The sequence below is a fragment of the Phragmites australis genome, chromosome 2 (genome assembly GCF_958298935.1).
Source record: "Phragmites australis chromosome 2, lpPhrAust1.1, whole genome shotgun sequence".
Classification (NCBI taxonomy): Eukaryota; Viridiplantae; Streptophyta; class Magnoliopsida; order Poales; family Poaceae; genus Phragmites; species Phragmites australis.
In genome coordinates, this window is record NC_084922.1 from 36794911 (window position 1) to 36855858 (window position 60948).

The 60948-nt window shown below is 44.5% G+C and overlaps 6 protein-coding genes across 9 annotated transcripts; 2 read left to right on the forward strand and 4 right to left on the reverse strand.

Moving 5' to 3' along the window:
- The first annotated feature begins 17427 nt into the window (after positions 1–17427).
- On the forward strand, positions 17428–21806 carry LOC133908617 (probable sulfate transporter 3.5). Its single transcript, XM_062350722.1, has 12 exons — positions 17428–18062; positions 18213–18420; positions 18510–18681; positions 19440–19505; positions 19628–19741; positions 19872–19988; positions 20086–20212; positions 20310–20596; positions 20700–20890; positions 20966–21048; positions 21143–21219; positions 21309–21806. Exons 1-12 carry the CDS (start codon positions 17714–17716, stop codon positions 21474–21476), a joined length of 1959 nt encoding a protein of 652 aa, XP_062206706.1. The 5' UTR covers positions 17428–17713; the 3' UTR covers positions 21477–21806.
- A 5256-nt stretch (positions 21807–27062) lies between these two features.
- Positions 27063–35392, forward strand: LOC133908618 (uncharacterized protein At4g10930-like). 3 transcript variants are annotated; one of them, XM_062350724.1, is made up of 14 exons: positions 27063–27524; positions 28344–28429; positions 28991–29081; positions 29241–29290; positions 29793–29865; positions 29970–30079; positions 30183–30248; positions 30356–30972; positions 31239–31332; positions 31422–32628; positions 32711–32785; positions 33464–33953; positions 34044–34690; positions 34866–35392. In XM_062350724.1, exons 1-14 carry the CDS (start codon positions 27459–27461, stop codon positions 35076–35078), a joined length of 3885 nt encoding a protein of 1294 aa, XP_062206708.1. In that variant the 5' UTR covers positions 27063–27458; the 3' UTR covers positions 35079–35392. The 3 variants fall into 3 exon arrangements, with proteins under 3 accessions (XP_062206708.1, XP_062206707.1, XP_062206709.1); XM_062350723.1 differs by having other exon boundaries at positions 33464–34690; XM_062350725.1 differs by lacking the exons at positions 27063–27524; positions 28344–28429; positions 28991–29081; positions 29241–29290; positions 29793–29865 and having other exon boundaries at positions 30179–30248; positions 33464–34690.
- On the reverse strand, positions 35376–36890 carry LOC133906485 (aspartyl protease family protein 2-like). The gene has a single exon (XM_062348412.1). It carries the CDS (start codon positions 36765–36767, stop codon positions 35376–35378), a length of 1392 nt encoding a protein of 463 aa, XP_062204396.1. The 5' UTR covers positions 36768–36890.
- Positions 36891–38028: 1138 nt separating this feature from the next.
- On the reverse strand, positions 38029–40297 carry LOC133908619 (uncharacterized). Of its 2 annotated transcripts, none has more exons than XM_062350728.1 (3): positions 40199–40297; positions 39885–40080; positions 38029–38405 (listed from the first exon to the last, which is right to left on the reverse strand). In XM_062350728.1, exons 2-3 carry the CDS (start codon positions 40073–40075, stop codon positions 38219–38221), a joined length of 378 nt encoding a protein of 125 aa, XP_062206712.1. In that variant the 5' UTR covers positions 40076–40080; positions 40199–40297; the 3' UTR covers positions 38029–38218. The 2 variants fall into 2 exon arrangements, with proteins under 2 accessions (XP_062206712.1, XP_062206711.1); XM_062350727.1 differs by having other exon boundaries at positions 39885–40086.
- Positions 40298–40992: 695 nt separating this feature from the next.
- Positions 40993–43910, reverse strand: LOC133908620 (NADH dehydrogenase [ubiquinone] iron-sulfur protein 7, mitochondrial-like). Its single transcript, XM_062350729.1, has 2 exons — positions 43409–43910; positions 40993–41485 (listed from the first exon to the last, which is right to left on the reverse strand). The coding sequence occupies exons 1-2, from the start codon at positions 43750–43752 to the stop codon at positions 41251–41253; spliced, it is 579 nt and encodes a 192-aa protein (XP_062206713.1). The 5' UTR covers positions 43753–43910; the 3' UTR covers positions 40993–41250.
- A 14775-nt stretch (positions 43911–58685) lies between these two features.
- Positions 58686–60193, reverse strand: LOC133908621 (inorganic pyrophosphatase 1-like). Its single transcript, XM_062350730.1, has 2 exons — positions 59776–60193; positions 58686–59643 (listed from the first exon to the last, which is right to left on the reverse strand). Exons 1-2 carry the CDS (start codon positions 59911–59913, stop codon positions 58960–58962), a joined length of 822 nt encoding a protein of 273 aa, XP_062206714.1. The 5' UTR covers positions 59914–60193; the 3' UTR covers positions 58686–58959.
- Between the last annotated feature and the right edge of the window lie 755 nt (positions 60194–60948).

The window sequence follows — 60948 nt, forward strand, 5'->3', positions numbered from 1 at the left end:
CCTTATTCAAATACTTTGCATCTTGACTGTAGCCAGTCGCATCTATGGACTTGTGAAAAAATATAGGACCATTGCAATATAAAAGAAAATTAATAATACTCATGTGCGTCGGTCCAGTCCAAGAATCACACATGATGGTCATACCATACTCTGGCCATTCTAGCTTCCAATTGTCAAATATCTTCTTCAATGCACTCTCGTTCTCTTCCAGGTACTTACCATCTATATCCCGGTTAGTTAGAGATGGTACACCCTCGCCTGTTATAGAACAAATGGTCATAAGTCAAAAAGAAAGAAATATGACAACAATAAATTTATTACAAACTTAATCACTCACCCCATTTATGTTTTTCTTTCACTGCAACAACAAAGGATGTGTCATCCGCCCTTCTACCAGGAATACCTGAATTGTGGAAAATTTTGGACCATGCCAAACCAATAACTTCCTTCGCTTTCTTGCCCTTCGCACTCCATGACCTGGTGTCAATCCTCGGCTGCACAAGGGCTTTTGCTACAGCAACATTGTAATCTCTGATACTTGGTGGTGACTCCCTGATTGAAGATGCTCTCCTAAGCATCCTCTTTAACACATTGCCTCCTCTGTCACTTCCACTGCCACCTCCATGCTCGTAGGACTCACATGCCCTCCTCCTGAACTCTTCCTCGTCCCTAGACTGAGCCATGACATGCTGCACCTGTTCCTCTTCTGTGTCCTCATTATCGCTTGTCAAATCTACATGAACTCTTGCTGACTCTTGCCTCCGAAACCTCTCCTCAGCCTTTCCCTTCCTCTTATCTCTTGCCCTATCCAGCTCACGTCTGAAATAATCACGCACATCTGGAGGCACCCTATCACAATGTATAACATTCGATCCACACCTTGCCAAATGTTCTTTCAACCTTATGGCACCATCGTCTTTCTTTTCCTTATTGTAGTAATTGCACCTAAACCCCGGGGCCAAATTGTCCCTGTGCTGTCACACCACATCTCTATCCGCCATCAATTAGTTTGTATTGTCTCTGTTGGAAGAAGAAAGCTCAATGATTAACCTACTAATAATTATGTCCATGCATGTTAAATTGATAAGCATGTGTTGTCATGTTGCTAGTAATGCATAAATGTCTCAATAAACAATTAACTTGACCAATATTAACAACCCTTGCTAGTACAAGGTAACAACCGTGTGCATTGAACTACAAACGGACGCAATAGGGTCAATAACCGAGCGAATGAACCACTAATCATCCTAATTGACCACATAACAAACCGCCGACCTCCTAAGAACGATTACCGAACGAATTACATGAAAAATCGCTAGTAAATAGTCGATAACCGAGTGAATTAACTACGAAATCGTCCTAATCGACCACACAACAAACTGTCAACCTCCTAAGAATGATTACCGAACGAATTATATGAAAATCGCTAGTAAATGGTTGATAACCGAGCGAATCAACCACTAAATCATCCTAATCAACTACACAACGAACTGCCGACCTCCTAAGAACGATTATCGAACGATTTACATGAGAAATCGCTAGCAAATGGGCGGTTACCGAACAAAGATCTTAAAAAATCGCTCGACGTCAGGCGCTCCGCGCTGCTCTTCGAAGGCGGATAGTAACCCCTTAGATGCAGTCGGTTACCGACGCTAATCGCTCGATAACCGAAGCTTCAACGCCGGATTTCCGCCGGACTATCACGGATTTTGCTGGCCGGGCGACGATCCTTCGATTTTTGTTGTGGACAAACGCGAGGGGAAAGTGAGTTGTGCACTGACGCGAGCTGAACGCCGGCTGCCCTTATCCATTTGAGCTGAGCTGAAATGGGCCAATTTCACTGTGCATTCGGCTCGCTTCGGTCTTTTAATCATGCTCGGCCTTTTTACGAACTCCCCATCTTTGAGCAGCTATTTGGTGATGCAAACGATATTTGTTTTGAAAATTCTTTTCACAGATAGTCTTAGAATTACCTCTAGTTTTTTATAGAATTTTTTCTGATTTTTTTGAGTTTTTTAAAAAATGATTTGAATTTTTTAATTTAAATTCGGTTACCGAGTGCATTATAAAATTGAGCCGGACCGATAAGATCCGTTATCGCGCATTTCGAACGGTAACCTAGCATTTTGAACCTGCTCTGTGGAGACTTGTCTTGTCTGACGATGAATCTACGAATAACATAGCATTGCTGCTGCAGCAGGTGTAGCTAGCTGCCTTTTTGCAGCTTCCTGGTTAGGTAACTGCATTTGCACGCTCAAGAGATTTCGCCCATCGATTCCAACTTTTGACAGTATCAATGGAAGGCATACTTGTGCTGTTGTGCAGTCCTGAATGCAAAGGTCTTCTGTGTATTTTTGACAGCCTGACCTCTGCACAGCTGGTACTACTATACGTACCATTAGCCGGGACTTTAAGGTGTGATTAGTTATCCAAATAAGTTTCGTTTGTATATATTGTATGTAGGTTGAGGGGATGTAAGTTGAGCGGAGTTATATTTGTTAAAAAGAAGAGTATTAGGTTGGTTGTATCTGTCTCAACAAGCTGAGTTGGATTTGTATTTAGTTGACCGAATCTAAGGTCATATGAGCGGATACAAGAGTTGATATGGTAATTGGTTGCTTGTATAAAAATGATTTTGTCATACTTATAAGTGGATCTGATTGTATTAACGGATACAGGAGCCTATATCTGTCGGATCAGCCTACGGAGGGAAGCTCAAATCCCGAGTCAAACTATAAGTGTGCATTAATATCCATCGGGTCGGTCTGAAACAATACATGAGAGCAACCAAACACGTTTCTTCCTAAGATTATACGTATCTTTCAAGTTAGGTTGTTCTCTTACAGGCAACCAATTACACCTTAAAGGTGCTAAGTGTTGTATGGGCTGTAGAATTAGGAACTAGTTAGGTGTAACAATGTCACTTTGTGGGTTCTAGTCTTTTAGACTTTGGACGTGCTAAGTGTTGTATGGGCTATAAAATTAGGAACTAGTTAGGTGTAACAATGTTACTTTGTGGATTCTAGTCTTTTAGACTTTGGACATGCATATTGCTGACCGACTGAACAAACGGGATAATCAAGTGCACTTCTAGAAACTGACTGACTGAGCAACGTTCACATGCATAATCTGGACCGAACTTTTAAGCTAATATCCATGCCACTCTCATTTTATTTTTCTGATATCTAAGACTTCCAGTTCACTAGATTTATGCAGATCTACCTAGGCAGTGAAGGCTCAATCAGAAGACGATATACCCCATGAACAAATCAGTTCATTTAGCAGCTGCTACCATTTTCGTTCAGCAGTTAAGATGCGAAATAATGCAGCAAATTATCTGTTTAAACTCGTGATTATCCAACAGGGGTGGCGGATTCTACTTGGTTTCTACCGAATCGTGTGCCGTCGTCATGCATGACAGTTCAGAGCAGCCGGCCGGGGGCATAGCAGAGTCGCTGCAGTCTTGCAAGAGCTTTACTTCACCTGAGGGAGGCATCATTCGGCGGTGGCTAATGAGTACATTCCACCATATATGGATGGATGGATGCCGGATTTCAACTCGCTTTGCGCGATGATTTGGAGGTGATGAGCCGGATTCCAGGAAGTGCGATCTCCCTTTTGGCATTATTGCACAATCGTCCTGTTAACCGTTGAAGAAGAAGAATGACCATATTTCAGATTTCCATTCTCATCCAGCAACCAGTGGAATAATTGCTCAGTTGCTATTCTCAGAAGTAACAATTGCTGCTGAGAATGACATGCGAACCATCCTGAATCTATGTATATAAAACAGGGTGGCAAATGTAATACCAACCGAGATCCCTGATGGCAAAAACGCGAATGCCCCGCAACCAGCAGGGTGGTTAAAAGGCTACAAGTAGGAAGTCTATCGTGAGCCACTAGCGTTGGTGACCTTAGGTAGTCTAGCTAACTTGGAGGTGAGTAATTAAAGAGAGATTCTGGAATCCATTATGTGTTGAGGGAAACATAATAAGTTGGAAAAATGGTTTCGGAAACCCCATTATATATGGGGAATAACTGAGATCATGGAATGTTGGTAAGAGTTATCCTGACTTGCTAGTTACTAGCGTCTTAGCAACCGTGTCCATATTTTGTTTGCATATCATTTTATTAAGAGGCTATTATATAGGTTTGAATAAGAATATATTTCATCTTTCAAAAAGAACCTTAATCAATTACTTCAGATATTATCCATGATATGGAATGTGGATATTAAATGCCTTCTTTTGTGAGGACATATAATGATATAATGCCTTATTGTTGTCGTCTTAATTGTTTCGGTGAAAACAAAGAGAGATGCTTCTCATCATCTCATGAGCATTTCTCTATCGATCCATCAGGTTGCTGTTGCAGTGCACCAGTAAACACATCGTGCAAAGAGTATCGCGTGACATGGCGTAGCTTGAATGGGAGAACGAAAGCAACCATCTGGCAACAATTATATGGCTCTTCTTGGAGCGAGAGGATGTGGCAGAAGGATTTTGGACATCCTTTTCTTCCGGAGTGCCTACTTCTTTCCATCGTTCCGGAGAAAATCCACCGCTCCAACCCTAAACAATGGCTTTCAGTGATACGAGAGGTCAATCTATTCAGGTTCAGGTCAATCTATTCAGTAGGGCAGGTCACTACTACACATTCTGCTTTTAGGTGGTGCCAGATCAATGCACCATGACGCGATTTGCCAAGTTGACACAACCATTTTTTGGGGGGCAACCATTTTTTTTGGCTCGGATAAATCTGAACAATGCAAAAATTACAGACTTACAGTAGTCCGTTTTCCCCTTGCTACTGAAGAAGTTGCAGCAAAAAATTGCTGATCATAGGCTTCGGTCAAGGAAACTTCAACGAAGTTGGATTCTTCTCAGGTATAAAGGCAGCAATGCTAGCACACGCATGCAGGACATCTCCAGGTAGGACGTACGTAGTACTGACTGAAGCACATTGATGGTTGATGTTGCTGAAATCACTAAAAATTCCATACAGCTTGCTCTGAACTCTCAACCTGAAGAGCATTAGTAGTCTCCATCGTCCTCTTGTGGACGTGGATGTGCGTACAGACTGAATCGGTTGCAGTTGGCAATGGCATGGCTGCAGGCGCTCCACTGCACACGCCCTGGATGAAGGGTTATTACGCAGCTCAGACTTAAAACTGTTTTCTGACCATAATCATTCATTCCGGTTGCCACCTTCGTACTGAAAGCGCAGCTCCTCAACTTTTGTGTACCGCACGGTGAAAAAGCGCGACCAATGACGGGGGTGCATTGTGCCGCACGCGGCGTTGGTTCTGCACGGCACGGGCTCGGCCTGCCTCTGAAAAGCACTTCCCCAGAAGCCGACGCGCGCGGTGGCAGGTAGCAAGCCGATCGATCGTAAGCAGGCCGGTGCAGTGCGGCCGGGTGCTGCCGTGCTGGGTGGGTGGCGCCGCGGACCTGCGGTGGAGGGACAAAAATGTAAAAATAATTAACATATGCCTACGTATTTATCAAAATGGATAATAGGTTGGTGTATTTACAAATCTAGCACCTGTATTCGGCAGCTCAAGTATCGAAAATTCGAATTTGGAATCTCAAAAACCGAAAATATGCAGACCTCACTTTTTTGGCAACTGAGGTGCCGAATATGGTACTGTTCGTCATATTCGGCACCTCACTTGCTGAAATCTTCTTGTATTCAGCAATTGAGGTGCAGAATACAGCAAACAGTGCCGTATTCGGTACTTCAGCTGCTGAAAGCCGTCGGGCCCGTGCCGTCGCGTCACTGTCGAAAGCTATCCGTGTCGTGTCGTGTCACATCGCATCGCTGCCGAAAGCTAGCCGTGTCGTGTCGTGTCACGTCGCGTTGCTGCCAAAAGCTGGCTTGCGCCGTCGGGTCGCTGCTTTTTTCAAGCTTTCGGTGCGCACCGCAAAGAGTGTGTCACATGGTAGCCATGCAAGCTATAAAACGAGGAGAGCAGCACTGCAGCGCAAATAGTGGAGAGCAGCAGCGCGAGGCTAGAATCGAGAGGAGCAGCATCAATGCGAGGTGAGGAGAGGAGCAGAATCAAAGCAGCAAAGGAGAAGAGGAGAGAAGAAGCAGCAGTACAGCGAGTGGAGAGGAGAATCAGCCCGAGACGAGGAGGAGCAGCAGCACTAATCTCTCATCTTCTTTCATCTTTCTAATCTCCTTCACCTCTATGTGACTTCATAGAATGGCTAGATATGGAGCAAAGTGACGACCAGAAGCAGTGAGTCCAAATGAGTATGCAAGGTAGAAAGGAAGTGTACGAACGCCGGGAGTACGAGCAATAGCAGGAGTAACTACGGCTTAAGGGTCGAGAGGAGTAGCACATGAGGAGGACAGCAGAGGAGCACGCGCAAACCAATATTTATTGTCGTCATCTCTTTATTGTTATTGTCCATTCACGCACCGACGAAAAACCTCATATCAAATGTAAGGTTTATCAGGGTATGTAATCTCTATACCGGTTTATATGGTAATTATTTTTCACAACTATTAAATTCGATAATTTAGAATTTTTATCCTCTCAACGTTAATTCACTGCAAAATTACCTTACATAATTCTTTCCAACAAGGTTTAATTAATATGAAATGATAAAAAAATACATATAAATGAAACATTACATATACTTAATATTAATATGACAACCAAGGATTCGTGCATATTAAATTATTTTTATTCAAATTGAATTAAGAAGAGAATATCACATGAAATGATAAAAATGCATATAAATAGAGTATTATAAATGAATTCACTTTTTCACCCAATAATATAGGGTTGAAAGCATTTTAATAAATTAGTACATCACATAAGAAGAATATTAGTGAATTTTTCTACATTTTTGAGAATTTATTTGAGGCAATAAATATCCTAGATTTTATAAAGTTGATTTATTTGGAGAATTTTAATTAAATATTGGCTAAGGCTTTTTGATCAAACTAATTAAAATGGGTTACAATTGTTCGACTATTTTTAAAAAACAAATCATGATTTTTAAGAATTTACAATTATTGGTACATGCCGTAATCAGGTATCGAATACGACACTGTTTCCCGTATTCGGCACCTACAGGTGACCAGTGCCGCATTCGGTACCTCATGTGCCGAATACGGTCAGGCCTGTCTTTTTTCGGTTTTTGAGATTCCAAAATCGGATTTTTGTATTTGAGCTCCCGAATATAAGTACTAGATTTATAAATACACCGTCTGTTATCTATTTTGGTAAATACGCAGACATATATTGTTTGTTTTTTATTTTTGCCACGGTGATGGTGACTCTGTGGCCTGTGGAGTCCGATAACCCAACAGGACTGCGTTTACCGGACCGCTACACTGCTATGTGCTAGCTACGCGCTCAGCTGGGATGAAATTCAATTTAATTAATTAATTAGTCATTTTAATCTTATTAAAGTAACTAAATAACTAATTAAATTAAATTAGAGTGAATCAACGTATCGCCCAACGCCCGTTCCTACGCTCACCACCCGCGGGACGGGCATCGCTCTGGTTGGCATGTCACTTCCTTGGACCCATGCACACACTTATTATTGGGTACGTATACGTGTGTTTCGTGAATTCGTAAGCATACTCCAAATCTGTGGCAACGCACGCCCATGGTCCCAGTTTTCCTACCGCAGCTGATGATCTGAATGAAGCGTCGTCTGTTTGTGTCTGTCGGAGGAAGAAGTGCAGCGTTGATCGAACGAGCTCTCTCTCTCTTGACTTCCATGTTGGTCTGTTGCGTGCTACGGTGGTTCTGGAAGCATCCAGAGGAGTGGTTTATCTATTCGCGAGGGATCCATCTAGGAGATACTCTAGTACGCTGGATGGATGGACCGATCAATCGATAGGAGCGAAAATCATGTTTACAGCGCATGCTTGCTGGTGGGCCATGACAGTTCAAGTCACGTGTCCATAGCCCACAGGAGCCTATTAGTATTCCGATACAACCTTTTCTTATCAACTTTTTTTTAAAAAGGGTTTAAGCTAAATTTTTTCTTAAGAGCTTTTTTTCTCAAAAGTATGAGCTAAATTTTTCTTAAAAGTTTTGACAGAAAAGTTTTTTAAAAAGTTTTTAAAAATATAAAGATGTGGATGGAAAAAAGTTTTAAAAAAAAAGGAAAGAAGGGGTTGTCAGAAGAGGGTGCGAGTTGGGCTGCTCGCGCGTGTGAATTAGCACCGCCCCGATTGGAGGGGTGTGCCTGATTGATAAACAACTTGCTCGTTTACATTGGTTCGTTTGACCTGTACGACGACGACGCATGTCGCACTGATAGATTGACGTGCCTGTGAACGGTTTTGCTTTTTTAAAATGAAATTGGCAGGAGAGCTGCCAGAATCATGTTAATAAGAGAGAAAAGTTTGATGGGAAGCAAAACAAAAGGTCCAGAAATAAAACACAAAGCAAAAGACGACCCAAAACAGGAGGAAAGGAAAAACAGTCCCAAAAAACCACACAGAAGAGCTATTCTCGCAACAACAACAAAAAATCACCCTAAATGGTGCGCCTCCGCGATGGACCAAGTGTCCCCCTCTTCAAAGACCCCCCCTGTAATCTGCGCTACTGGCTGTTTCTTTCTCTCGAAAATGCGTTTATTCCGCTCCTTCCAGATTTCCCAGGCAGCAAGCACGACAAACGATCTAAGGGCTTTCTTGGAGGAAGGGATGGCGGAAGCGAGTGACGTCGACCAACCATACACTGAGTAGGAGGCCAGCCACATTTCAGGGTGAATGGCTAGCTGCTTAAGCTTCGCTCCCATGATCCGCCAAACTCGCCTAGAGAAGGAGCATTTTGCAACGAGGTGCAAGTCGGACTCGTTAAGTTGCTCACAGAGCGGACAAATGGGGTTACAAGGCCAAATCCTCCCATTTAGTAAACTCGTAGTCCAAAGCCTATTCTGAAGCGCCAGCCAAGCAAAGAATTTGCATTTCGGTGGCACCCGCATGTTCTAGATCAATTGGTTGAAGTTTGTTGCGATGGACCCACAAAACATAATGGAGTAAGCAAATCTAGCCGAGCAAGAACTCTGGCTAGAGTACTTCCAGGTGAAGGAGTTTTAGACACCATGCTGAAGGACAATGGCGTTGGTTGCTTCCCAGAGCCAGGTGAATTGGTCAATGTGGTCACAGGTAAGATGTGGATGGTTGGCCATATCCAGGACCTAAAATCTGTGAAGAATTGCATCCTTGAGAGAGCTGAGCTACGCACTCGAGGAGGCGAAGAGCAGTGGAGCTCGGTCTTTTGGCCTGAGGGCTTTAGCTTAGGCCAAGTGCCAATAGGAAATCATTTTGCTACTGCCAATAAGGACCGTAGAGGTCACCGCAAAAAGCAACTGATCAGTTTTGTCACAAGGGACATGTGAGCCAACCCATGCCTTCTGGGGCATGGACCACTGCTGCCAAAGCCATCTTTGCCTCAACGCTCTTCCAAAGAGCTCAAGCTGAAGAATGCTGAGGTCGTATAGCCTTCTTGGCCTGCAAACCCTCTTCCAATTCACCTTGCATTTTCTACCCGTGACCTGCTTGCATTTGACCCAAAAAATTGCCTTCTGGTTTTGTCTATTTGCTGAAGGATTAATGGCCGAGTCTTGATGGTCAACAAGAAGTGGATGGGTTGTGAGGTCATAATTGCTTTCACTAGAGCTAGACACCCTGATGGCGCTAGATTTTCCCCCCTTCAGGAAGACATTTTGCCGACCACCTTATCCACAATCTGCTACAAGTCCATCACTTTGAGTCACCTTGTTGTAAGTAGTAGCCTAAGGTAGGTGATGGGGAATTTGGAGAGAACCACCGAGAGGTCTGAGAGGATCATCTGAAGGTCAATGCCCACGTAATGGATTGGAGTGACCAAAGTCTTGGAGAAGTTGGTTACAAGGCATGTCACCTCACCAAAGGGGAGCAGAATGCTGGCAAGGGTTGAGACTTCGCTAGCTTTGGGAGCTACAAAAATCAATGCGTCACCCGCAAACATGGAGACCCTCATCTTATCAGTGTTGAACCCCCTCCTAGAGAGCTGAGGAGCCTATTTTGAGTATCCAGGGCAAGCAGGTGCCGCAGAGAGTTAATGGCGAGGGTGAACAATATGGGGGACAATGGATCCCCTTGCAGCAGGCCTTTCCCATGAGGGATCAGCGCGTCGGGAATGCCATTGAGAACCACTCTCGACGAGGAGGACACAATAAGAAACAAGAGTAGGTCCCTCCATTTTTGCAGGAATCCCAAGTTGGAGAGGAGGTCAAGTAGGTAATCCCAGCGTATGGAGTCAAAAGCTTTCGATATGTCCATCTTGAAAAGGAGTGCAGGGGTCTTGCTCCTGTGCAAAGCCCTTGTAGCACTCTAAATCGTCATGAAGTTATCGTGGATGTAAGCCTTATTGCAATGATTTTGGAAACAAGCTTGGCGATCGAGTGGATGAGACTGATTGGCCTGAAATCAGTGATCCTTTCAGCCTAAGACTTCTTAGGGAGGCAAATTATATTTGCCAAGTTTAGGGGCTGAAGGCCAGAAGTGCATAAATAAAAACAAGGCCTAATGGCGCTGACCACATCAGCTTTGATAAGGTCCCAACAAACTGTGAAGAACTTGCTCGTGAAGCCATCGGGGCCTGGCGCTTTCTCTTGCAAGGAGAGCTTGATGGTGGAAAGGATCTTGCTCCAACAGAGGACCATCTAGCGAGGCCAGATTGTGGTGCTGAAGACCCAAGGCTCCCAGTTTAAGTCAGTATCCCTAGGCGGCGGCCTACCCATGATGTTCTGAAAATGCTGCTGGGTCACAGACGCTTTCTCTACATGCGTCGTTGCCTAACCACATGCTGTTTGTAGACATAGAATCTGATTTTACCTTCTGCACGCATTCACCGTGTTGTGGAAATACCTGGTGTTAGCGCCGCCCTCTTTAAAGAAGCCAGGGAGAGAACCCTTCTCTTGAGTCATGCTCTAAGTAGGTTCTCGCTCAAGGTGAGCTCCCTGCGCTCATGGGCAGTGTCAAGGCGCAGGATGACCTCAAGCATCATGATAAGCTGAATCTTTGCCCCTGAGAGAAGTGACCTACTCCACCTTAGAAGGTGGGCGGCTGTGTCGTAGAGCTTCTGATTGAAGTTGTGGAGTAGCTCATGATGTCCCGAAGCGAGTGCCGAGACTGAAGATATCGTGTCCATGAAGCTAGGCAAACAGGTCCAGAAGTTCATAAATTTGAAGGACTGGGGCCGCTTAGGCCCACTCTGGTTGGAGAGGAATAAGGGGCAAGGATCTAAGTGGGAGGAGGAAAGGGCTTGAGGGCTGTGGGAGCTAAACATCGACTCCCACTCGGGGTTACAGAGAAATCTAACAAGCCTAACCAAAGTGGGGTTACGATGGCCATTAGACTAGGTGAACATCCGGTTTTGGAGCCAGATGTCCCGAATGTGGTAGTGGTCTAGAGCGTGCCTGAAAAGTCTCATCTAGCACAACTGCAAATTATTGTTGTTTTTGTCTACCGCCTTGTAGATGATGTTGAAATCCTCAACAACCAACCAAGAAGTACCTAGAGCTAGGCGGAGCTGCCTAAGCTCCTGAAGGAAGGGCTCTTTGAGGGACGTCACTTGGGGCCATAGACTGAAGTGAGCAAGAAGAAGGTTTGGCAAAGCCTAGAGGTTACGGTGGCAGTTATGTTAAAGTCGCCCATGGAGAAATTGCACACGTCTAGCAGGTTCTCATCTCAAAGGAGGAGGATCTCCCCTCTTGGCCATGGGGGACTTGAAGCAGCGTGGTGCGCGTCACCTGTCAAGTAGTTTCCACCCACATATTGTGCAGTTTTAGCATCGAGTTCATGTAACTTGGTTTCCTGGAGGCAAGCAATGTGTCATTTATTAAACCTAAGGAATTGCAAGACAAGGTCGCGATGGTTCACAGAACCCAGACCTCAGACGTTCCAGGATAGGATGGAGATATCTGAGCCAATCATCTCAAAAACAACGATGACTTTGGAGCGGCGGAGCACCTCTTAGAGCGATGGAGTCGTTGCCAAGGATAGGTCCTCGAGAAGCTCTGGGCCGCCCTCACTTAGAATTGAAGTTGCAGCATCCTGGAGATGGTCCTCTACGTCGGTTAGGTTGAGCAGCTCCATCAGGGCACCGATCACCGGCTCTGGAAGAGGACCATTGGACATGTCAATGTAGTCCTACATGGCATCCTCTAGTGTCTTCGAGTCATCAAGAAGTCCCAGTTTGTGGCATAGTTGGATTATGCTCGCTGAGTGACTGGGAGATGGCGCATTTTTGACAAGCGCTCGCTCCTACAAGGCTAGGTGGAGTCATAGGTGTGGCGCGTCCATTTGCATTGAGTTTCCATAATAGGCAAAACCAGCAATGAGGCTGATGCGGACGGGAGGAGAACTAGCCTGGTTTTTCTTGAAGAGGACAACGGGTTGCGTTGTTTGACCCTGGGCCTCAAAGATCATAAGAATGCACTTGACATGCACATCAACCTGTAGATCGCGTAAAAGACGCACGAAGGCCTAAGACCCTAACCAGAGCTCCACGTGCCGTCGTGGTGCCACAATCCGCATTAGGCCTCGCCTTCAAGCCGCTGTTCAGCTCACTTATCGCCACCAACAACGCGGGGTCCTGCGTCAAAGCCTACTACAAGCACATGCCCAGGGGGACAGCCTCAAGCCAAACCTGAGATATGGGAGAAGGTCCTAGATCCAAATAGAGGGTGGCTGAGGAGAGGGCCTGACTGCCTGCTTGTAGTAGCTACTGATCCAGGGCCGCTCAAGCAAATAAGGAGGCAACGCTCAGATGCCAAACAGTCGGAAGGGGAAGAAAAAAAAGAAAGGCCCCACTGACAAGGGGACCAACGAAACGGTACCCACAGACATCACAACATTCTAGGGGTTGAAACCACTGGTCGAAAGAGCGACTCCCGTGAATGATGGCAGAGCGGGCGCGTGCACGACAGCTTGGGGAGCTAGCGGAGGCACAACACATGGCAGTGGCTCGCACACCGCACCAGGGAACTCCACATTGCCGCACTTGTGTCCTTTGGTGGCCCTAATAAGGTGGGTGGCTGCAACGTCATCCGCAACCAGCTGGGGGGGGGGGGGGGGCGGACCACAACGACCAGAGTCCCACCAAGCATTGGTAGGGTCACCACAGCGAACGCTGCTAGCGATGCTTAGGCGGACATAGATGCCAGAGGGGAAGCGTGAGGTGGTATGGGCGCAGGGCCTTCACTCTCAATGGAGGCCACATGCTGACGCCCACTCTCGTGCCCCAACCCTGGCTCATAGCGTCGAGGGGGTGAATGGGTCCTATCCCGATGCACCGCGGAGCGGGCGTGGCGATCCTCCTTACGATGGTGGCCGCCAAGATGGTGAGGAGGCAGCATGTCCCCACTATTGTCATCAGAGTTGTTGTGCCACCGGTTCCAAGAGGTGGCCACCCTGGGGTGGTCATCACCCGAGGAGCGCCGACCCTCATCATGGTGTCCATGACGCTCCCGTCGCACACCTCGGTCATCCCACGAAACCTCTCCAGAGGATGAGTCAGTGAAGGAAGGGACATTATCCGGTCCCGGCTCACTGTCGATCTTGCCTCGAAACCATGTGATCTTGTTCTTAAACGGGCTGGCCAACAACGCCAATTATTGGTTGTGGAGGAACACGGAGCAGGCTGAGAAGTCCTCCACCATGTCAAGGTGGATGAAGAGCCGGAACTTGGTTTGTATAGCCACTGTTCCGTTGGATTTGTGGAGGCCTGCAAGTGAGAGGAAGATCCCGCAGCCGGCTGATGCGTAAATGTTAGACATATTACCTTGGGAATGTGACTTGAGTTCGTCGTCCAAGCCCAGAGGTTAACGGTGCTCGTGATGGTCAGGCGAAGTATATCATATTTGATGTGCTCCAGGGAGCAGGTTCGCCCAATGATGCGCTCCACAATCTCCAGCGACCATGCGTGGATGGGGATGCCCTCAAGGCAGAGTCGCACCCAAAAGAATAAGGCTGCACCCATTAACTGACTCAGGCTTCGCCAGGGGTGTAGGCAAAGGTGCATCTCGTTGCGCTTGATGACTCTTAAGGTCTAGAGCTTTGTCGCAGTGACGCTTGTGCTCGAACTTGATCAGGAAGGGCTCGAGGTAGTGGCTAGATATTGTGACATCCCCGCGATGGAGACGGAGTGTGTCAAGCACCACATCCTATATCTGCTAAGCATCACCACCCACGAGGAGGCTAAGGGCACAAGGCACGAGCACAGAGCCCTCTCACTCCTTGAGCTCTCCCCACACAGTCGAAGGAGAGAGGGATGAGACAACCATCCTCGTCCGATCGAAGGTTGGGGGTCACCGAGATGCACCATCGCCTGCTGAAGTGCGTTGTGACATGGCGCTGGAGAGGCGGCAGAGGCAACAGAGGTAGTGGGGGCAGTGGAGGCAGTATGGGCAGCAGCGACCTAGCCACGGCTAGGCACCCTACCCTGATTCACATGACAGAGCATGCTTTGTGGCCTGAATGACGGTAGTGGAAGTAGCGGACAGGGTTGCGGCATTCGACAGCGTGATGGTCCTTGGCTAGACAACGGATGCAAGTCCCTTTGGGGACCCTTTTTAAGGAGCCAGGGAGAAAACGGTGGAGAGGCATGAGCACACCCTTGGAGGCCAGCGTTGATAATGAATGCTCAGCCCGCCTCCACCAACACTTGCACTGAAACGGGAATCTAACTGGGCTCCAAAGGTGTCAGGTCGAAAAACCACATTTGACGCCCACGTGACGGTGGTCGAGAGGCTCCCGTACACGGACGTGACCAGCTGGGAGGGGGAGTGGAGGTCACGTAGGAGCTTCATGATGGCCAAGCTGCGACCAACGAAGTGAGCTTTAAAGAGCAGTAGCAGAGCGACGAGATCCATGCATAGAGGCGATCCGAGGTGGCCTAGGAGATAGGGAATGAGCACCCCTAGAGTGAGGAGGCAAAGCGTAGGGATTAAGGAAATGGCTAGCCAGGGGTGGGCTTATGTGGGGGAGTAAAGGCGGAGGGAGGTTGGCTAGGCGGACAACCTCCGCATAAGTGCGATGAATAGGAGCAGAGGAGCAGTGGCAGGTGGATCTGGGAGTGAGGGGCATGACCGGCCCGACTAGGTCACGGATCCGACCGACCGGGTCACAGATCTGACCAAAGCTGTGTGGATCCACCAGGCCGTGCCAGCATTGAGTCGGGTGAACGAAGGGCAGTGGCTGAAATTGAAGCTCAAGAATGGGGCAGGGGGAGGAGGTGGGAGTGGAGGAGGGGGAGGCGGGAGAGGAGGTGGGGGTGACGGGGTGTCGGATCTGAGCATCTCCTGGGCGACGGCGGCCGGAGGCGGCAAGGTTGCAAAGGAGGGGGCTTACTCGATGTAGACAAGGTGGGAGCGAGTGGTGTAATGATGAGGGCCAAGTAGCCAGACACGGAGGACAATTGGAGGTAGGGTGCAACCCACGGAGATGCGGTGACGGCGGCACTCCCGGCGCGGGAAGGCAGGCCGACGCGCGGGTAGAGGTGCAAGACGCCGCCCATCTCTCTTGTGAAGGTTCTCTTCATTCCACACACTTGCACTGCCGTTCTAGAATGCTTTCCGTTCAGAAAGTTGTCCTGTTACAAAAGCAAGCAGCCAAAGCATTGCATGCATGGTGCAGCCGTGCAGGGTAGGGGCAGCTTTACCCTGAGAGAGAGGGAGAGAAAAGAAGAAGAAGAAGAGTTATACTGGTACAGGACAGGCCAGAGGAGGATCAAATCTTAGGCGATGAACCGACACAAGATGAAGTTTCGCTGGTGGTGATTAATCTGGTGCAGATTTTATTTGGCTACGGAATTGACATCTCTCAAGTAGTTACTAGTGAAGGCACATCTCGTTGCAAATTATGATGAAATCAAGAGCGGTTCGAATTGTGTTGCAGTGCGTAACACCTTTGGGGGTTACAATTCGCTGAGAGCCTGTTTCCCACGTGGGACGGGCACGCGTAGCAGCGGGTTCCTTTTACAAGCCGTTGGATCGAGGTCCTACAACCTTCATATCAAGAGTTTTTTTTGTTTGTCTTGTCCACGAATATTTTCTCAGAATACGTGGGAGAATAGTGTATCAGAAAACAAGAATACTAGTTTAGACCCACAACCAATTAGCAACGTACATAGAAATTACAGAGACGAATCAAGCTCCATCCACGACTTTGTTGAGCGCATGAATCATTCCTTCTTCTCTGTTCGCATCACTTTATCTCTATTGATAAGAAAATCATGTCAAGCTTAACTAATACTCTCTCTGGTTGCAAATGTAGGTTGTTTTAGCCTCCTCAACTATTCTCTAAATATAAGTTATTCTCGAACTTCTATACGTTTTTCTCTCTTTTGTTCCCGTTTTGCCTTTGTTTAATAAATGTTACCATTATCACAAATGAATAAGTTATCTTTTTCAATGCAGAATAAATGAAGGATAACAAGGTCATTTGATCTATTTTCTTAATCTTTGTGTACAAGTCTAAAACGACCTATATTTGTAATCGGAGGGAGTATTAATACCTAGTGATGAACGCAACTTAAGCACGGTGGTTTATCGGGCTAAATACATCCAGATGGAAACCGTCTCCCTAGTAATTTTGGGTTGTGCCCTAGTAATATTAACTCTAGGAAGAATTGTCATTTCTAGTACTAGGAGAATGATTATCAGTCCAGCAACAGTCCAGCATGCCGAGAGCTTGTGAACCGTTGATTTGAAGCAACAGTGTAGATTCCTCCTTGGAAGATGAGAGAACAAAAAACGCCAGCTCCATCCTCAGCTACTGCCGCTGGCTTTTTGACAGTTTGTTGGGGACTTGTGGAGCTCCATGCCTACTAAATTTTGTGCAGTGTGGACTAGTGGTTTGTGAGATACGAGCTGATAACCAAAGTGGATTGAATTTATGTCATGCCTCTTGTTAGTTGTTTACGGTAGTTATTGTTGATGCCAACTTTATAGCTTGTAAAGGTGTTGCTGCTATTGTAATCCTCTAGATGTTGTAGAGAAGACTATTTGTACCTATTATTGATCATAGTAGAAATTGGAGTGGACCGGTTGTTCCTGTGACTTTATATTCCTCACCTTTTGGAGATTTTTCCATGTAAATTGTTGTGCCAATCGCGCATGTGATTGCTATTATTCTGTTCCATATCTGTTGGTCAAAACTCTCTCATTCTTCATCACAAGACGAGGAACTAATTGGTGATTGTTAGTAGTTATTTCCATGTGGATTTGTCACGTTTCATCGAGGATCGCACCTGCCTCGATCACATGTACAATTCCACCCGGCTTGAGGGATCCCTCGCAAAAGCGTTAACTACCCGCTCTGCCGCCGCGCGCTCCCCCACGTCTTCTCCCCTCGCTACCCAGGTACCCAACCGGCTTCAACCCCTCTATATAAAACGCCATGCGCTCCTCACCGGATGCACCACGCATGCAAACACGGACGCACTCGATTACGGCCGGAGTACCCCGCTCGGTCGGTGTTCAGATAATCCAATCAACAACACTGCTGCTTGCCCTGCCGCCAGCAACCTGCTTAATTTAGGCGTGAGACTGCGAAAAACATATTGGCCACACGACGGAGGGCGCTCCCGGTTCGATCGCGTCGACGCGCCTGGTAGTCTCGTTCTTGGCCCCGTTTTCGTGAGCGTGGTTGGTCCGGCCAATCCTCCCGGCCGATCGATCGATACATGGGGACGGCGGCCGGCGATGGCGACCGCCCCCTCGTCGCGTTGTCGGCGGCGGCGGAGCACAAGGTGAACCTGTCGGCGCGGCGGCCGTTCGTGCAGGCGGTGCGGTCGGGCCTGGCGGAGACGTTCTTTCCCGACGACCCGTTCCGGGGCTTCGGTGCGCGTCCCACTGGCGCGCGGGCGTGGGGCGCGCTCAAGTACTTCGTCCCGGCCCTGGAGTGGGCCCCGCGGTACGGGCTCGGCAAGTTCAAGTACGACCTCCTCGCCGGCGTCACCATCGCCAGCCTCGCAATCCCGCAGGGCATCAGCTACGCCAAGCTCGCCAACCTCCCGCCCATCATCGGCCTCTGTGCGTGCCACCATGCCCTGCCGTGACATCTTTTCTCCATCAATTCTTGACACAACCGCCCTGGTCGCGTACGCGCCGAGACGTGGACGTGCGTCTGCACACGGCCGCATGCGCATTAATTTCACAATTTTATTCTTCTTGGGGTTGTAGATTCGAGCTTTGTGCCGCCGCTTCTGTACGCGGTGTTCGGGAGCTCGAACAACCTAGCGGTGGGGACGGTGGCGGCGGCGTCACTGCTGCTGGCGTCCATCATCGAGACGGAGGTCGCGCCGGAGGACAACCCGCAGCTGTACCTGCAGCTCTTCTACACCGCCGCCTTCTTCACCGGCGTCTTCCAGACCGCATTAGGCGTCTTTAGGTACGCATCGATCAAAATTAATCTTTTCCATTGGTTCCAATCATTTTAGCTGCAGACAGGAATTTGACTTTCATCTTTGTCTGGTGAAGGTTAGGGCTCATAGTGGATTTCTTGTCGCGGTCGACGATCACCGGGTTCATGGGCGGCACGGCGACGATCATCATCCTGCAGCAGCTCAAGGGGATGCTGGGGATGAAACACTTCGCGCCCAAGACGGACCTCATCTCCGTCATGAGCTCCATCTTCCGTTACAGGCACGAGGTGAGAATGAGATTATTGCGCACATTTCTCCTCTGCACCTTCCATCGCAGGAGGAAAAGTTGGTTCCTTCTTTGCTTCCCCCCTGATTTTCCCCTTTTTTGTCGACATTTTTCGTTTGCGTTTAAATCAATTACTGCGCAATAATCAGCTAAAAGTAGCATGCAACCGCACGCTGAAGGGCTTGATGAGAACGAGGCGTATCGTGATGGAAGTTTCTCTTAACCGCTCCTGCAAGTCCGTAACTTCTCTGAGGAGTAGGAGCCAAAGAAAAAAAAGTAAAATATTCACTTTTCATCAAAATTCGTTTCTCGGGTCAAATAGTTACCATTTCCCCTTCCGAAAACTAGGGATTTCTCGAACTGAAATAGACTGATCGCCCCGGGACAAACAGTATGTTTAGCTGTGGCTGGATCTTGTCCTTATAACAAAAGACCCAAATCATTGGTGGATCCCACAAGTTGTGTACGTCAGTAGTTGCGTGCACTGAGTAGATGCCGACATGACGTCGTGCCTGTTTTCTACAGCCTCTTGTAGCGTTTTCGACTTCGTATCGACCTTGCATACACTTTGGACGTTGGCCAAAGTCAGATAAAGTATGATGATCCATTTCCAACGTGCGCGTCAGAATCACCAGATGTTTACAGCTTACGTGTTAGAACGTTCCTTTTCCTTTCCGAGAAATGATTTGAGTGAAAAATGCACGTGTAAGATTCTGAACTGCAACTGTCTGAAAATCCGTCTTCTTTTCCTGTGCGCAGTGGAAGTGGCAGAGTGCAGTTCTTGGCATATGCTTCCTCATGTTCTTGCTGTCAAGTAAGCACCTGGTAAGTGGGATCTAATTTACATGACCGAATCCTGATTGATATACACGCTATCTTAAGATACTGCCTGTTTTTTTTTAAGAGTATTACTTTCATGTCTGTAAGCTGATTAGCAAAATTTTCAGAGAAAGAAAAGGCCAAATCTGTTCTGGGTGTCAGCAATTGCGCCTTTCATGGTCGTCGTGATCGGTGGCGTCTTCGCCTTTCTAGTCAAAGGAGACGAGCATGGCATCCCAATAGTAAGCCGTCCTGGCCCAGATGTTGATGTTCGGACTTTTTCTGAAGGCACTTGACGTTCAGACTTCAGAGACACATAATTTTCAATGCATCATCAGTGCCTGACTGCATGTTTTGCTTTACTCGCAACAGGTTGGTGACCTGAAGAAGGGGATCAACCCTCTGTCCATTTCACAGTTAACGTTCCAGGACAAGCACGTAAAGACAGCCGTGAAAGCAGGTCTCTTGTCTGGGATCCTAGCACTGGCAGTACGAACATGTTTGACCCATCTCTCAATCAAGGAATTTTTTTTCATGTTTTCACTGGAGCAAAAGTTTCTCACGTGCCTGCCTCGATCGCTCTCAGGAAGGCATAGCCGTCGGGCGAAGCCTGGCGCTGATCAAGAACGAACAGATCGACGGGAACAAGGAGATGATCGCGTTCGGCATCATGAACATCGCAGGGTCTTTCACCTCTTGCTACCTCACAACAGGTGGACGAACACCGCGGCTGCAGCCTCTGCATACTCGTCCTTGCCATTCTCATCTGTCCTTTGTGACTGAACAACCAGTAACGTGGTGCAATGGCAGGGCCGTTCTCCAAGTCGGCGGTGAACTTCCACGCCGGGTGCAGGACGCCGATGTCGAACGTGGTGATGTCGGTGTGCATCTTGCTGGTGCTGCTGTTCCTGGCCCCGCTCTTCAAGTACACACCCCTTGTGGCGCTCTCCTCCATCATCGTCGTCGCCATGATCGGCCTGATCAAGGTCAAGGAGTTCTGCCACCTCTACAAGGTGGACAAGTTCGACTTCTTCATCTGCATAGTCGCCTTCGTGGGCGTCGTCTTCTTCACCATGGTCATAGGCCTCAGTGCATCAGTAAGCGCCCCCTGCCACTGCTCTGCTTACTGCCACCTACTTGGCAACTGGTGCCATGTTTCTTTGCACAATGTTGATGTGCTTTGCTTCTGTGCATGTGCAGATAGGCTTGTCAGTGGTCAGGGCATTGTTGCATTTGGCGAGGCCTACCACCTGCAAGCTCGGAAGCATAGCGGGAAGCGAGATCTTCCGCGACGTCAGACACTACCCGTACGCGAGAAACGTCCCTAACGTCCTCGTCTTGCAGCTGGGATCTCCGATCTATTTCGTCAATGCAGGTTACTTGCGAGAAAGGTGAGCAAAACGCATGATCTATCCTACAGATCATTTTTTTCATGTGAAGTGGTGTTAATCTTCCGTGCAACACAGGATTCTGAGATGGGTGGAAGACGAGGAGAACGCCTGCAAGATAGACGGCCAAGCTTTGCAATACGTGGTCCTTGATCTTGGGAGTATGGCCAAAACTTATCCTCAATTCTCCCATTTCAGGTGTTTCCAAGGTCAGGCCACCAGTGTTTATAAGCTTGACATGTCTGAACATTGCAGGTGTGACTTCGATCGACAACACGGGGATCGGGATGCTGGTAGAAGTTCACAAGAGCCTTGACCGGAAAGGGATCAGGGTAATCTCCAATTCCACACCAGTTACTGCCACAGCTTGAAGTTTAGCTGCAGAACCTGTTACCAGTAACACATGTTTCGATCATCGCAGATAGCTCTGACAAACCCCAGGCTGGAGGTGACAGAGAAGCTGGTGCTGTCTGGATACATCAAGGACGTGATAGGGGAGGAGTGGGTGTTCCTCGTCGTCAAGGACGCCGTCACGGCTTGCCAGTACGCGCTCCAGAGATCCAGAAGCAAGGAAGACGGCGAGGTATAGCGTCCATGGACAGTGCGTTTTAGGAAGCATAGCTGTAGATATGGGATGGCAGGCAGGGCAAGCAAGGCGCGCGTCCTTTTAGCACCGGGAAGAAGAGAAGATTGAGAGAGCCGCGATCGAGCATCGACTCGATTGCATGGATTGGGTGTGTGGATGTGGTATTTGCGTGTGCCGAAGTGTGTGAAGGTAAGTTCAGTAGGTCTTTGTTAGGGAAAGTGGGAAATATTGAGGTGGATGGCAGGAGCGTTTGTGTATAGACCAACTTAGCTTCTGAGTCCATGATAAACGCTTCCACATATTTCCGTGTATCAGCTTGCAGAATGCAGAAGAATTGGCTGTTTGAATTGCTAGAAGAATATTGCATTCAAACAAGTTGCAAGAAGAATCAATTTAATTTACTCTGCAAGAGGTGGGGTCTCGTTCACTGCATCCACGCCCTTCTAAAAAACATAGATCAGAGAACAAATCCAAAAGACAAGGGCATGCAGAAAGCATCACGAACAGATATAGCTTGCACTGAATCTTTTATTAGGACGAAGCAGACTCTGCCTGCGAAGTACTGACCTAATGTGCATGCATTGGCGTAAATATTGCGTGGATAATTTTACTAGTTTATTGGTAGCTTCTGCTGTGTATGTGGAATAAAAGATGTATGCAGATCGACCGCGCATTCCATGCACGAGGCTGTAGTTAACGGCGATGATCGAGCAGGAAATCACAATTCACAACCGAGAGGACCGAGGAGTTTGCTCTTGAGTTCCGTCCATGCAATTTCAGAGGAGTATCCTGTTCATGCGTAATAAAAGCGATATGAACACACACGTCCCGTTGACCTTGCCCTGCCAGTGTCGTATTTGGAATTACAAGTGTTTGGGTTTGGGTTGGCTAGTCCAATATTTTGAATCCGCATTCAAAAGTTTTTAATTGGCATTATGTTTCCTGCATATAATGCTAAACTAGCAAAGTGGCCCGTGCAATTGCATGGCTGCTATGGAGGTTAACTTGATAATATTTTGAAGGTTTTTTTTTTCGTGTTTTATATTTTGCACAGTTAATGATTATCTTTACATAAGTTTTTTTTTTCTAGTAGTGTGTTGTCTAATGTCTACTCAATATTCAAATACATCATTTTCCTTTGTAAATCATCCTTACCTTGATCGGTTATTCACATTGACATAAGGAAATGCAAATGCTTCTTAGACTCAAACTTTGACTTTAAAACTACCGGCTTATTCTATAAGTCATACTAATAATCTAGTTGAATTATTAAATTGAACAATTATGTACTCATGTAGACCTATTGAAAGGGATCGGTGATATCCTATGGAGAGTGAATTAGGCACTAAAATGGATCGGCTCCAAAAAATTCACAAAATAAACCTATATCAATTTCTATCTAAAAACTTCTCTAGATTTATATAGTGTGTTTACCCCTCAAAAGGGTTTGTAACCTAGTCAATTCTAGCAAACTACTTTAGAAAGATAAACACGCAAAGGTAACTTACAAGCATGTAAATACGAAAACGTAAAAAAGATATAGAGAGTAAACTCGGTATACAAATGATTTTTATCTCATATTATTAATGGCATAAACACCACATCTATTCCACGTTGGAGCAGCCACCTAGGCTATTACTCCCAGTTAGCACCTGATCATGACCCTTAAGCCACTAAGCCACAAAAGCAAGACTCACTACAAGTTTATCTTCCGCTCACTTGTCGTCGTCTTCACTTCGGAGTTTGAGCCACCAAGATAAGGGTCTCCGTGTCCTCGTACAAACTTCTTACCATCGCTCCACAAGAAGCCGAAGGGTGGATAAGCTTGAGCCACCAAGGCTCACGGTGCTAGTGAGTCACCAAGACTCTAAAACGCTAGCGTATCACTTGATACAAGATAGGATCACTCTTTGACCCTCTCTCTAGGCAGCAAAATCTAGTAACAACTCTCTCTATGCTTAATAGCATTAATCACTCTCTAATCTTATGCTAATTGCCTTAGATGATCACGTTTAGCACTTTGGTGGTATACCCCTTGGCTTCCTTGAGTGGGGCTAGTTGCTTGGCTAACTTTATGCTGCTTGTATGAGGTGTTTGAACTTGTTGTTCCACTTTTGAGTGCTTTACTTCCCTCTCTATCAAGACTTGGTGATAATCAAGTCTTTGTAGCTTAGTGAATAGAGAGAGATATTTGTGAAGGTTGTGATGCTTTGGTAGCTCACGGTTGTCGTATTAGTTGCGTGTATTGAGCATTCAGCGTTGATAGTACACGAGATTAGGAGTTTGTTACTCTTTGAGACCACCATCTCCTAGACGGCTCGATGGTGGATTGTTGGTGATCTCCTTAAGCGAATATTGTGAGGAGGCTCGAAAGTGGTTGCCGAACTCATCATCTTTAGAGTGGAGGAAGAGTTAGCCGTAGTAGAGGTGAGGAGTGCATGCGTGTAACCTCGTAAGGAAAAGGGATGAAAAAGACTCGGCTCAAGTGTGATCGAGCTTTCTCAACGGAGACGTAGGATATTGGTAAATATCCGAACTTCGATAATAAATTATTTGCCTCCGTGTTTACTTACTCTTGTGCTTTAGTTTGATACCATGCTTGTATGTTTATTTGTATGTGTATAGAGTTAATTTTGTGATAATAAAATTTGTTATTTTGAACTGATCGGATTTCCAATTTTGGGAATCAAAACGTCTGATGGACAGTAAATTCACTTTCTCATATATGGAGTTCAATCTTGTTCTTCACTCTTGGTATATATGATTTCAATTCAACTTATGTCTTCTTATAGATCCTAACCCTAACTCACTCTTAAGTATAAAGCACACATGTTATTCCATAAAACTCTATTGATAATAGCATACCTTTAATTACTTGATCTCCACAAGTAATTTAGCATTCATGCTTATCGCCAATCATATATGAGCTTTTCTTTATTCTTAGGAGCTTCTCCTTCTGAGCATCACTAGAGCTCATTTATCTTAATACATATCTCTCTTCCATGCATCATGTATGGAACAACTTACTAACAATTTTTAACAACGTTGTTAATTTATAGATATTATCACTAATTACCAAAACCACAGATAAAGGCTATATGCACTTTCACCATCTCCTCACCACGCTGCACTTGTCCACCGCGTTGCTACCCGCAACGCCACTCTCGTTCCCCATCCAGCTCTACATCCTCCCCCACCCAGCCCTCCCGTAGGCCTCCAAGCTCTCCTTCTTCCTCACCGCCACACCGCCCTCCTCCTTGCTCCTCGCCTCCACCTTTCTGGTCCTCCCCCCCCCACACACTCGTTGCCACTCCTCAACACGCTCCTCTCGTTTGCGCTCTCCTCCATGTCCCCGTCCACACTCCTCTATGACGTGGATTCCACTCAGGCTAGCGTGGATTCAAAACCAGGATTTATGTGCCACGTCGAACAAAAGCTGCCTTAGATTCAGCTCAGGGGGTTCCACATCAGGTTTCCAAACGTGAGAGGGGATTATATTTCTAGTATCCTGGTTGTGGGTGGATTTCAAATTGAACCATTAGTTCAGGGGGTAAAGTAGATTTTTTTTTATAAAAAACACTATTCCTTAAAGCTAATCGGACTTGGGTCTCATGTCTCAAGCAGTGGAGCATCCCACCGGCTTAAGTACGGGCATGTTTGATTGAGCTGAGGCTTTTTGGTTTTTGTTTAAAAAATTACTTTTCTTAGTTCTAACTTCTGGCCGTTGGTTTTTTCCTATTAGGTTTTGCAATAAATTTTTTGGCTTCTCTATTCACCAAAAACTAGAAAAACTCATTACATAAATTTCCTCAAAAATCATTTTTTCAGTTTTCCAAAAGGTGGACCGTTTGGTTCGGCATTCAAAGCCAGAAAAGGCGAACCAAACAAAACCTACGTTTCCTTTAGGGGTGGGCGTTCGGGTATACCTGAATTTTCAGTCCAGGTATTTTAGTTATTTTGAATTTCGGTCTTATGAAACTATTACCCAAAATATTTTCAAAAATTCGGGTAATACCCAAACTTCTTATATAGTACTCCTTTTATTATTTTTGGTTTGATGTTTTAGATTTATGTACAGTTATTAAGAAAAAAAACAAAAGCTTATCACATGCTTTTAATAAAATTATCTCTTACCACCTTATCAAATTTGTTTATCTTAAACTAACCATATTGACCGATGGACAATAAAATTGAGTCTCATAATCTTGTATAATATGTCATAATTCACACACTAAATAAGGGAAAAGATGATATAGGAACATATAAATACGTCTCTTCTCGAAACTGTATAACATCAAATAAAAAAGAACTTTTTTCTCTCAAAAATATTAAATGAAAAGAACATAATAATATTTTGGGTATTTCAGTATTGAGAAACATAAAAAAATTGGTTATCTAAGATCTATACCCGAAAGTTCGGGCCAGGGTTAAAAAATCGACAGTAACCGAGCAAAAATCGCAATAACCGACCATCTCGGTCCGGCTCAGTTTCAGAAACCGAACGGTAACCGAATTTGAATTCAAAAAATTTGAAAAAATAAAAAAATTCAAAAAAAATCTTAAAAAAACTAGACACAATTCTAAGACCTTATGTGAATTTTTTTTTCAAAATAATGTCGTTTGCATCATATTCTATAGGGAGGAAGTTTGAAAAAAAAATAAAAAAAATTGAAACGTGCGGCTCAGTTATTAACTCATGATAAGGAAAAATTTAATATGCAAACACATATTTTTCTTATGTAAAACATATCTTAAGAGGATCTTTAAAATCGATTTCACTTTATTTAGAGTTTTATTAATTTTTCTATAATTTTTACAAAGTTCACAAGTATAAAGTGAATATGTTAAGAAACAACACTGTAAGTAACTTTTTCATGTCTACTATTATTTTTCCTATATAAATCATAGTATAAATAACTAATAAAAGTGGTTTCACTAATTTTTGAGGTGTCATGGGTCAGTTATGAATTAATCTAGTCGCAACACATTTACATAACTAATTCATGAGTCATGTATTTTTAAAAGATATAGGATCATGTAAGAATACTAACAAAATTAGTTTTATGATTTTTGGATTAGCAAAGAGTAAACTATGCATTTAACTTGATTTAACAAATACAATTTCTCACAGAAATTTTTGAACTTTTTTATGAGTATAAATACTTTTATCATGTAGATCATGTTACAAGGAAACAAGCAAAATTTGTTTTACTTAATTTGAAGCTAAGATGAATTAGTTATTGATTTTATAAGATTGGGATAATTTTTGAGTTTTTTTATTGAACTTCACTGAAAATTGAGAAAATCGCTCGATAACTCGAGAAAACTGAGCGGTTACCGAGAAAACCAAGCAGTTACCGACAATACGGAAAATTCGAGAAAACCGCTCGATAAATCGAAAAAAACGCTCGATAACGAGTCTAAACCGACCGGTTACCAAACGGCTAAAATCATAACTTTTCTCTAAATTTTAATTTTTACCAAATAAATTTTATCTATTTTTTTTTTAAATTTTTGATCAGTTATCGTGTAATCGCGACTTTTCGGTTACCGCCGGAGCGCGGATCAGTAAGCCAAACCCTGGTTCGGGCTCGATTTTCGGTGTAGGGTATTTTTGCCCACCCTAGTCCTTCCTCCTACGCCGGACCGGACCACAGCGCCGCGGCAGCGGCGGCATCCCCTCCTCCGTACCATCACCCCGTCCACCCCCACTGACTCTGCGGCTGAGCGCCTCCAGACACCCCAGCTCCGCAGGCGGTGCTAGGGCTGTCCCAGTGGCCCACCCACCGGAGCCGGTGAAACCCTGCGCCGATCGGTTCCCCGTTTCCCCAATTCGCGTGGCGAGCGATCCGGCCGCGAGATTCCGCCCTGCTCTTGCACGCCCCCGCGCTTGGACTAGTCGCTGATTTTGGTTCGCGAGCTCCTGGTTTTGCCTATAGGGCTCGCTCGCAGCCGCCGCCCTCTGTGTGCGGAAGCTCAATCACGATGTTCCCGTGGGAAATGGATGATGATGGTGAATCGAGTGGAGCTCCGGGGGAGACGGATGATCTGGTAATTGTATCACTTCCCTTGGCTTTTTCGTAGTGAAGTGAAGATTAATTTACTGCTGCTGAATTTGCTGTTTTCGTGCTCTGCTAAGTGCTTGTTGGTATTGCCAATTGAGTTCAAGCGAAGTGCTCAATGAAGAATGAACTAATGCTATGGACATACTACTTCCCGGGAACTGCCATGTTGTCTCTCGTGGTTAAGATTTGTAACTGATTTTGTTGTGTGCTATTTTTTATCGGGTGCCATTATACTACGGTGCTAGAGTAAGTCATGATCGTGCCTGTAGAGTCACATATTGTCTGTATGTAATGGTGTCAAATCCACCATTGTGGCTACGCCTTTATAGCATGAACAAGCAATGCCTGCATCGGAACTACTGAGGTTTTTATTCTGGATTATTCGAACAGTACCCCTTTTTTAGGGGAATTAGGGATTTTTTTTTTGGAGAAACGGGAAGCCACACTGATAATGGATGTTTTTGCAAATCATGGGGTTTTCATTCTATTGTTCCATTTTCTGCATGTCTCCCTACCTATGTGCTCTAATATCGTATATTTCTCAACAACTTCATTGTGCTTCAATGGCGTCAAGTGTGCGATGTGATAATAATTATAAGTATATGCAGTTTGTTGAGTAGATGTTACTGTTCAAACATAAAAGAAATATCCTATTACTAACTAGTAATAATATTGTATCCAATAAGTTCAGCAGTTCTTCTTGCTTGCTTTTATACGAGTTACCTATTCTTTGTATCCTCAGTCCATGTTTCCACACATGATTATGTTTGTGCTATAATATGGTCCATTGAACTGTTATTTGCAGGAAAATTATGCATTTGAGAACGAAAGTTGCGGCATTTGTAGAGACATCATCATTGATAGAGGAGTTTTAGATTGTTGCCAACACTGGTAGGGTTTTACTTGCCAATTTTATAGTTTTCAGCATTTGATTCATCACTTCTGTGCATATTACATTAAGGTCTTGAGGGTCACCATTGCGCAGCTACTATGCATCTTCCTTGGGATATGGATCAGTTTGGGATAGTGACATCTGTATAATTGGTAGTTTCTTTTTAAGTATTTTAAGTATGTAAGCTAAGCTTGTCAATGCATACGGTTCTTAGGCATCGTGGCGTCCATGCCATTTTTATCTGATCCTGCACTATCTGTGGCTGTAGTCCACCATTATTTGCTTATTTACTAAAATGTTTTGCCTTGCCTGTTACATTTGGAGTTCAAATGCTTCACTTCCAAATTGATGTTCCCATAATTTGCTAGACTCTCAGCCTCTTACTTTGGATTAGTAACCGGCCATTCTGTTCTCTTTGGAGTTAATTTCTGTACATAAGGGAGTTTAGAAAAGGATTTGCAGTAATATAAGTACCAATATAGTAATTATTTTAAAAGATTGATATGAAGATTTCTTTGAATTGTAATGTGATGCATAGATATTTGAATTTCAAATACCAGGTTTTGCTATACATGCATTGACAACTGGGCTGCCATCACAAATCGTTGCCCTCTTTGCAAAAATGAATTTCAGCATATAACATGCACTCCAGTAAGTAACGAATATCCTTGGTTGTCAATTTTTCCTTGGCCGAATTCTAATAATATATGTGGAAGAAATTTGATGGAAAAAAGTTTAGCTCAATTTCTCACCTTGGAAGGTAGAATTTCACTTGAATATAATCGTTTATTTTGCTACTTATTGGTGAAGTTATATGGCACGACGGGAGCTACTAATGAGGATGAATACTCTCTAACCAGGTATAGCAGCAACCCTTGTACTTTCGGTATGCATGCATGTTAGTTCAACATTAGTGTTCCTAATTGTTAATGTTATTAACTCTGGTTCCCCTGTTTCCTCCTGAGTCCTAAGGTAAACTATTTCTATCTAATTTTTTCAGCCTTTTATATCAGAATGTTGCGTTTCATCGTCAATGTAAGTAGAGGAATACTTTTAGTGATTAAATCACATTGCTAGTAAAAGCTTGTCCTTTGTTTCTTTTAAAGCAAGTAAACAAAGAGTGATATTTGGGTCACCTGACCATGTTAAGTAGGAAAAGTTAATGGTATACCTAGATGCTTGTGTGTAGTCGCATCATATGCCTGTGAATTCATGTCATATCATTTGTCCGTGAATGCCATGATCATACATTTTTTATTTGATTTCTTGAATCTTATTTTAACCTCTTTTCGATTAATGCTCAAAGAAATAAAATGAAGGCCATTTTCATGACGACTTATATCTATGCTTCTCATTGTGCAGTGGTGATGATGATTGGTATGTGCAAGAGGAAAGCAACGCGTTTTCCTTCCCATCATATTATATTGATGCAGAAGTAACAATATTCAGATAACACTCACCATTTCCTTTCAAACAATCACACTTCCTTGTGTCACAAAGTTGATTGTGTGGCTTGCTCTGTTTGTCCCCATTCTCCAGGCGGTAGTTTGTTTGGATGATGGTGATTGCAAGATTCGGAGTGGACTTGTGGCAGCTGAGGATGGTTCAACATTAGATACATCAATTGCTTGTGATTCCTGTGATATATGGTACTTCTAATTTTGTTATCCTTTGTGAAAGTGTCCAGTGTCCATTATTAGCTGTGACTTGGGAACCATATTCTTTTTCTGATTTCACTGATCCTTAAGCCAGGTATCATGCTATATGCGTGGGGTTTAATCCAGAAATGACATCTGAAAATTCGTGGTTGTGCCCAAGGTAATGTGATATTTTCTGATTCCTCTCTTCATTCACGACTTGCAAGTAGTAATTATGCTGGATTTGCTCCACTTTTATAATAATTAAATTATCAACTCCATCTTTAGATGCATGTCTACTGAAGTGAAACACAGGGCAGATGTAATCTTGAAGCAAAACTTCAGTGAGGAATGTGTCATTGGTTCTGATAGGACAACTACTGATGCATCTTTTTCTGGGAGGGTATCAGTATCTGTTGCTGATGAGGGTGAAACTGCCCTTGTTGTATCAATGGTTGGTGCACATTCTGAAACTAGGGGTGCTCTATCAGAAGCTTCACTAGGCTTGAAGACAGCACAGGAAACATTTAATTGCAGTTCATATCCAAGTCATTCCAAAGATGATTTTACAGATACTGTTGCAGATGCTAGTATACTAACGAACACAGATAGTTTCAGTAGATCCCACCATAATTATTCTGAAATGAATGTTATCTGCACTGTTTCTTCTGACCAAACAGAAAGGTCATTAGAATTTTCGCCAGTACGTGAGTCATCTACAACCTTATTTAGCTCAGAGCAGGGTAGCATATCAAATGAACAGTTGGAAGTTCCAAAGCTTGTGTCATCTAGTTCGTTAGTCGACAACAGCAAGGAGGCCAAAAATACGGGAGTGGAGAATCAAGTGCATGAAAATAATAACCAAAAATCTCCTGTAATCAAATCTCCACAGCCTTCCTCACCAGGTATGTTGTGGTCATTTGCATAGTCAGATATGCCGTATTGATAGCTTGTTTCATTTGGTATGCTATGGCTATTTACACTTGCCGCAACTACAGAAAGTAATTTCTTTGTTGGTCACTGTGTTTCTTATCATTTTTCATACCAAGTAACTTCAAGTTGTGAAAAGTATCATGTTCCTCTTTTGTCATACCGCATTTTGTTCTAGGACCATATTTTGTGTTCATTGCATTATGCGTCCAATGTGACATCTTCTCTTTTATCGATGCAGCTAGTAAGATGGTAAGATTGACTGACATAGATATGACTGAAGCAGATGCAGTTCAGCAGATGAAAACTGCTCAGAACGTGCAGTTGTCACCCAGGTGAATATCTTTAAGAACTTAGTACTCACTTGTTTCATCTCAGTTTGGAAATTTCATTTAAACAACCTTTTTATTTGATTTTTTTGCAGGCATGATGGACATAAGAGCTGTGACATAAAAGAAAATAAAGGCACGGAATCAGGAAATGAAGTGAACCACCCTGCGAAGAAAGCAAAATTGGAAGTTCAAGAGCAGGCCGTGAATATAATCGAAAACTCTGGTGTTTTTTCAACACACAGTCATACTGCTTCTAGTTCTGCAAAAGCTACTATTGTTGATATGCCAGAGTTTGTTCCACGACATAAATCTGTTCCTGATATAATGAGTATAGTTGAAGGAGAGGACTACATAAGAGATCCTGGTAGAGAGCAGGCAAAGCCTGTAGGAAGAAGAGCAGTAGATAAGCCTGGTCTTAGAGTGAAGAAGATCTTCCGAAAGGAAGAAGGAAAAGAATCAGCTGTTGTAGTTCAAAAGCTACAACAAGAGATAAGAGAAGTAGTTAGAGATACCGGTACTAATATACTCGACAAGGATGTATCTTTTGATGAAAAACTCTTGATTGCGTTCCGTGCAGCTATTGGAAAGTCAGTGGATGGACCAGCCAAAAGTACCAACCATTTGCTGATAAGAACAAGGAGGTCATTACTTCAAAAGGGCAAGAAACGTGAGAATCTGACCAAAAAGTTATATGGAACATCCACAGGAAGAAGAAGAAGTGCATGGCATCGTGATTGGGAAGTTGAATTCTGGAAACATCGTTGCTTCCCAGGAATAAATCCTGAAAAGATTGAGACACTGCAATCAGTACTTCAGCTACTTAAGAAATCCTCTGAAATGGACAAGGAAAGTGCTCAGGGGAAAAAGGGAGAGAACAACAATTCCATTTTGTCCCGGTTGTATTTAGCTGATGCATCAGTTGTTCCCAGGAAGGATGATATAAAACCTCTCTCAGCCCTTGCAGGATGTGCACTATTAGATAAAAATAGCCAAATCAAAGCTATTAATAGCACATCTCCTAACATACCTGGAGCAGGGACTGATACAATCAAAATCAATTCACCCAGCAGCACTGCGAAAGTATCAAGCTCTTCAATTTTGAATAAAGAAGCATCTAGCAGAAGAGAAAATAGAAACAGCCAGCCCTCACAGAATGAAAAAAACCAATCTGCTGGTGATATCAAGCATGACAAAAGAAAATGGGCTCTTGAGATCCTGGCAAGAAAAAATGCCGGCTCTATTACAAGCAAAGATCATACTGGAGACACTGATGCTCTCAAGGGGAACTTCCCTCTACTAGTATGTGCCAGTTTTTTTTTAGAATGTTTCTAAATAAGTCCATTAACAACTCTAGAAATACTCATTAATTTGGTTTTCTTAGGCACAACTTCCTGCAGATATGAGGCCACAGCTCGCAGCTGGCCGGAATAATAAAGTTCCCGTATCAGTTAGACAGGTAATCATATGTTTGGCATTGTGTATCCATTGAACTCTGATTACAAATTTTAAGTCTGTTGGCATTGTGGTATATTATGATAATCTCGTTTGGTGGCGCTTTTAAATAGTTTTTTAGTGCTTGCTTAGCTGCCTTTTTCTACACCATGTTGCACAATTAGATCTTGTTGCTTTTCAAATATCCCCTCCAGTCACAAATAAGTGTCGTTTTGGACATTGACACGGTCCCCAAAACACATCTTTGACTACTACTTTTTGGTATAATATGTTTATAGAATATAACAAAGTTATACTATTATGAAACTAATTTTCGAGACAAATCTACCCTACCATTTTCAAATATCCAAACTCAATACATAGAGTAATTTGTAGCCAAAGCTTGAAAATGTTGACTGCACACAATCGAAAACGACACTTGTGACTGGAGGGAGTAACAGAAAACATGGTTTAGTTATTAGAGAGAAACAGAGAAGGATTAACCATTGGATGATAGAATCTGTTAAACTGTTAGTCTGTTACCTCATTTGCCAAACATGGTGCTGAGTTTCTCACAATTACTTTTCCATATCAGCCTAAAAAATAACTGCAGTACAATAACTGCAAAAACCCTAAGCATAAGTATGCTTGCATTTTTTTTTAATCCGGTGGGCAAGTTATTAATCGGACTTATGTACCTCAGGCACAACTTCACCGCATCGCTGAGTATTATTTGCAGAAAGCAAATTTGGATGTCATTCGCAGATGTGCAGATACTGAATTGGCTATTGCTGATGCTGTCAATGTAGAAAAGGATATTTACGAAGGGTCAAATAGCAAATCAGTTTATGTGAATCTTTGCTCTCAGGCTACTCGCCAGTCTGCCAAGGGAAAATCCGATAATGACACTTCAACTCTAACCGAAAAGACTGAATTAGGCAGTGATCTGATATCACAGCAAGTTACATCTGAGGATACCAACGTTAGTGGCAGTGATATGGAACTAATGGAAGAGGTTCTAAACAGAACAGTCGTCTCTGATCAAAAGAGTGAACTAGGCGATGATATTGCACCAGAGCAAACTGTGCACAAACACACTGTTAGCTTCAGCAGTGCGGAAGAAGCACTAAAGAAAGCGGGCCTCTTTGATTCCCCTCCTAACAGTCCTGAGAGAGAGATCACGGCAGTTGAAGGTAATTCTAATTCCATGTCAGTTTCTGATTGTCCAAAGTTTTCACCTAGGAAATATCCAACTGTCAAAGATACACTGTTCGTGAATGCAGGAGAATGCAACGTCAGGTGCATTGTTGATTTGGACTCTGAACTGAGCAAAAGCTTAAAGTCAAGTCCCGAATCTAGGGTGAAGGACATATCCTCACTCAAAGATGGCAAATCATCAGTGCCTAATGATTTTGATGCTGCAAATTGTCAAAACCTCCATACAGCGATGTCTTGTCAGCAATCAAAAACTAATTCTGAGGAGCAACAGAAGTTGACAGCCAGCGGAGAAACTAAGGGTGCGACAGCAAATGAAACCAGTGCAATGAACTTGGCTGAAGCTGATAGGTGTAGTGTGCAATGTGAAAAATCAAGTGGACCAGGTAAGGGAACTGTAGATGATAGTAACATGCCTGATGAAAGTACCGGTCATGTGGAGAACCCGAGAGATACGGAAAAAACAGCAAGCAGTTTGCCTAATCAATCTCCTCATGGGAATGTTTCGCCAAGAGAAGGTGAAGTGGTCAGCAGACGGAAGAATTTGGAGTGCAGTAAAGAGAAACCTTCCAGTGACAATCCATCTTTGAAAAGCAAACATCCCAAAGGAGACAAGCAAACCCATCCAGCGGAAGGTGGAGACGATTCAAAGAAGCCAGCAACAGATCAAGCCAATAAAAACACATCAGATTCCTCTAGTACTATTTATAAGAAGGTAACCCACTTATTTTTTGCGCTACAGTTTCTTATAGCTCTCACAATTGTCACTTTTTACACGTGTGGTTATCCTGATAACCCTAGACACTGAATTCTGAATAGCAGTAGGTGTTGCTCAGTAGAATGTCACATGTTTACATCCTTCTAAGCTGCTTTGTTTTGAATGTATGTAGGTTGGAATGTTTGTGAAAGAGCACATCAGGCCACTTTGCAAGAGTGGTGTAATTACCGTCGATCAGTATAGATGGGCTGTCGCAAAAACAACGGACAAGGTAATGAACTTCCACCATGACGCTAAAAATGCGAACTTTTTGATCAAGGAGGGCGACAAGGTGAAGAAGCTTGCGCTGCAGTACGTTGAAGCAGCTCAGCAAAAGGTCAATTGACTGCCAGATTTTGTAAAACTTAATCGGGACGGCGATTCATTAATACATGAAGTCCATGTGGGCAAATTGGGAAGCACATGGTTAAGACTAAGGTGCGAACGTGCGTTAAGGATGCAAGTGGGTTAACCGATGGGTAGTTGGGTCACCACAGTTCATTTAACTTATAAATCCAAGGAAAAATGAACTGACAATTAGGTGATACTGGTTCTGGGTCGACCTAAAAAAAATCTTACATCCTTACCTTGTGTTCTAGTTCCCACAATCTCTTTTTGTACATTTAACTCCTGAGAAAACAGTTTATAACTGCAGCTTTACACACACGTGTTTTAGGTTAGATTCAAGAAGTTTTACTGGTACTTGATTCCTCAAGCTCAGCACCCGTTTGGCGCGAACCCGATGATCCTTTCCCTCCATGTCAAACACAAGCCGGAACCCTTGCTGCTGGACGTTGCCAAGCACGTTGAGCTCGTCGTCCGACGCCTTGAGCCCTAAGCAGTAGTACGTCCGACGCCTTGAGCCGTCCACTTGGACCAGGGAGTTCGCCATAGGCAGCACCATGTCAGCACCGCCGGCGAAGTGCAGCGCGATGGTAGGCACACGGGCCGTTGCGATCCCGCTCCCGCGGAGGTCGTAGCACGCGTCGAACACCGAGAGGTTCTTGGCCAGCTTCCGCATCCCGGTCGCAGCCGCGCGCGCGTCGAAGGCGTCGCGCACCGCCGCGTCCGCGTCCCTGGCGAACTGCGATATGGCCGTGCCGGAGTCCACCACAACGCCACCCCGCCCGGTCGCCGCGTCCAGCGCGAGGTTGGCGTTCGAGAGTCGGGTGACCCGCTCGCCGTCGACGCTGAAGCCGACCATGTCCACGTAGTACAGGTTCGGCAGCCGCGGGTTCGTCAGCAGCGGGGTGAATACTGTGGACGGCAGCTCCGGCGTGCGGCCGAACACGAGGTACGAGGAGCTGCTCCGTGCACGGGACGTGCGGTCGCCGAGGCAGTACGCGAAGACGTGCCCGTAGGCCGCCTTCAGCTGCGTTGGGAAGGACAGCGTGCCACGGCCGACGCCGAGCAGCCCGGCCGCCGAGTCGAACAGCCCCTCGTTGTCGTGGCCGCACCCGAGGGCGACATTGTGGACGTGCGTGTCGTTGGAGAATACAAGCCTGTCGGTGGCGATCTCGCCGCGGGAGCTGGAGCCGTCGCCGTACACTATCGTGTACGTGCAGCCGCCGCGGCTGTCGCAGCCGGGGTACTTGAGCTCGTGGCACCGCGGCGACGAGAAAGGGATCTGCCTGTACGTCCTGGAGCTACGCGGATCGTAGAGCGGGGTCAACTGGCCGTAGCAGTGGCGGCAAGGAATGCACTGAAGCCAGACGAGGTCGCTGCCGGTGTCGATGACGACGAGCGCGCGGGTGGATGGGGTGCCTACCCCGAGGAGGGCGAAGTACTCACCGCTGTCGAAGGGGTGCCCGGAGAGAACGGGCGAGTGGAGGCGATCGTGGGCAGTCAAGTTCAGCGCGGTGTAGCGGGCGGCGTCGGTAGCGTGGCGGCGGCGGAAGAGGGTGCTCGGCGTGGCGCCGGGCGTGGGCGGGAAGACCGCGTCGCGGTGGACGACGGGGACGTGGAGTGTTCTCGGTGGTTGGATGGCATTGGAAGTGATGCAGAAGAGGACGAGGAAAAGTTTGGAGAGCGCCATGAGGGCGCAGCGCGCGCGGTGGCGAAGTGTTCAATGCATGGATGAAGCGGTGCCCGTATTAGAGGGCACGTACGATGGAAGATTTGGGAGTGAGTATAATACAATGGCATGTTGGTACCAGGATTCAGGTGGAAGTTTCATGAACGTTTTGAGGGTGTTCGCTTCTTTTGCATGCGTTTAAATTATTGATAACTACTACGTGGGTTACTTCTTCAGTTCTCTTTACTAACCATCAGTTTCCTTTTAAGCAGTTCTCTTTACTAACCATCAGTTTCCTTTAACTCGCTCATTCTTTTTCTGTTTTTGAGTGAGTGGTTAGCAAGATCGATAATTAAAAAAAAAGTTAACAAGATCGGGCTGCTCCCGCTGGTGACTGCTGGGTCGTGTGCCTGGAGCCCTGGATGGACTACTTCAGCATGGATTTTGGGTTTGATCAACAAGAGGCAGTTGGCACTTCGTAGTTGGCATGGGTTTTGCTTTATTAACTTATCCAGGCTTACATTTGACATCCATCAGGGAGGCGGCCACCCCCACGAAGAATTCGTAGGACCGAAACGCGTTACGCCGCGGGCGGGCGGGCGGGAGGGCAGGTGCTCGTCAAATGGGGACGTGCGCGTGCATCCCGCTAGGGCGACGGTGCCGGAGTACGCGCGCAAGCACGGTGACCAATCCCCGCTTGGGCAGGGGCTGGTGGCCGAAGATTTACGTGGCGTGGACTGGGCCGCCCGCGCGTCCCACGCGGCTGCTGCCCGCGTCGCAGCCAACCCAACCCGCGCCGGCGACAGAGGCGCGGCGGGTTGGCGGCTACCGGTCGGGTTCCGGCACTCCGCGCAAACGATTTTCTCCGCCCAGTGGCAGTTCCTTCCAGCTAGCTGGTCAGCCACCACCAAAATGGCACAAGGCGTCATCACTGATCACTCATCAGACACGAATGACGAACCACAAGTCAGACGAACCAAACCACAAGCAGCTCACTCACGAGTGTGTACTAGCACCATCAGAACGTTTGGATGGTAAACTCGACGCGTGCATTACTTACCCCACGAGTTCCAGCACTGAGCGATCCTACCGAATTACAGTAGAGCACGGTACACCACCTTTGACGTCTTGGATGTAACACTACATATCATCTAACCAGTACTCAAAACATAAGCATACCACAAAACCGATCCCAATCCCAGTATCAAGCATATCATGCACTAAAAGAAGTAGCAAGCATATCATAGACTCAGACGCACAAAAGGGCATGACACACAGTAAATTATTAGCTCATCATGTTTGTTCCACCTAGATGAATGTAGTTCAGCAGCATCAAGAGTATTTCAGACTTCAGAATAGCAAAACTTTGCGAGTTTGCATTACGATTCATGTCAGGGTAACACTGACCAACATAGTATTCGTTGGCGAATGTGGACTAATGTGGTTGCTCATGCTAGAGGTAAGGCAGGCACTCAGACATGGTAGCCTGTGAGAGTAAATCCTCTACCAACGATCTCACCAACGCAATACCATGCGTACAACTCGATGCCAAACAATGCCGCAACGCCAGCATCCTCAACCTTCAGATTGCTTCTGTTTTTCCACAAGAGCTTCGCGCCATCAAGCTCCTTCCAGAATGACTCGTAACGACCAGGAAGGCTGCAAGAGACAAATCTCCAAAGGTAAATATATTGAATTTAGGATGAGCACAATATATAAAATGCATCTTTCTCAAATCATGTGTTATTTACTTCTGTTTGTGAACCACTAGCCCTAGCAACGTTGCCATAAACATAATTCAGGATGTTTGCATCCAGAAACCAAAATTGCCAGGCTCCCCTAGAGTTCATCTAGGTGGATTTCATTAACTCGTGTTATGTCCTCCAGCATCTTGGTCTAACACTTGGAATTTAACTTGACTAAGTCAGAGTATTTTTATTAGTATTTCAAAGCCATAGGCATCAGATTGAAACATATTGTTAATATCAAACTCCACAGCATGGGGTTACCTACTAGCTTACAGACAGCAATAAAGAATTCAAGAAAGTTATACGTCGAATTCCCTATTGATATAAAAAGTTCAATGGAAAAGCAATTTGTACAGCAGTAATTTTCTTATACAGACAAGGCATCATGCACATTTTTCTTAATAAACAAGTATACACAAACTTCTATATATACTAAGTGAATATAATTCAACACACAAGGCAATAGACATAATTCATGAATATCAATGTGATGGAAGGAACATGGTTCATCTAAACAAAGATATCTCAAGCAAAATGCGAATTGCGACATGCAGTTCTCTATACTTAGTGTGATGGACATCTGCAAATTGCGACATCACTCACTCGCAGAAACTAGAATTCACAATGGTTAAAAAGCTTGAATCTTAAATATTTTGGGTGCTACTAGATCAGCCCATCCCAAGGATTATGTGGGCTGTGAAATTCCCTTTGGTCTATTTTTGCCAGGGAACCAATCCATTGCGGCTACCCAAGCATGATGCAATCAAATAATTTCATTTCATGATCAGTGCTTGCAAATGCCGAATGTATTTCATGTGCACTTCCTCCCGTAACCCGTACCTTTATTGAAATCATCCTGACAAATATCAAGATACATGGAGCAACTTGGGCTCTTCCCAATGAAGAACATTGGATGTAAAGGGTATCCAGACCAATCATATATGCTGCCTCGCACCCTCAAGAGGTCCTCCAAGCTACCCATCGCATAATCCCGTAGGAACAATGTCGCATTCCAATCTGATAAGTAAACCTCCCATCCCATCAGTAAACGCAGTATGCAAGAAAAAAAACCCCCACCTCAATGCGACAAACCGTAGCACACAAGCTGACAAATTGATATACTGAGACTCACATATGTGCGGCACAGAACCCTCCGAAGGCGTATCCTCGTACTGTCCCAAACTGTTCTAATCACGTTAATTTCAGCAATTCACACGGATTCGGCAGCGCAAGGACTGGCGCCTAGTCGCCTTGCCATAACAACACAAACATCAGGAAACAATCTGGCATTCCAAAAGCCAATCGACGCCGAGGACTCGGGCGCACAGAACCGGTCGGTAAAACGACGACACGCCAGTTAGGGGCTCGGGGACGGGGAGCAAGCACTGACCTGGCGAGGCGAGTGTAGAAGAGCTGCTTGGAGAGCTCGTGGCACTTCGCGATGGTGGGCGGGTCGACGACGTGGTGCTTGTTCTTCTCCATGAGCGTCTTGTGGTACGCGCCCCCGTGCTTGGCCACGAACATCGTCGCTTCGCACGCCTTGGACTGCAGCTGCGCCAGCTTCGACGCCAGCGCCGCCATGGGATCTGCCGCTGGTTGAAAACGGGGCAATGCAGGTGAGAAGGAAAAAGAAATCGGAAGGGGGAGAGAAAATCTGCTGGTTGGAAACCGCAGATTCGAGGCAATTCGACGCCTGTTTTTTACCTTGGCTGTGGTGGGGGGCTTGGAGAAAGGGGACGGAGAGATCCGAGTAGAGGGCACGAGTTGGGAGAGGCGGCTACGAGGGGAGGGGGTGCTGTTGTCTTGGCTTGGAGGGGAGGTTAGACTATCTAACTGATTTAGAGATTTTTTACAAGGGATTTTCTTCTGATTTCTTTTTACGGTTTCGTTGCGAAGGGATTCTCAAATTTATTTTTTTAAGAATAAGATTCTCTTTTTTTTATAATTTTTTTTAAAAAATGGTTAAAGACGAGAGAAAATAAAATGAATAGAAACAGAGAGAAAAATCGGGAAGAAAATGAATAAAGAAAATATGGTTAGAAATGGTCTTAGATTGCTTTTTCCAAACTGCACTCCATTATGCATATGGTTTTCATTGGCAAATCAAATTCCCTGCAATAGTACTATTTCCAGACAAATTAGCACTGCAAAGATGGCCTGTTAAGACTTGAAAAAATAGTACCAATCTTTCACTGACAAGTGGACTGTGACCACTTGCTATCTCATTTATGCACTTCAATTTTTCAATTAGTCAGTTCTATTGAAGAAATTTTCCCTAGATAGAGCTTGACGAAGAATATGTTGTTGGACTGTGGGGCCATTTTACACACTATCTTAGCACCCATTTGCAGATGTATCAACTCGAGACCTCCAGCATCAGATAGCATGAAAAACGACATAAGTGGTAAGTGGAAAAGAGAGACACATTCACAAACCAGATTCGTAATCTGGTGGAAAAAAGAACCGCTCAGTTGCAACAAAGGAGAAACACATTCACAAACAAGACAACAAGGTGTATTCCTGTATTACAATGAAAGCAAAAGCCAGATTCACAACTGGTCCGTCCATGACTGTTGATCTGACTTCCAGTACACTGAGTCCCATGCTCATCAAATAACCTGGGCATACATGCTCCCAGGCACAACAAGTTTGCAAATCCGAGCACATGGCTGTTCTTATTTAAGATGACAAGTAGGTAGAATGCAAAGAAATATAACAAGCAAGCAACAACAAGAACAAGCAATGAAAGATTTCCTTCACTTGGTCCACCAGTGAAGGAAATCCTTGCGCCTGTTGATCTTCTTTTGGAGCTGAAGAACACCGTACAGTAGAGCCTCAGCAGTTGGAGGGCATCCAGGGACATAAATGTCCACGGGAACAATACGGTCACATCCACGTACAACAGAGTAGGAGTAGTGGTAGTATCCACCACCGTTGGCACAGCTGCCCATTGAAATAACCCATCGAGGATCAGGCATTTGGTCATAAACCCTGCAGATAATAAATGAAGTTAGTGTCTGTCAGGAGCATTAGATATCCATGAGTTCATATAAAAAATCTTCTAAAAACAACTATCCCTAAATTGCAATAGCTACCATCAGAAATTCTTCATGAAAGCTTCTCAAGTGCACACACATCTCAAAACACAAGAGATAATACAGGCATATTAGAAGCAACTAAAGCTTAAAGCAAATCACTATTATGTATAATCGAGGCTTGGAATTTAAAGGACACACCAAACAACTCCCCTCCCTCCCCTGTTCCAATATATTGGATCTCTTGATGTTCCAGTATATCAGATAAGTAAATCCATGCAGATGCAAAGCATTCAGCCAGTAAGGGCGTGTTTGGATGCCCTGCTGAGCGCGTGCATGCACCAGCGGATGCAGAGCGGAGCAGAATGCGCGTGTTTGGTTGGTGTTCCTGACTGCACCCGCTCGTGCAGCTGCATCCGCCCAGCCAGGCTCGGGGAAACGCCGGAATCGGCCGTTTCCGTCGGGCCTGGCTGGGGAGATGCAAAAACACTGTGCGTACGATTTTTTTTATTTAACTTTCGATTTTATTTAGAGGTCCAAAAATTCTAAACATTTTTGTGAGCAAACTAGAGCTCATTAGCAACCCATTTTAATTAATTTAATCCAAAAAATCTAAGTTAATATTTAATTAAAATTCTTCAAAAATCATAAAAAAATCACTAATATTCTTAACCTGTGATGTATTAATTTATAAAAATATTTCCAACCCTAAGTTATTTGGTAAAAAAGTGAGTTTCTTTGTAATGCAACGTATACTCATGCGGGCAACCAAACACAATCTTTTCTCAGCCAGACTCAGTACATGCAGCCAACCAAACAGACCCTCATGCATCAACTCAACCTGACTCAACTCAGCCTGCGTGACTCGTACGAAACAGGCTGAGGACATTCGGGCAACCAAACACACCCTAAGTGCATGCTTACTTGTTTTTCTACCATGGTAAGCAAACACAAAACATGGTTTCTCCAACATCATTGACTATTAAGTTTATAAGAATATGTTAGTAAATGAGTTAAACGAATGGCACTGTAGAAGTACTTTTGGCAACAACTCTAGATGTTTTTTTTGGCGTGGTTATAGATACTTCTGCATAGTCAGTTCTCAAATTTAAATTTTTTTGACTTACAAACGCAATGGAGGGATAGCATCCAAAAGATACATCTTATTGGTGCTGGAATTGATAGAGTATTCCTGTGTTTCAGCATCTACAGTCACTCATTTGTACTAACGAACATTCCAAAGATCAGTATTGGGTTACAATCAAATTCTCCATCAGCCTGCTAAGAGGAAGGAACACAACTGTACCACCACTCAACGTCGAAAGGCACAGCTCAAATAGCAGGCCTTGTATGCAAATCTATATCAAGAAACCACCAATGTTGATTTGCGTGATATGCAAACCAAGGTCACAGCTATAACGATAACTCCAGAAGACAATATGGAAACAAGAAAATGATGGATTGTAAGTGCAAAGGTAAGTAAATCCCTATCAAAGAGACACAAAAGTTTATCATATAGTGTCAGTACACAGGAAATTGACCAATTGTGTTGAAAACTTGTAGATACAATCATTTTTTTAGAAGACTTGTAGATATAACAATGTCTTCGTAGCTGGTTTTCAAATCAAACTACCAGATAGTATTCATGGCACACTGAGAACTCTCCCTGCTAATGATGTGAGCACAACTTGGTTCCTATAAACGGCATGGCTAACCAATATTCATCAAATTCTTCTTCTATGGAATCCTATTGCTTCGGTGCAAAGATGGAAACCTATCGCTCCCTAGTCCCAACCCAGATCCTTTGTGAGATCTAACCATCCCCAAATCGAAATCTTAAATCGGTCCGAGAAACCGAGATGAGGAATGCGTTACTGACTTGCGGAGGGCAGGGGCCATCTTGTTGGTGAGCGTGCCGGCGACGATCATGCAGTCGGACTGGCGCGGGGATGGGCGGAAGATGACGCCGAATCGGTCGAAGTCGTAGCGGGACGCGCCGGCGTGCATCATCTCCACAGCGCAGCAGGCGAGCCCGAAGGTCATGGGCCAGATCGAGCCCCGCCGCGCCCAGTTCATCAGGTCGTCCACCTTGGAGACCACGAACTCGGCCGCCTTCGACATCGGCGCCGGGGACGACGGCGAGGCGCCCGCGGCCGCCGCGGAGGAGTACGCCCGCGGGGTGGAGAGGAGGGCCAGGCGCGCCGTGCGCGGTAGCAGCGCCATGGCGTCGGTCTCTTTCCTCTCGCTAGGGTTTCCACACCTCGCGGAGGAGGAGGTGGAAGCGTAGGCGAAATTCGGGGGGTGGTATTGGCTTCTCGAAGCTCACGGCACACGGAGGTGGCAGTGGGGGTGGGAGAGGTCGGGCGCGTGTTGGGTGCGCGCTGGGGGTGCGACGAGAAGTACCAAAACTCTGTGGTGCCGGCTGTACAACGGCCCAGCCCAGGTGTGGCACCCCTCGAAATCTGGGCCCTGCTAGCGCCCGGACTCTGGCTAGATGGTAGCATCCGACGCATATTCTATTGTTTGATTGGACTGTATTGATTTTTTTTCCATCCGATCATGACAAAAATCTTCCACCGTAATATATGGAGATTTTTCACGTAATATTTATCTTGATATATTTTTTTCTCATGAGGTAACAAAACCAACCGTAAAAATTGCAGCACCCCACGATAAGGTCAACATCCTAGACCACCCCGTTGCAAACATTGCAGCAAGACGTAAACAAAATCAAGAGTTCACCACTAACAGTTGACATATGCAGAAGGTCTGAAATAGATGATGCAACCCTTTCACAAAAACAATAATATTTGGCAGTGCAACAAGAAACAAATGGTCCTTGCAACATACTAAAAAGCTTAGTGTAACAAGTACCAAAAATAAAGAGATTGCAACAAATAGAAAATATTGTTGTAACATTTCAGAATAACTAATGAAACATAAAAGTAACACGGGTGTAACATATTGAAATATAATTCAAAGATCTCAAATAAACAAATATAGGATTATGCAACATTACAACATTTCAAAACATAACTGACAAGATTAGAAAATAGTACTTGCATCATCTAAGCTGAAATATCTGCATCAAGCAACATCTATAATATACAGATCTGAAGGAGGGTGCTCAAATATCAAACATTGTTGCAACATGTCTACTCAGAATGTGGCACACGAGAAGCCATAGGGATGCTCCGGGATCGATCCCACGACCTCGAGCTCGTTGCATCCTGCTCCTATAAATTTTTCTTACCCAAGATCGGTCACCGTACCAAATCCACGGATGGAGCCACCAGACACTTAGGACTTGTGTTGACGCGAAAAGTTATCACGCCAAACACTGAGTACCTCGTGTGAAAATCGAATCGAATCCTCCATGGAAGAACCAGAAGTTTTTGCCTCCCCGATCGAAAGTTTCGGTCTGGATCACCCAACAGGCAGCACCATTGTTGTGGCACTGCACCGTTGGACCTTCGTCGTCACCCACGCTTGGGAGAAACTATTGCTGCAACAAATAAAAACATGTACTGCAACAACAAAAATGCATTCCTGTAATATCGCCAACAAAGATGTGCAAGAGGCTCTGGAAACGTAGACGTATGGTGAGCGAACCTGCGAGTGAACGAGTGCACTGATCATGCGATCTGCGAGCGAGACCACAAGCAGGCAGGCGAGCGCTTGCGATATTTCACGTTGACGAATGATGCAAACTCGTGGGCATTTTCCTTCACTGGAGGTGGGCTGCACTGAAGAGCCAGCGTTCGATTTTTCCCCTGTATCAGACGTAAGACGAGGAGCATTACCGATTCCTTTCTTAGGCCCATCCTTCGTAATGATCCATTACTTTTGGGTGATTGATTCACCTATGATGTAGATCTCGCGATCTGACGTTGATCTCGCTATCTTCCATCCTCTAGCTACCTTTTTGACGCCAGAGGGGCAGGGATATTGGCAGATCAACGTCGGGTGTAGTTTGTAGGGTAGGTACTAGTAGTTTTAGGTGTATTTTAGTAAGATAGACTAGTTAGCTTGTTAGGGTTGTTTTGGTGGCGTCGATTCAGTGGCCATCCATGATTTTGTTGCTCCAAGTCGGTTCCAATGGCGGTGCTGGTGCCCGCTTCCTCTCCGGTGTTGATTTTGGGAGGCGTTTGAGGTATGTGTTTGGGTGTTATTTGGTTGTCGGATTTTGGTTCGACGGCACCAGGGTGGTCTTTGGGCCTCCAACTCTAGTAAGCTGGCGGTCGGTGGAGCCAGGTTGAAGTCAGATCGGCTTCTTTACGGCCTATGGCTATCAACAAGGGCATGCTGAAGCATCTAGGCCCCTAATTCGTGTTTTGGTAATTAATGACAATATGTCTTTTGTGGACTAATATGTTTGAATGAGTTATGAAAATGTTAGTCACAAAGATGTTGCGGAGTTAGAAGTTGCATGAGTGAAAAATATGAAGAATGGCTAGCTCAAGGCAAAGGTATAATTGTAGGGCATTTTCTTTTACCGGTCAACAGAGATTAAAGAAGAAAAATTGATCGGATTGATAGTATAAGTGTCATACTATTAAGAGGGGTTGATGTGTGTTTACTTAAGGTTTCTATGGTGCCAAATTGCTCAAAATTTCATTTCATATAGAGTTGAAAATTATAGTTTGAGAAAATCCGTCGAAAAGACTTCTCTTGGGAAGTTCTGTGTGCTGGCGGTCTGACCAGCCCAGGCGGTGGTTTGATCACTGTATAAGAACCAAAGCAATCTTACTCTTTTGAGAGTGGCGGTCTGACCGACCCTTCAGGCGGTCTTACCGCTGTATAAAATCTTATCAAACGCTGAGTAAAACCAAGTCCCGGTCTGACCGAAGGGTGTGTCGGTCTGATCGAGAATCATACAGAGAGTTTTGGGTCCCACGGTCTGACCGCGGGGTCCACTAGTCTGATCGCCAAGTTTGTGCTGGTCTGACCGAGAGGGGCGGTGGTCTGACCACCAGTCTATGTTAGAATTAAATTCGACCGTTGTCTGTAGCCGTTGTACGGGGGCAGTCTGACCGCCAATGGTGGTGCGGTCTGACTGCCACTTGCGTAGAACTGTCAGAACGGCAGTAACGGTCAGTTTTTGTGTAGAGAGGTATAAATAAGGGCATGGCTGGTTCGTTGAATGCATCTCTTGACTCTAGTACATAAATACAACACCTTGAGCTCTTGCCCTTACTCTCCCTCTCCATTGACTTGGTGATTGCATCTTTGAGAGGTTGAGAGTAACTAGTGCATAATTTCAAAGAGTTTGAGCAATTAGGCACTTGTGATCCTTCAAGCAAGCATCATCAACTTATTACTTTTGAAGGTTGCCACCTCCTAGACGGCTTGGAGGTTGTGGCACCGTCGAGCCCTTCAAGGAAGATTATGAAGGAACTGTGGTGGTGATTGTGAGAGGTTTGAGCACGCCTTGCCGAAGTGGTCGCACTTGAGGGGATCCTACGTCTCCGTTGAGGAGCTCGATCGCACTTGAGCTGAGCCTCCTTTAACCCATTTCCACACGAGATTGCACAAAGCACTCCTCAGCTCCACTTGGTATTCCTTCCCTTTTAGAGGTGAAATCCGACCTTTACAAACTCCTCATGACGCACCACAAGTGAATCGGTGGCTCGTTAGTGACTCATAGCTGTCTAGGAGACATCAATCTCCAAGAGTAACAAATGCACACGAAGCAAAGCTTAGAGATAAAACCTATTGCTCAAAGATGAACTTGAAATCACTTTCACTTGATCTCTCACTCAAATACCTTTCTCAAAATGTAGCACAAAGCAAGGGAGAGGAGATGTGAACTTTAGGGCTCTAGAGGTGTTTTCTTGTCAAGGCAGCAGCAGCTCGAAGAGGGTAAGGCAAAGGAGTATTTATAGGGTATCCTCCAAAAACTAGTTGTTATGTACTTTTCCAGTCCACATCAAAACTTCTGACCTTAAGATTGGAACTTCTGATCTATTCAAAGTAATAGCTACACCTCACTCTATCTATACTGAAACTAGAAATATACACACACCGGAACTTTCGACTAAATACATTGGAACTTCCGATTCAATAGAGAACTTCTCGAGCACTCAAAAATTTAACACTCCAGGCACTCCGATCAACATTGGAACTTTCGATCGAAAATATTAAAACTTTCGATTCAACAGAGGACTTCCCGAGCACTCAAAATTTTAACACGTCAGACACTCCGACATATATCGGAAGTTCCGATATGACCTATTGGAACTTCCGATATCAACAGAACATTTTAAAACAAGTATCTGTATTGTGGATTGTGTCTCTCATTCTAAGGATTGACTTTGAGCACTAAGATCGTGACAAAGCTTTCAACGTTACAACTCTCTTAATAATACAACATTCCTATACTCAAATTAAAGTAAAATTCTATAATTATAGGAATAACCATGCACCATCTTCTTTCTTAATTTTAGGGATCGTCAACGTCGTTTAGCTTTCATCATCAGGATTTTTACCTATTCAAATACTCATTAAACATATTAGTCCTTTAATCGTTTGTCGTCAACATCAAAACCCACAAAAGGGGCCTAGATGCACTTTTAATCTCCCCCTTGTTGGTGATTGATGATAACATAATTAAAGCTTACAAGAGATCTTAAATAAAACTATTTTTTAATACAAGGATATATGGTGAGCTCCCCTAAAGGTGTGCATTGTATGAAATTAATTTTTTTTTGAAAAACAAAAGCACATCTTGAAAGGAAATTTTGTGAAAGCACCCTTATATCTTTGCATTCGTGGGTGTGCAAGTGTGAAGATGTGCAATATCTAGGGCTGAAAACGGTAACGGAAATTCCCGATTTACCGGGGACCGTTTTCGAAAACTGTCGACTGTCTCTTTCCAAATTGGTAATTTTCGGAATCGGTATCAGTAAAATATCCCGAAAATGGTAGCGGAATCGGTTTGGGCCACTTCGGGCCGTTTAGTCGGTTTTCTAATTTTTACTAGAAATTACCGGTCTGGGCCTTCGGTATTTACCGAAATATATCAGCCCGTCAGCCCACTTCACTTTAACACCTCACCCGACGTTTCACCGTTTGGGCCTTCGGTATTTGGGTCCAACCGTCGCTCAATGCCTCAGCCCCCCAATCCAGTTTGCGCCGGCTCGACACCGTCGGAAACCCTACTACCACTGCCTGCCACCTTCATCCACCAGGCGCTGCCTCAGGCTGGCGTCTCCTCCGCCAGGCGCTGCCTCAGGCTGGTGTCTCCTCCGCCCGGTGCCACTTCCAGCCGATGCCGCCTCCACCCGGTGCCTCCACCTGCCTTCGCCTCCTCCTTCCGGCGTGCCTCCACCCGGCGCCTCCTCCGCCTGGCGTCTCCTCCTCGCAAAAAAAAATGTTTCATTGTGGTAGGAAAACAACATGGTGCATTTTATAGTTCATTTGCTTTGCTGATTTTTATTTGTCTATCAATGGATGATAGGAACTCAGAACAAAGTGGTGTTAGCTACAAGTGCAAGTGCGAGTACAAATGCAGCAACATGTTCTTCAGCTAAGAGGCAGTTAGAAATAGTAGCTAGTGGAAGTGGAAGTGGCACAGTGGGTGCATGTGCTGATGATATCATTGATGTGGACCATGAGGATGATGGACAACCTCCTTTGAAACAGTAAAAGAAGAGCACATTAGATGTATGGCAGTATTTCACCAAATACATAGTGACAGTGGAGGAGAATGGCAAGCAGGTTGATCAGTTGTGGGCAAAATTTAAGTTCAAAGGGTGTAATAACAAAACCAGCAAAGGTAGAGCTGAGAGTAACCGAGAAATGACTGGGTTTTGGAGTCATCTAAAGCATTATCACAGTATTGTTAAAGGCCAGCAACAACTCAAATCAGAAACTGATCATGAGAAAGGTATGACAGTTATTGAACCATACAAGTATGATCAAGAAGTTAGTTTAAGAAAGTTATACATTGCAATAATCATGCATGAGTATCCTTTCAACATAGTTGAACATGAATATTTTGTTGAGTTTATAAAATCCCTGCGCCCTAGACAATGCTGTTGCAAATGAAGTTGATGTTAAGGATGTCATCTTAGGACTGAAGAAGCATTATCCATTAATCTGTGATGGTCTATTTTTTCATGTGAGATGTGCTAATCACATTCTTAATTTGGTTGCTAAAGATGGTATGAGTGCGATTGCATCTTCAATTCAGAATATTAGAGCATTTGTAGTGGCTGTGAAGGGTTCTCCATTGCAGTGGGAGAAGTTCATAAAGTGTGCTACTGAGTGTGGATTGGACACAAAGTCAGGCCTCTCACTTGATGTTTCTACTAGGTGAAATTCAACGTATACCATGTTGAGGGATGCATTATAGTATAGGGTTGCTTTTGAGAGGCTCATGTCCTGCGAACGTGGCAGGTACGAGAAAATTGCTCCTTCCTCTACAGAATGGGAAAAGGCAAAATCTCTTTTACCATGCTTGAAAAAGTTCTTTGATCTCACTGAGTTATTTTCTGGTACATTATATCCAACTGCAAACTTATTTTTCAAAGGCTTCTGTGAGATTAAGTTCTTGCTTACTGATTGGTGTCATAGTGATGATCCTACTATTAGTAGTATGGAAACTTCTATGAGTTCTAAGTTTGAGAAGTATTGGAAGAAGTCCAATGTCGCTCTTGCTATTGCAAGTGTTCTTGACCCTCGGTTCAAGAGAAAAATTGTAGAATTTTACTTGAGGAGGTGTATAAAAATTCCTATCAAGATGAACTTAACAAATTTTATTGTGTTACGAGGAAGATGTATGAATGCTATGCTTCTACTAATGCTTCATCTTTAAAGAGTAAAGCACCTACACCTTCATCAGAGGTAGATCTGTTATAGACACTGTAGATGAGAAACTTAATAGCTACCTATATGACACACATGACCTGGATGATTATGCAAATGACTTGGATAAGTACTTGGCAGAACCACCGTTAAAGGTTACTAAAGCCAATTATCATACATTTGATATTTTAGCATGGTGGAAGGGTCCGAGGGATGGGTATCCTATTTTGTGGCTGCTTGCTCGTGATGTGCTTGCCATGCAAGTGTCAACGGTAGCTTATGAATCGGCTTTTAGTGCTAGCTGCCATGTTGTTGATCCATATCGTTCTCGTCTTGATCCTGAGATGGTACAAGCACTGATTTGCATTAAAGATTGGATAGCTGCAGCAAAAAAAAGGTGACAATTTAAACTTCTACTCGTGTAAAATCTTTACATTTTTACTAATGTACCTGCCTTGATATTTCAGGTTCTAAGAATGTTTCGTCATTGGTCGTTGATCTTGACGTTCTTGAGGCTGTTGCTAATAATATGATGTTTGAGGTATAAAATATAAATTGTACAACTACTTCTATTTTCTGTTCTCATTTGTGCAAAAAGACTTGCTGGATATTAATTAAATAATTTTCCTACAAAACAACAGGACGAAGACTTGGCAAGTGATGATGATGAGCTTGAGGTTGAGCTGTAGGCCGCCAAACAAAGTGAAGAAAGAGGAAATTCAAAAGTGATGAGTTTGTGTTGTGCTTGGTCAAATAACATTTGTATGGACAAAACTTGTATGGAGACTTAGTGTTGTGCTTGTATGGAGACTTTAATCCTTGTAATGAGGTTGTGTTGTGCTTGTATGGAAACTTAAATTCTTGTGCTAAACATTTGCGCTTGTATGGAGATTTGTATCCTTGTGCTTGTCAATTAACAATTGTCTTATCATATAAGATATATCGATATATCATATACTCATGTCGATTATAGTCATGTCATGTATGACTTTGTTAAACTTATCGTATGTGATGTATAACTTGTGAGCTATATTTTGGTGCTTCCGTTCAGAATTATTGATTCTTGATCGATATCGACATATTATCGATCCGATAATACCGATTTCGATTTTCCGATACAACCGATACCATATTCGTTTCCGGCATTACCACTCTCGATTCCGTTTCCGAGAAAAAATACGGAAACAGAAACGGTTTTAGCGTATTCCGACCATTTTCATCCCTAGCAATATCGGCATAAGAGAGTATGAATATATAGAGCATGTCATCTCACATATATCAAAAGAAATTGCATATGACATGATAGCTCACACAATATGAAACATAATTAAAGATACGACATTTGACATACCATACATAATACATAAGAGTAGCACATTACATCACACTAGTATAGTAAAGTTCTTACAACACATTAAACAAGGTTCAATACATAAAACAAGTCCAACTGACAACGATGGAAAGGAAACGAATATGTCCTAAGATATGATTAAGTTTTTCTCTCCCCCTTTGGCATCAAGACACCAAAAAGAAGAAAGAAGCTAAAATAGTGGTCTACTTGTCGTTGTCCTCCTCCTCCTCGTCCTCATCTCCATCGAACTCAGAAGCAGAAGCATGAGCAGGAACTATACTGGAAGGATCTTCTATCACATCCTCATCATTGTCCTCAACCTCAAAACCATCGGGAGAGCAAGGTGGCTGAATATTCAGGTGCATGTGGATCTCTTTGACTCTCCTAGTGAGCTTTTTCCTAGCAGCCCTCTCCTTTTGAACTCTCACAGAAGTACTCTTGCATAAGCAAAAGATGGACTTTAAGATCTGAAGGGTGAAGGAAGAAGAAGCCGACTCTAGTGTTGGTGACTCCGCACTCGGAGAGGAATGAACACGCTTAATCACCCTTATTTGCAGCCTTGAGTGCTTCACTTCCTTGCGAAAAGAGAGTTTGGTGACTTTTTCAATCATAAGCATAATATAAGGTGCACAGCTACATCCTCTCTTAGGATCAAGAGGGATAAAGAGAATCTCCTCCAAAATAAAGTGAAACACATTAAACTTTGTGTTACCCTTCATTTTTGCAAGCAAGTTCCTAGTATAAGAAAGAATACTGTTGGCATCTCCATCTTTAGGTGCAATTGTTTTCATCACCATCTTGTTAAGATAAGCATAAAAAGGAAGACCTTTTATTTTTCCAAGCTTGTATTCTTCATTCATATCATATATGAACTACATCTCTTATGTCTCCATGACATTTTCATTATGGATTTTGTCGGTGTCGCGATAATCATCTGCAGTGAAACCTAAAAGTCTAGCAAACGCTGAATATTTGATCTTGTACCATTTGTCATCCAATGGATAGACCTTGCAGCATCATGATCAACATAATAGGTAATATAAAACTGGGCAATCACTTCTTCACAATAAGGATATTCAAATGCCATGATACCCTTCAGATTATGAAACTCACAAATTGCAATTACTTCATCAAAGATGTCATTATCTTGGCTCTCTATGTAGCTTCAATTAATCAACTACATACGAGATGTGGGATACTTCATGGGAAGAATCATTGACTTATAGGAATCCTGCTGAAAGAAGGTCCAGAAACGATTAGCAGTGGAGGACCTGTCAAACTCAAAAGGATCTGATTCTCTTTGCTTCTTGACAACAACAGATCTGCCCTTGTAGCTGATGCAATGCCTTGGGTGATTATTAGCTCTATTAGGCACGTGCATCCTCAAGGGTCCAATCTCCTCTTGTGGCTCCATCTCAACATCTTCTTCAGTTTCTGCCTGAGCACTAGAGGTACCACCTCTTCTAGGTGGTAGAGAACCACCTCTAACAACATTAGCTATTTGAGGGCTTTTCTCAATTGCGGGCATAGCTGGATTTGGATTTTTGCCTATACTGGTTGCTTGCTTTTTGTTCTTTCTTTGTCTTGAGCTTTCCGGTTGAGATGAATTGGTTCTAGCTTTGATCATCCTCTCATAAACATGTCTATCTTCCATCACTGATCCTAAGATAGATAGGTATGCGTAAAGACTTGGGATCAAGCGAAAGAAGATCGAAAAAAAAATCTAGACATTAGTGTTGAAATCAGTGAAAATTGAAAGTTCCGACTGGATCAATCAGAAGTTCCGACATGGATCGTAAGTTTCGACTTTCACAGTCCAGCACCAAAATCAAAATTTCTATGATTTTTACCAACAACTATGAGAGATGATTATAGATCCAACATCTAAAGACCACATGTTATACTTCCACCGAAGGGACTCACAAGAGACTTAAGATTTCAAGAAACCCTAGAAGGAGGCGAATATGCCTTGAGGGAGAGCAAACATCGGAGAAGAACATCGATCCAGAGAGGAATCGGAGTCTCTGGCTGAGGGAGAACCTAAATCAGAGGAAGAACTGGAGTTTTCGATGGCTCGGAAGGTTCGATCGCCGGGGGAGTGCGAGACCGAGGTGAGAGGCAACGGTGAAAGTAATAGAATGAGAAGGAAAATGTTTCACTGAGGGTAAAAGGTGTTGTTAACTTCCACTCATCGGAAGTTCCGATCATAGGATCTGAAGTTCCGTACGTGTAAATTTCCAGAAAGACTGAAGATCGGAAGTTGCGATGTATAAATTAGAAGTTCCGATATGCTTATTTTTTGAGGAAAGAATCTGGGAGTTTTAACTGATCGGATGTTCTGGTTTGAGACACTGGATATTCTGATATGTGTAAATACAAAACAAAGGTTTTTTGAAGGAATTTGAAACTGAGATTCGGAAGGACTTTTAGAGAGGTTGATTAGTCGAACACTTTGGATGTTTTTCCACTTGTGATCAGCGAACACACAATCAATCAAAGCTATAATCACAAGCGTATCAACACGATCCAAAGATCATAATAGATAAATTGGTATGAAGATGAACAAATAAATCTGACAAGCGGTAAAAAAAGAGAGCAAATGGAACCAATAATGGTGAATTGACTTAGACATTGGTCTTGTATGAATCCAAATATTGTACTAGGACCAAAATTCATTTAGAATGAGATCCCTTAGCACTAGATTCACATTTTGCGCATAAATATAGGAATAACCATACACCGTCTTTTTTCTTCATTTTAAAGATCGCCAACGTCATTTAGCTTTCATCATTGGGATTTTTACCTATTCAAATACTCATTGAACATATTAGTCCTTTAATCGTTTGTCGTCAATCATCAAAACCAACATAGGGAGACTAGATGCACTTTCACAAACATATCACGGTTTTTCTCAAAAAAAAAAAAACCTATGATGTAGATCGTAGAGGATGTTATAATGAAAAATTCCTTATTTGCAATAAAAAAATATCCCTATTCTTTATATGTCATTTCAGAAACGAATTTCTTTATCTGCCATCGATTTCATTTTTAGTTCCTTCCATGCCACTCTGTTGGCTCTCCATCGTCGAATTCACTATTCACCAAGACTGTTTATGGCACAAGTTCTCCAAAAAATTAGTAGTCTTCTATTTCTTTAAAAATCCTAGAACTTTGTATACAGTTTTATAATCCATGTGCAAACCATTTTAATTGGATTCACCTAAAAAGCATGTGTAGAATTTAAACTAAAATTCTCCAAAAAATGCTACTTTTATAACTTGTAAGAGTTGTTAGGGACTCAAATAAAATCCCAAAAATCTAGAAATTTCACTAATATTCTTTTATATGATGGACTAATTTATAAAATTATTTTTAACCCTAGATTATATTGTTAAAAGTGAGTTCCTTTGTAATGCTCTATTTGTATGCAATTTCTATCTAAAAAAAAGAAGGTTAATGCAGCTCTTGAGATGCGCACCCTACATCGAATGGATGGTGATGCAGAGGAGGGAGGGAGAGAGAGAGAGAGAGAGAGAGAGAGAGAGGTAGTTCCTCGTGCGCCCAATTGAATTGGCTATGGTGCTAGAGATGATAGTAAAGTTGGCCAGTGCAGAGAAAGAAGATGCAGTCGCTACTCACTAGTGAGGTCCTCCATCAAATGCGGTAGAGATCAGGGCAAGAGCTGGCGGCTACTTGGAGTTGGGGTGGTGGTTGGAGGGAGAGTGCGAGGTTACGAGGGCAAAGAGAGGGAGGTGAGGAGTTGAGTGAAAGAGGGACAAGAGTAACAATGAGAATACAATATATTGGGAAAGGCAAGGGAGAGACATGGTGGAGGTAATGATGGGAGCCTGAACTATGGGCCCAAGTTGATAGTAACAAAAGAGTAATGAAGGACGTGTTTGGATCCGTTGTTGGCGCTCCCTAGCTTTCGCTCAGCAAGAAGTTGGAACGGTACATGCGTTTGGATTCCTTGCCGGTTGCCTTGGTGCTTGTGAAAGCAAGCTTTTCCTTCGCTTGCTCAGGCAAGTTGGTTCGACTCTCCTGGTCTAGCAAGGCTAGCCTTGCTGGGCGAGGCAAGGCTAGCCTTACCGGGCCCTAAAAGTTGTTAGAAATTATAATAGTATTATTTGGAGAATTTTAGTTTAAATTATACAAAGGATTTTTGGGTGATTCCAATTAAAATAGGTTGCACATGGATTAGGAAACACACAAAATAAATTTTAGGATTTTTAGAGAAACAGAAGACAATTGTGCCCTTGAATAGTACTGATGAACAGTGAATTTCGACGTTAGAATTGAGAGAAAGGCCAACAGAGTGGCATGGAAGGAAAAAAATTGAAATCGACAGAAGATAAGGAAATTTGTTTCCTGAAGTGGCGTAGAAGGAAGAGAGGTATTTTTTAATGGCAAATAAGGAATTTCCACTTGTTATAATCTAGCTCTAAAAAAAAAATCAACTCAAACAATTACTTATACAATGAGAAATAAAAAAAAGATAAATCTCATTTGTACATACTCTGACAGACTATGTATAATAACATTTATCTTTTTTGTTTCTCATTGTACACATCATATTTTTATCTGAGTTTTTTTATAGCTAGATTATCATATCCTCTGCATCAAAAAAAAATCATGATTATTTCGGTAGTATTATAAATTTGGGGAGCAATGGAATGCAATTTTTTATCTTTTAACATGTCACCTGTTGGAGGTGCAATATGTTTATTTTTTAAAACCTATTGCTTGTTGGATGGGCGACAGGTGCTTGTCGCTCTTCCAACAGGCGACAGTAGCCTATTTTTATAATTTTTTTCACATGAACGTCTATTTTATAATTTTTTATTTTTGAAATATAAAAATAAAAAGAGCGTGTGTATATTGCATTGACTTTTGTAAGAACGTGTACTATGGGATTATCTATCAAAAAAAGAAGGTTAATGCGGCTGTTGCGATGCGTACCCTACATCGAATGGATGGTGATGCGGAGGAGAGAGAGAGGGGTAGTTCCTCGTGCGCTCAATTCAATCAGCTATAGTGCTAGAGATGATAGTAAAGTTGGCCAGTGCAGAGAAAGAAGATGCAGTCGCTACTCACTAGTGAGATCCTCCATCAAATGCGGTAGAGATCAGGGCAAGAACTGGCGGCTACTTGGAGTTGGGGTGGTGGTCGGAGGGAGAGTGTGAGGTTACTAGGGCAAGGAGAGGGAGGTGAGGAGTTGAGTAAAAGAGGGACAAGAGTAACAACGAGAATACAATATATTAGAAAAGGCAAGGGTTCGACTCTCCTAGTCTAGCAAGGCTAGCCTTGCTGGGCGAGGCAAGGCGAGCGACGTGGACAAAGAACTATGGAGAGACATGATGGAGGTAATGATGGTGGCTGAACTATGGGTCCAAGTTGACAGCAATAAAAGAGTAATGAAGGACGTGTTTGGATCCATTGTTGGTGCTTGCCTAGCTCTCGCTGAGCAAGAAGTTGGAACGGTACGTGCGTTTGGTTCCTTGCCGGTTGCCTCGGTGCTTGTGAAAGCAAGCTTTTCCTTCGCTCGCTCAGGCGAGCTGGTTCGACTCTTTTAGTCTAGCAAGACTAGCCTTGCTGGGCGAGGCAAGGCGAGCGACTTGGGCAAAGAAACTAAACACACCCAAAGTGTATGTGCAAAGAGACAATGCACTAGAGATGTTGTCTCTTGTTCCTTTATCAGATGGCATGGTATGCCATGCTAGTGAAGTAGTGATAACATCTTACTCTACTGTTGAAGATGCACCTTCATGTACGGCCAGAATTGTTCTCTCAAAACAATAAGGGTAAGGAAGACTCTTAGAGGTGAAAATCTTATAGAGTAGAGCTCTCAGGGCTGATTCGTTTTTAGGTTCTCTTTGTTTTATTCACACCAAAAAGTTCGGATGCATGGAGTGCCAATATTTGGGGAAGAAAATTTTGGTAAAATTGACAAGTATTCGGAGGGAGTAGCTTATCAAAATCGGAATAGTGAAATTGTCGCTAAGTTTTGGTGGCAAACAAAGCTAGTGTATGTCTGGCTCCCGCTATAGTAGCTAGAACTACGGAGGGAAAATATGTAGTTGGATTTGTTTTTCAGTCAATGTTTGAAGCAAACATATGAGAGGAAGAATAGAGAGAGCTACGGAACATATAAGGCATGTGAGGGGTGGCAAAACACTAAATCGGAGCCCATAGGGGAGCCAACATCGGGGGCTTAGGGTGAAGCCACGGAGTCTAGATGGTCGCGGAAATGCACAGGGGTGAAGGATGGTTAGATGACGGAGGATGAAGACTCTGCTAGAGATCTATTTATAATTGTTTTGGAGTTTAACTGAAATAGAATGTGAGATGACTACTCTTTTGAGATGCTCTCGAATCCAGCGCGGACCACCGCCAGTCGTCGTCAATCAAGATCGACGTGTAACCACTAACCAACATAGGAGCACCGAGCAAATGTACCGGACGAGTTGGGATCCCGTGGCTCCAGTTCAATTGCTTTCCCGTGGATCGAGGAGCATATCCCAGGAATATGTGCCTGATTTTTGGTGAAGCTCGGATCTGCAGCGAACCCGCCGGCCAATCTCTCTCTCAGTTTCACGGGTATAGGATACGTGACAGGTACATGTCATTTGAACCGCAATAAGCACGTCGGAGTAAATGGGCGCAGCCTCTGGAAAGCTTTGCTGCGATTCAAAACAAGACGAATTGAAGCGACGGATTTTGCTGTGACAGACAGGTACCACGCCTGATTGCAACTATGAGTAAATAGGACGTGAAAATTCCACTAGAACTAATTTATCAGGATTCTTCATTTGCATTTGAGATTTATATTAATGAAATAGATAAAAAAAATTATAAGATAGATAGTAAAATCAATAAATAAATGAGTATCTAATGACTGAGATATGAGATACGTTGTGCGTGTAAAAATATGCAAATACGTGGAATTCATACTCCTTTGATTTCGTTTCTCCTGGTTGTATTGGTTGCATGTACTCTGTTTTCTTGAATTTCATCCGTTGAAATTTGATCATTTGTCAGTACGTAAGATACAAAGAAGCCGTCGCCAAATCTTAAGTGACAGGCTCAGGGATACACCACATCACACCACAAACAAATTAGTCAACATAGTCAAACGCTACTACTCGTGCGGTCGTGCGTTACATTTGTTCGAGCTCGCCAAGAACACAATCCTGCAATCTCATCGGTCCTTAATCTTGTCAAATATACCAACCTACCAATAACTCGCCACGAGCACGATCGACAGATTCGGATTAGTTCTTGACGCCGAGCGCCATGGGCATGCCGTCCTGCACGGCGACGGGCAAGGACTCGAGCTTGCAGTCGAGCGGCAGCAGCGCGCTCTGGTCCTCCACAAGCGCCCTCCTGACGAGCCGCAGCAGCGTCTCCTCCATCTCCGCGCCGTCGCCCCACGGGTGCACCTCCGCCTGCAGCAGCGCGGGGTTCTCGCGGATGAGGTCCCACACGGGGTAACCCCTGCGCGGCATCATGAAGTCCTCCCTCCCGAGCCGCAGCGACGGGCAGTAGTCGCCGCGCCCGTCGCCCAGGTAGATGACCCGCTTCCTCCCGGCCGACGCCTCGCGGAGGATGCGGTCGAGCACCTGGCCCTTGCACATGTTGGGCGGGCAGGTGCCGACGCCGCACCCGTGCGGGGCGGAGCGGAAGTCGTGGTAGGGCGCGATGCGGAGGCGGCCGTCGGCGTCGATGTGGCTCGGGTTGGTGTTCACCTCGGTGAAGCAGCCCCGGAGGCCGTGGTGCTCCAGGATAGCCTCGATGAAGAACAGGTTGGCATCGCTCAGGACCCGTAGGTCGCACCCGAGCGCGTAGGCGGCCTTAATGGCCGCGGGGACGTGCGGGTCCAGCGGCGCCGCCTTGAGCACCTCGGCGATATCAGCCAGGGTCTTGCCCTGCGCGTGCAGCTCCCCCATCATCGTGTCCTGCGCCATCAAACTAAATCATGTCAGGATCGAGATGGCCGCGCGCGACGTTGTGGTCGCTATCAAATACGACGCATAGGAGAGAATGGCAGCCGGGATTGCAGCCTTGCAGGGCAGGGGACGTGTACGTACCATGAGGGTGTTCCAGGGCATGGTGGGGAGGAGGCGGTCGAACAGCTCGGTGGCGCCAAGGTTGTCGACGACCCAGTTGTCGCTGTCGACGTCGATGATCGTCTTGTCGAAGTCGAACACCACCACGATCCCGGCCATCTCTCTCGACGAGGAAGGGTTTAATTGGATGGCTTCGAGGCTAGGCTACGCTCTGTGAGTCTGGGAACTCGTGATCGATCGATGGCTAGGAGCCGTGCCACGGGTGGCCTTATATACCGCGCGCGGGGCGGGAAGATGCCGGGGGAATATTACGAGATGCCTAAGAATAGCGAGCCGGTCCCGGTGTTTCGGTTCCGAGGCTGCGATCTGGAGCCAGCAGCAGGGGATCAAAGGGTTGGCGCGGTCGCGGCGGGAAACCACACGGCTACACGAGGCGCGTGCTCTGGTTTGGTTTGCGCAGCGTCGCGCCGCGTCGCGGTCGCACCACCGCCCGGTGCCGTGGTGGAAGGAGGTTGCGACCGCGAAAGAAGGTGCGAGGCGGCGGCGGCTTCTAGTGTGGTCGTGTGGCGCGTGGAGAAGGATCCGGAGAGGCTCCTGCATACCGGCGAGGGAATATCCACTCTCTGTGCCTCTGGAGCCGTGGTGGAGTGGAGTCGCTTTCGCCGTCTCTGAAGGCGCGGTCGTTTGGTCCACCGAATTCGGTATGTGCCCGTCGATTTTGCCTCAAATTGAATCGATTGAGATGAAGTCCTATTTGCCGAAATTGGTCTCCTGCGTCGCTCAAGTGAAATTCGGAAACGTTTTTTTTTTTTTTTTGGTTCTCTTTCTGATCCGAACATGCACACACAAATAAAGCTCACGTGGTGTAAGGTTTGCAGTTTTGTAAAGCAGTCAGCTGATCCATTACTATACAGGGCGAGATTGTGTTTTTCTCTAGAGCGCCAGGGGAACGTTGTTCTGCTTAGTGTATGAATAATACTATGTGTTTAAGAAAAGAAAATGTTAATTATTTATATAAAAATCATAATTTTTAATGCATATAAAGACTACAAGTACTTGAAAATTGTAATTTCTAATGAAAGTAAAGACTGTATATACTGAAATACGGTTAAATATCTTGTTATCACCAATATAAATATCAATGCTTAATTAAATATCTTACTTTCCACCTAAATACATATGTTACTACACTTA

Bases quoted from the DNA above. Each gene is read 5' to 3' on its own strand.
- LOC133906485 (XM_062348412.1), bottom strand. From the start codon at position 36,767: ATGGCGCTCTCCAAACTTTTCCTCGTCCTCTTCTGCATCACTTCCAAT.
- LOC133908618 (XM_062350723.1), top strand. From the start codon at position 27,459: ATGTTCCCGTGGGAAATGGATGATGATGGTGAATCGAGTGGAGCTCCG. The intron at 30,080-30,182 runs GTACTTCTAATT...TCCTTAAGCCAG, and splicing joins TGTGATTCCTGTGATATATG to GTATCATGCTATATGCGTGG. The intron at 30,973-31,238 runs GTATGTTGTGGT...TTATCGATGCAG, and splicing joins TCCACAGCCTTCCTCACCAG to CTAGTAAGATGGTAAGATTG.
- LOC133908620 (XM_062350729.1), bottom strand. From the start codon at position 43,752: ATGGCGCTGCTACCGCGCACGGCGCGCCTGGCCCTCCTCTCCACCCCG. The intron at 41,486-43,408 runs GTCAGTAACGCA...TATTATCTGCAG, and splicing joins ATGGCCCCTGCCCTCCGCAA to GGTTTATGACCAAATGCCTG.
- LOC133908619 (XM_062350728.1), bottom strand. From the start codon at position 40,075: ATGGCGGCGCTGGCGTCGAAGCTGGCGCAGCTGCAGTCCAAGGCGTGC. The intron at 38,406-39,884 runs GTCAGTGCTTGC...TGTCTCTTGCAG, and splicing joins TTCTACACTCGCCTCGCCAG to CCTTCCTGGTCGTTACGAGT.
- LOC133908617 (XM_062350722.1), top strand. From the start codon at position 17,714: ATGGGGACGGCGGCCGGCGATGGCGACCGCCCCCTCGTCGCGTTGTCG. The intron at 18,421-18,509 runs GTACGCATCGAT...TGTCTGGTGAAG, and splicing joins ACCGCATTAGGCGTCTTTAG to GTTAGGGCTCATAGTGGATT. The intron at 19,989-20,085 runs GTACGAACATGT...GATCGCTCTCAG, and splicing joins CTGGGATCCTAGCACTGGCA to GAAGGCATAGCCGTCGGGCG.
- LOC133908621 (XM_062350730.1), bottom strand. From the start codon at position 59,913: ATGGCCGGGATCGTGGTGGTGTTCGACTTCGACAAGACGATCATCGAC. The intron at 59,644-59,775 runs GTACGTACACGT...TTGATGGCGCAG, and splicing joins TGCCCTGGAACACCCTCATG to GACACGATGATGGGGGAGCT.